Raw genomic sequence first — 70,362 nt, 5'->3', positions numbered from 1 at the left:
TGAGTTCACCGTTATGTCATTTGGACTAATCAATACACTAGCCTATGTTATGGATCTGAAGAATAAGGTATTCATGTTCTGTACAGATTCGTCATGGTTTTTCATCGATGATATTTTTATTTCAAGAGTGATAGTGATCATGAGGAACATCTGAGATTGGTGCTACAGAAGCTATGAGACAATCAACTCTACGCCAAGTATAGCAAATGCGAGTTTTGGATTGGCGAGATGCCCTTTCTTGGACATATCATTTCTAATGGAGGAAAATCAGTGGATCCTGCTAAAGTCAAGGAGATAATGGCGTGGAGCGTACCCACTATAGTTACGGAGATTCGGAGTTTCTTGGGACTTGCAGGATATTATCGGAGTTTTATTGAAGGGTTTTCTAAGACTACTAAGCCTATGACCTCGCTTCTAGAGAAGGGAAGAGAGTTTAAGTGGGATGAGAAGTGGATAACTTTGATCAATTAAAGAAGAGGTTGATGTCGCCACCAGTGTTGGTTATGCCAGATCTGCAGAAGGGATTTGACATTTATTGTGATGCATGTGGCCAAGGCTTGGGATGTGTGCTCATGCAAGAAGGACATGTGATCGCCTACGCGTCTCGTTAGTCACGGAAACATGAGTTGAACTACCCCACGCATTACTTAGAACTGGCAGTCGTTGTGCATGCGCTTAAGATTTGGAGACATTATATTATGGGAACCAAGTGCCAAGTATACACGGATCATAAGAGTTTGAAGTATATATTCACTCAGAAGGATCTCAACCTTAGGCAACGTCGTTGGTTGGAGCTTATTAAGGATTATGATTTGGAGATTCACTATCACCCAGGCAAGGGAAATTTGGTTGCAAATGCCTTGAGTCGAAAGGAGCATGTTCATTCAGCTGTTGTTGCCCAGCTACCCGATGAGATTGTTGAGGATTTCAGGAGACTTAACCTGGGGATAGTTGCTCACACTGAAGGGATTACTATTGATGTGGAAACTACCTTGGAACAAGAAATCCGTAAAGGACAGATTGGTGATGCTAAGATACAAGAGATTAAGGATCTTATTACGGAAGGAAGAGGTCCAGAGTTTATGGAGGATGAGCAAGGCACCATATGGTTCAAGGACAGGATATGTGTTCCTGATATTGAATGCCTTCGTGAGACTATTTCAAAGGAGGCCCATGACTTGGATTATTCTATTCATCCTGGTAGTACCAAGATGTATTGGAATTTGAAGCAGAAATACTAGTGGTATGGATTGAAGAGAGAGGTGGCTGCACATGTGGCTATGTGCGATGTGTGTCAAAGAGTTAAGGTCGAACACCAAAGACAAGCTGGACTATTATACCCACTAAAGATACCCGAGTGGAAGTGGGAAGAGATCGCTATGGACTTCATTAGTGGATTGCCTCGCACCTCGAAAGGATATGATTCTATATGGGTTATTATGGATAGATTGACCAAAGTGACTCATTTCATTCCGGTCAAGACTACTTATAAGGTATCTCAATTGGCAGAGTTATATATGGCTCGGATTGTGTCTCTACGCGGTGTACCGAAGAAGATCATCTTGGATAGAGGATCATAGTTTACCCCCTAATTTTGGAAAGGTTTTCATGAGAATATGGATGCGAAGTTGAATTTTAGTTTGGCCTACCTCAGACTAATGGACAGACTGAAAGGACTAATCAAGTATTGGAAGACATGTTGAGAGCTTGTGCCCTTCAGCATAGTAGTAGTTGGGACAAGAGTCTACCTTATGCAGAGTTCTCATATAATAATAGTTACCAGGCCAGTCCGAAGATGTCACCACTTCGTGGAATGAGGAGATTCAAAGTTAAGGGCAAATTGTCCCCTCGCTTTATTGGACCATTCAGAGTTTTTAGGCGAGTTGGAGAGATGGCCTATCAACTCGAGCTACATGATAATCTATCGGATGTGCATAATGTGATCCACATATCTCAACTGAAGAAGTGTCTCCGTGTCACTGAGGAACAGTTACCAATGGAAGAGCTCAGTGTTCAGGGTGATTTGACTTGCACGGAGTATCCTATGAAGATTCTTGATACATCGACTCACAAGTAATAAGGTGATAAAGATGTGCAAAGTGCAATGGAGTCGCCATGGAGAAGACGAAGCTACTTGGGAGAGAGAAGAAGAGCTTCACATAGATTTTCCACATCTTTTCTCTTGTTCTTCCTAAATCTCGAGGACGAGATTCTTTTAAGGGGGGTAGGATTTGTAACACCCACTTTGTAAGAAAATCGAAAAGGAGAAAATTATATCCCTTTGTATACATGAGTGTGTCATCTCTATCTATCATTTCATGTGAACACATTACTTACACAAATAAACCATTAACAAGGGACACCCAAATAAATTGTGCATCATGCTGGAGTTTATGTGATTGTGCATTTGTGGATAATAAAAATAAAATGTCAATAACAATATATAAATGGGTCCATAGAATTTAAACCCTAATTTGAAAACAAAACCTTGAAAATTGGAGAAGAAGAAAGAAAGGTACAAAAATTATACAAAATAAATATTATAAATAAAAGTAATACGGGTATGTTCAAATTATGTGTTAGTTGAGAATAATAAAACCACAATAGTTGGTGAATTCAAAATTTAAAGTTCAAATCAAAAAGGCAAAAGAAAAAGGAAGAAGAAAAATAAAAGAAAAAGGGGAAACACTACCTGGGCCGGCTGCTACCAATTCGGCCCATTTCCTTCTAACCCCGCACAGCCCAACTCCTCACCGCAGCCCAGGAAACAGCCGCTCTCCACCTTCACCGACCTGTGGGCCCGCTCCATGGCTCTGACTCCATGTCGATGGCCGCGTTTGTGGCACTGGCGAATAGACCCCACCGGACAGAAACTCCTCTTCCCTTTCCCCATGCCTACGCCGCCGGAGACTTCGTCTTCCTTGTAACAGCTAACAAACTCGCCTACACTGCTATGTCATCCGCTGAAATCGGATCACCCAAACGACCCTTGGAATCAGGCTTTGCCAGCATGAGCGAATAAAGAAAACTGGGACATGTTGCCGCCTCCGCATCTTGTCATTAAGCCACCCTCTAGCCACAGCCGAGTACCCAAAAGCCAAGGCCCCCTCATCTCTCTACCAACATCGACGCTGTCTGCTGGAGCTCGTGTCTCCCTGTTCCCTTGTGCGTGCGTCCTGGTACGCGATTCCTTTCTCCCTGGCACGCGTCGGTTGCCTCCACCGCTGGTCCGTGCGGCACGAACGTAGAAGCCAGACGTGCTGAGATCCACCGCCGCCAAACTGGGGAGCCCCCAGCTCGAGTTCTTCTTCGCCATGCCGCGCTGGGCACGACCATGGATTTGCCTGGGCGAACCCGTGCTCCGACGTCACCTTGCCGCCATCACGCACGTACCAGTTGCCCCGTCGCGTGGAACCGAGGGAGAAGAAATCACCGCCGTCCACCTCACGCTGAAGACCAGATCGGTTTTGCCCCGTATGCACCGGTGAGACTATCGCTGAATTCTTCGATGTGTCTTTCTCGTTGCGATTGCATCCGTTGGTTAGTGAGTTGGGTAGTGGGGCGTTGACCGGGGCCTCGCCAGCGAGCAGCGCCGTCGTGGGATGCCTGCGTGACTCAGAGGCTTTGGCCGGAGGTGGACGATGGCCTCGGGCCGTTGGGTAATAGATCAACGGTTAGGATTGCACCTGTGTACCGGATTGGCCAGATAAAATGCAGGCCACCGATCGGTGAGTGTGCGGCTCGGATTTGAGGATAGAGTTAACCCTTCGCAATGTTAAAATCTGGTCGCTGATCATCCATCCTGCGGCTTGGGATATCACGTGCATCTCGGTCGTTCGTGGCGAATCTCGTGGCAGTGGCTTGCTCATACCCCCTTCGTCCGTTCATTTTGCGAATAAGACCCTATTCTTTTACTAAATAAACCCACGATCCACTGCACGGGTAAACTAAGTCTTAGGAAAACTTACACCGGGACCCCTGAACTTCTTTGTATTAGTGCGCCCAGTCCAGAGAGTCAGAAAAATCAGAAAACAAATATAGAATTGGATTTTTAATGTAGAAATAAATGCTAGAATTGGTTTAATTCATAGAAAATTCATATGTAGTCCAAATTAATCCATTTCAGTTTCTATAATTTTGTAATAATGTTGTTTATCACCCTGTGTCTCTGTTTCAACATGAAAATGGTATTAAAATTTATTTCTTAATTAACCTCGTATCAAATACATAAAACCTTAGGAAATTTGTATCTCCTCTGTTTTAACTCCGATTTGATCCGTTCAAGTTGCTTTAGTCTCGTAGCAACGTGTAGATTATTATTATTCAGTTTGTTCTTATGTTTGGTGTGATGTTAATTTTATCTATACCATGTTTGTTTGTATTGCTACGACTAGTGCGAGGACTCGTGTCACCTGAAGATCACCCTGGTAACTGGAATCTCAAGTGCTAGGCAAGTTGTGCCCTTGATTCACTTTTGTTACCCAATAAAGTTCTTTATAATCATTTACCATGCATAGGTTTAATTTTGATGGGACCCAATAGATCACCCTAGATTGTTTATCTCATTACCTTGTTTACCCCTGAATCACTTGGGTAGTTTGCTATTGCTTTACATGGTTTTGGGATAATCATTTATTATATCTATGTTCCAATTCTTTTGTTATTCTATTTATGTTCTTGTCAAGATCATTAATGTTAATTGGAACATAGAGCTTAACTTGAGAAACACGTGACACCACAAGGGAGGAATGGGACCCCTTGGCTAACTAATTAGGAAAGCTAGTGGAAGACTACCTTACCCGAAAGGGGCAAGGGCAGTAGGGGAGTTGCATGCAAGGAGGTTCTCGGGTTGATTTTGCTGCGATGGCGGTTAGACGAGGGATTCTTGCAAGTGCTCTTCCCATAAACTGTAGCGGGTTTTCGGAAGCTAGTGGAACTTTGTAAAGGCCTTATAGTGGATCCCTAGCCATTCACCTCGGAAGTGTCTAAGAGCCTTGCAAACCCTGGCGACATGGGAAACACGACTTGTGGGTAAAGGGTACAACCTCTGCAGAGTGTAAAACTGGTATACTAGCCGAGCTCACGGTCATGAGCAGCTCAGGACTCTCTGATGATTAAATTATGGAACTTAAATTCAATTTGTCATCTGCATTTGCATGGGATTTGTTATTAATTTTGTTCTATTATTATTATGGTTTGGTATTTACTTACACTTAGTAACTGCTAATAAAATTTTGACCAACTTATAAAAGCAATGCTCAGCTTCAAGCTTTATTTTGTTGATCAGCCTTACACTTCACATGAACTCCCACCTTTGGTGAGTTCATGCCACATTATTCCCCACAACTTGTTGAGCGATGAACATGTGTAAGCTCACCCTTGCTGTCTCACACCCCCCCCCACAGGTCAAGGACAGGTACCACTGGATGAGGCGCATGGTGGATGTTGCGCTGTGTTTGTGAGAGGTCTAGGTCGTCGTCTCCTAGTTGACTTGCGCCAAGGATGATCCTTAGTTCGTATTATATTTATCTTTTATTTTTGTAAGACTTCCGCTATGTAATAAGTACTCTGATTATATTGTGACATTTATCTCTATACACTCTGTTATTATATATGTTGTCTACTTTAGCGCATGTATGAGATGCACCCGGCTTTGTCCTTTAAAGCCCGGGTGTTACACTGGTCGACTGTTGGAGGCTTTGTCCTCTTGCGGCACCGGACAGTCCGGTGCCGCACCGGACAGTCCGGTGCCCCTCTGACTTTGCTGCTTGACTTCTGTGCGACACTGTTCATCACTGTAGCACTTTGCAGAGTCGACCGTTGTCGTAGGGAGTCGTTGCTCCGCTGGCTCACCGGACAGTTCGGTGTCACACCGGACAGTCCGGTGAATTATAGCGAAGGGCGCCCTGGAATTCTCGAGAGTGGCTGGTTTGGATTTGTACGGTCATGGTGCACCGTACACTGTCCGGTGGCACACCGGATGGTCCGGTGCGCTATTCTTCAGCACACTCAAGTTCTTTTGCTCCAATAAAATTGTGTCCCTAACTTGATTTCTTTCTTGGTTTGTGTTGAACCTTATGCACCTGTAATATATGAATTCTAGACAAATTACTTAGTCCACGTGTTTGTGTTGGTCATCAACCACCAAAATTAATTATAAAAAATGGTTAACCCAATTTCACTTTCACCCCCGTCTAAAACAAGCAACAAACTCCAGGTTCTGGCAAGGGATTCAACATTGCCAGGGTCAATCAAGTCAGTGATGATGCTACTGCAGACGGAGCTGACATCGCTATTGGTATGTTTTATATTAATTCAATTCCTGCAGCAATACTATTTGATTCTGGTGCTACACATTCATTTATTTCTGCTCGATATACCAATACAAATGAGTTACCACTACAAAATATGCAAAAGCCACTAGTAGTAATCACCCCTAAAGGGCATGTTGAAGCAAATTATATGACCAACAGATTAACCTTGACAATTATGGGAACAGAATTCTAGGCTACCCATATAGTATTAGAGGAAAGCAGCCTAGACATTATACTTGATATGTCATGGTAAAGGAAGGCCAAGGCAGTTATACAATGTGCTAGGGGGCTGTAGAACTCACCAGCTCTAAAGGAGAAAGATTTGAAGTCGAAATTACCATAATCGCCTCTACCAAACCCATTGTATTTCTAGTAGATGGGAAATTTGTGGGCAGCAACATCCGTGTGGTTAGAGATTTCCCCGATGTCTTTCTAGAGGAGTTACCCAGGATGCCACCGGATAGGGAAGTTGAGTTTGTCATTGACCTCTTACCTAGAACCGCTCCTATTTCAAAAAGGCCATATAGGATGTCAGTAGAAGAACTAAAAGAACTTAAGAAGCAACTAACATAATTACAAGAGGCTGGGTACATACATCCGAGTTCCTCACCTTGGGGAGCGTCGGTTCTGTTTGTACAGAAGAAGGATGGATCACAGAAGATGTGTGTGGATTATAGATCACTTAATGATGTTACTGTTAAGAACAAGTATCCTTTACCCCGCATTGAAGAATTATTTGATCAGATGAGAGGTGCTAGAGTATTCTCTAAGATTGATCTTCGGTCAGGTTATCATCAAATGAAGATTAGGCCATCTGATATTCCCAAGACGGCTTTCTCTACCTGATATGGTCTATATGAGTTCACAGTCATGTCGTTTGTTTTAACTAATGCACCAGCCTACTTCATGAATCTGATGAATAAGGTGTTCATGGAGTATCTTGATAGATTCGTCGTGGTATTCATCAAAGACATTCTCGTTTATTCCAAGAATGATAGTGATCACGAGGAACATCTACGGATGGTGCTATAGAAACTACGAGATAATCAGCTCTATGCCAAGTATAGCAAGTGTGAATTCTGGATTGACGACGTGCCATTCCTTGGACACATCATCTCTAATGGTGGAATATCAGTGGACCCTGCTAAAGTGAGGAAGATAGTAGCATGGAAGATACCAAGCACGGTTATCGAGATCTGGAGTTTCTTGGGACTTGCAGGCTACTACTGGCGATTTATCGAAGGGTTATCCAAAATTGCTAAGCATATGACCTCACTGTTAGAGAAGGGAAAGGAGTTTAAGTGGACTTGGGAATGCCAAGATAGTTTCAATCAACTAAAGTTAAGACTGATGTCACCCCTAGTGTTGATTATGCCGGATCCGCAAAAGGGATTTGATATATATTGTGATGCGTGGCGCTAGAGCTTGGGATGTGTTCTTATGCAAGAAGGACATGTGATCGCCTACGCGTCTCGTCAGTTGAGGAAACATGAGTTGAACTACCCCACTCATGACTTAGAACTGGCAGCCGTAGCGCACGCTCTCAAGATATGGAGGCATTATAGAATAGGAACTAAGTGCCAAGTCTACACCGATCACAAGAGCTTAAAATACATCTTCACTCAGAAAGATCTCAACCTTAGGCAACGCCATTAGTTGGAGCTCATCAAGGATTATGTCTTGGAAATTCATTACCATCCAGGCAAGGCAAATTTGGTTGTGGATGCCTTAAGTCGGAAGGAGCATGTCCACGCAGCTATTGTCGCCCAGCTACCCGATGAGTTAGTTGAAGATTTTAGAAGACTCAACCTGGGAATAGTTGCACACAATGAAGGAATCACTATTGAAGCAGAACCTACCCTGGAGCAGGAAATCAACAAAGGACAGATCGGTGATGCTAAAATCCAAGAGATCAAAGATCTGATTACTGAAGGTAGAGGTCCAGAATTTACGGAGGATGAGTAAGGCACAATATGGTTTAAGCACCGGATATGTGTTCCTAAGATTGACAGCCTCCATGAGACTATATTGAAGGAAGCCCATGACTCTGATTACTCTATTCATCCTGTTAGCACTAAGATGTATCAGGATCTGAAGCAAAAGTACTGGTGGTATGGGCTGAAAAGAGATGTAGCTGCACATGTGGTTGTGTGTGATGTATGTCAGAGAGTCAAAGCGGAACGCCAAAGACCAGCTGGACTATTGCACCCGTTAAAGGTACCCGAATGGAAGTGGGATTTCATTACTAGGTTGCCTCGCACCTCAAAGGGTTATGACTCTATATGGGTGATCGTGGACAGGTTGACCAAAGTGGCTCACTTCATTCCGGTTTATACTACTTATAAAGGTTCTCAGCTGGCAGAGTTATACATGGCTCGAATTGTGTGTTTACACGGGGTACTGAAGAAGATTATTTCTGATCATGGATCACAATTCACCTCAAGGTTTTGGAAGAGCCTTCATGAGAACATAGGTATGAAGTTGAACTTCAGTTCGGCCTATCATCCTCAAACTGATGGCCAAACTGAGAGAACTAACCAAGTACTTGAGGATATGCTGAGAGCTTGTGCCCTTAAGCATGGGGGCAGTTAGGACAAGAGTCTACCATATGCTGAGTTCTCCTACAATAATAGTTACCAGGCCAGTCTGAAGATGTCACCATTTGAAGCTCTATATGTCAGGAAGTGCAGGACTCCTCTCTATTGGGATCAGACTGGAGAAAGGCAGTTCTTTGGGTCTGAGATTATTCAAGAGGCAGAGGAACAAGTCCATATAATCCGGGAGAACTTGAGGGTAGCATAGACTCGGCAGAAGAGCTATGCTGATAATCAAAGAAGACCACTGAATTCGAAGAGGGTGATCACGTGTACCTAAAGGTGTCACCAATTCGTGGAATGAGGAGATTCAAAGTCAAAGGCAAGTTATCCCCTCACTTTATTGGACCCTTCAGAATCTTTAGGTGAGTTGGGGAGATGGCCTACCATTTTGAACTACATGATCATCTGTCTGATGTACACGATGTGTTCCACGTGTCTCAACTCAAGAAGTGTATCTGTGTCCCCAAGGAACGGTTACCAATGGAAGAACTCAGTGTTCAAGGTGATCTAACTTACATAGAGTATCCTATCAAGATCATTGACACGTTGACTCGGGTTACAAGGAATAAAGTGATAAAGATGTGCAAAGTTCAATGGAGTCATCATGGAGAAGATGAGGCTACTTGGGAGAGAGAAGAAGAGCTTCGAATAGAATTTCCCCATCTCTTCCCTAGTCCTTTCTAATCTCGAGGACGAGATTCTTTTTAAGGGGGGTAGGATTTGTAATACCCAAATTGTAAATAATGAGAATGGAAATGACCTCCGTATGTGTTTTGCCTCTATTTGTGGTAACATGGGAACAACCATATTTAAAATGGTTAATTGGCTAATAACCCTTAAATAAACTATGCATCATGTCGGAGTTTCTTTGTGTGTGCATTTGGTAGCAATAAAAATAATGTTTATAGAAATATATTAGTAGACCAGTGTGGATTTAAAGACCTAATTAGAATTCTAAAATTTGGGAAAAGAGAAGGAAAATACTATACAAGATAGATAAAATAATATATAAATAAATTCTGTTCATACTATTATTTGAGTGTAGACATTTAACCTAAGTATGAACTCCACAAATATGAATTCAAATTTGAAACTTAAAACTAAAAATGTAAGAAGTAGGAAAAAGAAAGCAGAAAAGAAAAGAAAAAGGGAAAGAAAAAAGAAAACCACGCATGGGTCCAATCCTTGGTTGCGGCCCATTCTCTCCTTTCCTCCGCGCAGCCCAACTGAGGGATTCGCGTGCCGACACGTGGGGATGCGCCATCAGCGACTGCTCCTCACCCACACTTGTGCGCTGACACTTCGGTCCCACCTGCCTGGCGCTCCTTCTTCCGCTCACTAATGTGTGGGGCCCGGTGGTCGGGGTTATTCCCTATGCGCGTGGACGCACGTCCCACGACTGACCAGTGGCGCCCATTAGTCATTGTGCATGCCGCGCGCGAGTTCCGCTTGAAGCTTGTCTCCGTTTTCCTGAAATCATCGTGACCGCAACTGCTCCTCCAGACTCCCTGGCATCAGCTGGCCCTTGTAGTCGTGGCTCCATGCATACAAATAGGGAGGGGAAGCCTCGGCCACGCACACCAATGCCTTGCGCCACCATCCTGCAAGAAATCCGTGAGGAGAGTGACCCTCGGTGAGAATCGTCGCCGGTGTTGATTTCGACCCTTGCGGTAGGCAGGGGCTCTGCAGCTGGCACAGGGCGTGTCGCCAGGAGTCAAGGAACGCGTCCGTAGATCACTAGGGTCAGGGCATAAGGCTGGGTTACCGGAATTGCTCGACAGACTTTCACCTCCGCTATCCTACCGTGAGTCACCGCGGGTTGCATCCTCGACACTGCAAACTAGGGTAAGACTCAGCTCAATTGGTTCGTTGCATGCCCTAGATCGTTTAACACTAGGTTGTGTCGGTAGTCTAACCCCAGGTCGTCCCATCGTGCATCGCCGCAGCGGGGGAACACCACCGTGTTTGGACCATGGTTGGTGAAGGGAGCACTGGCGCCGTTAGATTCCTGGTGAACGGCGCAGATTAAGATCTCCATACCGCTTCGATGTGAGTAAATCCGAGCGTCGATCGAGGATCTGAGGGATGCGGATAACTCAAGCCATCATTGATTCTGGACCATCTGAATCACATCGGGCGGTTCAAGTCGTATACCGGTTCGGGGGGTGATCCAATCTAATCAGTGCCTTTCGCCCTAGATCGAACGACCGAGATCGATATATAACCCTTTGTCCAGGCATATTAGCATAAAAGCCCCTCAGTTGTTAAGGAATCAACCCGCGGTACACCGATGGAGTGCCCTGTGTCTTAGACTTTTTGTGCATTAGACCCTAAACTTCCTGTTAATAGTGCGCGCAGACCAGACATTTAATAAAGCGAGAAATCCATTTAGAAAATGATTTTAGTACAAAATTAATTACAGAAACTTGTTTAATTCCTAGAAAATTCATTTTAACTCCTTTTTAGTTCATTCTAGTTCCTATAATTTTGTATTAATATTGTCTATCACTTGGTAACACTGTTTTAACATGAAACCCATATTAGAATTGATCACTCAATTAATTTTGTACCAAACACTTAAGAACTTCGAAAAATCATAACTTAAAATCCGTAACTCCGAATTTAGTGATTCTTTTCCCCATGATCTCGTTTTAATGCGTAGATTTTTAATATGTATTCTGTATTCTTGTTTGGTGTGATTTTAATTTCTCCCTTGTACCATGTTTGTTTGTATTGTGGCGAGTAGAAGAGCTAGTGGCCGAGGATCCTAGTGTGCAGCAGGTGGAGACTGCTGAGCAGGAGCTCGTTGAAGGCAAGTTGTGCCCTTGACCACTTTTATTTACCCAATAATGTTCTCTATAATTATTTTATCATGCATATGCTTAATTTTGATGGGACCCAATAGGTCATCCTAGTATGGTTATCTTTTCACCTTGATTACCCATGAACTTTTGGGTAGTCTTTGCTATTGCTATATTGGTTTTGGGTGTTGAGATAACTATTACACTTGATCATTCTTTATTACTGTTCTATTTCTGTTCATGATAAGACAACTATGTTAATTGGAACATCGAGCTTAACTTGAGAAACACGTGCCACCACAAGGGTGGAATGGGACGCCCTTGGCTGACTAATTAGGAAAGCTACCCAAAAGGGGCAAGGGAAGTAGGGGAGTAGGCGTGTAGGGAGGTTCTCGGGTTGATTTTGCTACGATAGCGGTAAGACAGGGGATTCCTACATTGCTCTTCCTAGAAACTATAGCGAGTCTTCAGAAGCTAGTGGAACTTTGTAAAGGCATCATAGTGGATTCTTAGCCATTCACCTCGGCAGTGTCTAAGGGTCTAGCTAACCCTGGCTAGATGGGATACATGACTTGTAGGTACAGGGTACAACCTCTGTAGAGTGTAAAACTGGTATACTAGCCAAGCTCGCGGTCATGAGCAGCTCAAGGCACTTGCATGATTAATTTATGAAATTAAATTCAATTTGTTATTTGCATCGCATTAGGATTTATTATTAATTTTGATCTACTATTACTCTGGTTTGGTATCTACTAACATTTAGTAACTGCTAATAAAACTCGACCAACTTATTAAAAACAATGCTCGGTTTTAACCCTTATTTATTGGTCAGCCTTACACTTCACATGAACTCTCACCTTTGGTGAGTTCATGCACATTATTTTCCATAACTTGTTGAGCTATGATCTTTTGTGAGGTCACCATTGCGATATATAAACCCCCACAGGAGAAGAACATGTGGTCCAGGAGGAGCTGTACAATGAGGAGTACGAGTTGATCTAGGTGGCGCCTCCAAGTCATCTTTATGGCGCCAAGGAATAATACTTAGTTTGCTTTATTATTATCATTTATTTTTGTAAGACTTCTGCTATGTAATAATGACATTTATGATATTTATGACATTTATCTCTATATACTTTATCATTATATGTGATGTTCTTTTTTGGCGCATATATGAGACGCACCCGACTTTGTCCCTTAAATCCGGGTGTGACACAAGTTATCAGATTTGTCCAAACCAAGAAACTCCAAACAAGTACTACTACACATATAATAAAAAAGATATTAAAGATTTGACCTCGGGTAAACATAGCCCTCGATGGCTCGTTGTTTGGATGCAAAGACGTGCATGCAGTGAATCACGTACAAAACGCGTACTCATAGATGCATCATGCATGAACGGATGGCGCTCCACTGTGGGCTGGATTGGGCCGCCCAAACTGGCGTGTCACGTGATTTTGGTTGGGCTACCGTTGGATCCGCAACGACGAGTCGTGGTGACTGTGCAGCGACGTCCATGGGAGCGAGCGACCCCTGGTGTGTTCCGCACGCTGTTGGCATGGTCGCCGCCAACCCCTTTCTCTTCTCCTTCTCCGCCCATGGCCTCCGCTACCGCAAGCTCGAGGTCATCCTCACTATGGTAACGCCTCCACACACTCTCTATATCTCTTCTCTCTCTCAGTCTCTTTCCCTGTTTATTAAAACTGCGGTGCGTGTGTTAGCCAAGCGGTTGCTGATTTCAGTTACCGCGAGGTTTTTCAGATCTAGTTTCAGCTGTGCTGTCCTGGGATGGTCGCAACTCACTACAAAAGAGGAAAAATCGGAGTTTGTTTTCGAGCCATTTCGTAATGATGCACAGGTAGGTTGTGCAACTCATGAGCTAGAAATATTTTCCGACCTGCTTTATTGACGGTAGAAAACTTGATTGAAATGGCTCTTTATGTCTCTCCAAGGCCAAATATCAATTAACATATCTTCAGTTGATTTGTTCTTAGTATAAGAACATAGACGGGTTAGACGGGATTGGCTGGCAATCACGAGCCTATCAAGACAAAGGATAAGAAATTTTATGAGAGATCTAAACACTAGCTTTATCAAACTCCTCAACGAATTAAAGGCTACCTGAATCTGAGTTAGAAAGCATCGAGAGATCACAGTTATAGTTAAATACTATTCTTTTCTCAGATATCGCTTTCAAGAAGAAAAAAAACACCGAGCACTCTTCAAAATTCGCTTTGGCAAACATCTCGGATGCTAACTCGTGAGAAGACTTAACACCGGTCAAGCTCCACTAGTTTTGAGCATGCATGGCGGTGGTCTCTCCAGCCTCCCCGTGATATAAATTCTCCAGTCTCCACTCGTTGTTTCCATGCATCGAAGAAAAAACACGAGAATACGTCTGATTTGGCAAGTCTTGTTGGCCGCAGCGACGACCGTAACATCAGAATGCTACTGTTGCCCTGAGATTCCAAGACCAGGTCGTCCTTCTCCTTCCACTAGCTAGCAGAATGCTAGCTTGCCCCACGCAACTGCAAGTGAGATTTTTTTTTATTGTTTTTTGTTTTCTTCTGGCGCGCGCTAGCTGTTACAGTCTCTCAGCATATAAATTAATTAAACTAGTATATGTCTCACAGCACACAGGAAAGCACACCATCATCTGTCTCCATAAACAAGGCCTGCAGCGATGTGCTCCACTGCAGTGCTGCTAGTTCGCACATGCGTTGTGCTTGTGTGTTTGGCCGCCTTGGCGCGAGCGCCGGCCAAGGTCCATGCTGCCGCCGGCACCGGGGATGGGCTCCTTGCTATCCCTACCAACGCCTCCCTGTCGCACTGCCCCTCTCGCTGCGGGGATGTCCAAATCTCGTACCCGTTCGGGATAGGGCCGGGCTGCTTCCGGCAAGGCTTCGAGCTCAGCTGCGATCGCACAACTCCTTCTCCCAGGCTCTTCTTCGTGTCGGGGAACAGCTCGATCCAGGTGACTTCACTATATGTCCGCAACAGTGTGGTTTGGGTTTCAGCTGTTGGGTTCAACGTCACCATGAGCGCAGGCGTGGACACCTACACCAAGTCTTGGGAGGCCCCTACTGCCACGGGTGTTTGTTTTTATCCAGATTATAATAATCTGTACACTGTTGGATGTGGTGTCTACGTCTATGTGTTCGGTGATAATATGACAGATATCATTGGTTCTTGCACAAGTATTTGCACAGATAACAGAGAGATCATGGAGAGCGCAAACACTGGTTCTGGTGCCTGTGAAGGGTTAGGCTGCTGCAGCATTCCAATACGTGGCGGCCAAGGCTTCACTCTCAAACTAGGTCGCCTCAATAGTACCATTCCACAGTTCGGTGAAGCGCTCTCCAATGTCAAGATTATCTTTTCGCAAAACTATGACTTCGTTACAGATGATGTTTACGCAAGTTGGGTGGTGAATACAAGCAATGTTCACGCCATGCTACTTAACATTGCAATCACGGATCAACCAAGCTGCGCGAGTGCCCAGTCCCAAGAGAACAAGGATACCTACGCATGCAGTAGTGAAAGCATCTGCTACGACTATCTACCACCATCAGTATCTCAAAGAGGCTACACTTGCTTCTGCCCTGGTCAAATAGAGGGCAACCCCTATATTGAAGATGGCTGCATAGGTTGGTGCCTCTCTGCTGCTTCCTTTTTGCTCGTTTTTCCATGCTTTGGATCAATCATAACTCCTCTCTTTGTCTACCATATATGAAGCATATTACAACCCAGAGGCGCCCAATAGGAACTGTATGAGATTATGTGGAAACATAAGCGTTCCATTTCCTTTTGGGATTCAAGAAGGCTGTTACGCAAATGATAACCTACGACTCGACTGCACAAGTAACGACACTCTTATTCTTGATCGAGGGTACGCACAGTATCGCGTGACCAATTTGTCACTTGATGATGGGCTTCTGATGGTTACAAACATGTTGAATGACACAAGCTCCAACAATGTGGGGAGGATAATCATCACTAGTAACAATGACAAATACCAGGAGGTTATGGATGGTAATTATGATTTCTCTCAGGAGGACGTGGCAATAAAATGGGTTATATCAAACATAACTTGTCAGAAAGCAATGCAAAATAATGCTACATATGCGTGCGTAAGTGACAACAGTATATGCAAAGATGTCATGCGAGGAAATATACGTGACGGGTACCGCTGCAAGTGTTCCGATGGCTTCCAAGGAAACCCATACCTTCATAATAACTGTACAGGTTATATTCCTCTCTCTTTATGTAAACTTATTTCCGCTAGGTTTCTTGTTTCTCTAACAATAATCTATCTGGTGAGGGTATTAATAAACATGCTAAAATTTGATTTTAGCCATACTATATGATTTGCATTATATTCTCTTTCCTGACCAAGATACATGCATGTCTCTCTCTCTCTCTCTCTCTCTCTCTCTCTCTCTATATATATATATATATATATATTGTCGGTGTTTCGAAACCCGAGGGGTCCCTAGACCGACGAGTAAATCGTCGCCTCGTGCCCCAGCCCAGATGGGTCGGCGCGAGGCGGAACGCGAAGGGGGGAGAGAGCAGCCGGAGGGAGACAGGCGTCCACGCGGGAGGGAGCGAGCGGCCTTGCGCGAGCGCCGTCCCGTCCTTCCCCACGCGGCCAACCCTCTGTAAGAGGGCCCTGGACCTCCCTTTTATAGGCGTAAGGAGAGGATCCAGGTGTACAATGGGGATGTAGCAGTGTGCTAACGTGTCTAGCGGAGGAGAGCTAGCGCCCTAAGTACATGCCATCGTGGCAGCCGGAGAGGTTTTGGCACCCAGTTTGTGTGATGTCGTGGCCGTCGGAGGAGCGCTGGAGCCTGGCGGAAGGACAGCTGTCGGGGCTGTCGAGTCCTTGCTGACGTCCTCTTGCTTCCGTAAGGGGGCTGAGAGCCGCCGTCGTCATAGGGCATGCGGGGCGCCATCATTACTCGTATGGTGGAGCGAGCTAGATGGGACGCCGGTCTTGTTCCCCGTAGCCTGAGTCAGCTCGGGGTAGGGTAATGATGGCACCTCCTGTCGACGTGGTCGGTCCGTGCCCTAGGTTGGGCGAGGTGGAGGCTCCTCCGAGGTCGAGGTCGAGTCGGTCTTCCAAGGTCGAGGTCGAGTCCGAGCCCCCGGGTCGGACGAGGCGGAGACCGTCGGCTGAGGCTAGGGCTGAGTCCGAGCCCTGGGGTCGGGCGAGGCGGAGTTCGTCGTCTTCCGGGGCTGAGCCCGAGTCCGAGCCCTGGGGTTGGGCGAAGCGGAGTTCGTCGTCTTCCGGGGCTGAGCCCGAGTCCGAGCCCTGGGGTCGGGCGAAGCGGAGTTCGTCGTCTTCCGGGGCTGAGCCCGAGTCCGAGCCCTGGGGTCGGGCGAAGCGGAGTTCGTCGTCTTCCGGGGCTGAGCCCGAGTCCGAGCCCTGGGGTCGGGCGAAGCGGAGTTCGTCGTCTTCCGGGGCTGAGCCCGAGTCCGAGTCCTGGGGTCGGGCGAAGCGGAGTTTCCTATGACGCCTGAGGCCGGACTTGGCCGCTGTCAGCCTCACTCTGTCGAGTGGCTCAGCAGTCGGAGCGGCGCAGGCGGCGCTATCCTCTTGTCAGACTAGTCAGTGGAGCGGCGAAGTGACTACGGTCACTTCGGCTCTGTCGACTGGGGGGCGTGCGTCAGGATAAAGGTGTCAGGCCACCTTTGCATTAAATGCCCCTGCGATTTGGTCGGTTTGCTTGGCGATATGGCCAAGGTTGCTTCTTGTTGAAGACTGGGCCTCGGGCGAGCCGAAGGTGTGTCCGTTGGTGGAGGGGGTCCTCGGGCGAGACGTAGATCCTCCGGGGTCGGCTGCCCTTGCCCGAGGCTGGGCTCGGGCGAGGCGTGATCGCATCCTTCGAATGGACCGATCCTTGACTTAATCGCACCCATCAGGCCTTTGCACCTTTGTGCTGATGGGGGTTACCAGCTGAGATTTAGGAGCCTTGAGGGTACCCCTAATTATGGTCCCCGACAGTAGCCCCCGAGCCTCGAAGGGAGTGTTAATACTCGCTTGGAGGCTTCTGCCGCACTTTTTTGCAAGGGGACCAACCTTTTTTGGTTGCATTTTGTTCCGGTGGGTGCGCGCGAGCGCACCCGCCGGGTGTAGCCCCCGAGGCCTCGGAGGAGTAGTTTGACTCCTTCGAGGTCTTAGTGCGTTTCGCAACACTTCGGCTGGTCTAGTTGTTCCCTCATGCAAGTTGGCCGTAGCCCGGGTGCACGGTCGGGTCCCAAGTTCTCGGGCTGGTATGTTGACGCTGTCAACGGTTTGGCCGGAGCCGAGTTTGCGAGAGCAGCCCCCGAGCCTCTGCACAGGGCGAGAGGACGGTCAAGGACAGACTCGACTTTTTTACATACGCCCCTGCGTCGCCTTTCCGCAAGGAGGAGGGGGGAAAGCGCCATGTTGCCCTCGGAGGGCGCCGAACATGGTGTCTCCGGTGAGTTGCTGGCGGGTAATCCGAGCGGACGCCCGTGCCCCATTTGTTAGGGGTCGGCTAGAGGCCCGGAGGCGCGCTCCAAAAGTACCTGCGGGTGATCTGCCGAACCCGGTCCCCTTTGACGGGGTCCGAGGGCTCGATGCCTCCCTCTGATGGGATTCCGTTACAAGATCGCTCCCGCTGGTCTCGGAAATGTCCTAGGGTACCTCGGGAGCGTATCCCAAGCCTTGGTTATGTATCGAACGTACCCGGGGTCATCCCTCGCTCTGTGTCTGAGGCGACTGTGAACCCTTCGAGGGCCAGCCTACGAACCCCTGATCAGTAGTGGGCGCGGAGCCCGAGTGGCCTGAGGCGGCCGTTGAACCCTTCCGAGGGGCCGGCCATCGAACCTCTGACCAGTAGTGGGCGCAGAACCCAAGCGCTCTGAGGCGGCCGTTGAACCCCTTTGAGGGGCCAGCCTTTGAACCTCTGATCAGTAGGGAGGCTCGGGGCCTGTTTCCTTCACGGAGAAGGATCCTTTTCGGGGTATCCCCCTTTTCCGGTCCCTGTTGTAAGAGAGAGAAAGAGGAAAACGAAAAGGATACAAAATCGAATGACGTGGCGTACCTTTTTCGACGCGGTCATTATGGCGAAGGCGAAGCGTCGCTTGCTTCTCCCGCCTGAGGCGCCGCCTGTCCCGCCGCGGAGTTAATGCGACGGGGCGAGTGGTTCGCAAGGAAACCGTTGCGCGTGCGCGGGCCGTTCGAGGAACGGATCACGGGCGCGCCGTCTTCACACCGTGAGAGAGGGTTCTCTCGCTGCCCCTGGATGGGACGTAAGCCTAGCTGACGACGTGACCGCTGCTCCTGCCCGCCTGCCACCGCCATTACTGTCGGCCCATTTTTGACCGTATTTGACCGTCGTGCCTGGCTGGCACTGCTGGGTCATACGCAGGGTTGCCTCGAGTCGCGGTATTGGCTCCGCAGTCGAGGAGGCGCGGTAGTGGCGGTGTAGTTGCTCGCACGTAGCAACCGGCGCGCCGGTTGCATGACGTGTGGGCCTGGGCCTCCATGCTGGGTGCGTTGGAAGTCGAAGGGGCGCGCCCACCTGGCGCAGTTGCATGCCGACTGCACGGCTGTCCACCCTTTCACCCGTTGGTCTAGGCGAAAGTGGAGGAATGCCTGTAACTGCCGGGCGGTTGCATGCACCGCGTGCGGCGGTTTGGCTTTTTCTGCCCTGGACCGGCTTGCATGACGCGTGGGACCCAGCCCCCGCGCCGTAAGGGGGAGGACCTTGGAGCGTGTTGGAAAAGACTCAGCCCGCAACGGCTGAGGACGCAAGTGGGGAGAGTTGCCTTTAAAAGGAGGGTGACCCCCTTGAAAGACGACCATGTCTTCGCGCTCCCTTATGCACCGTGTCTTTCCACCTTCCGAGCCCCCGGATGGGGGGCGCCCGCAATCCTTCCGTCTTGTCGTCGGAGGAACGCAACTTCGTGGAAGTTGGTACCTTTCAGCCATCGTTCGGCTTCAAGGATTTTCATCATGCAGCCCGGCCACATCCCCTCGCCGGTGGTCACCCAAGACGGTGACCTCCAGCTTGATGGCAGGGAGAAGCGAACCGGGCTGCGGCCTCTGCCCCTCCCTCAGCTTCAAGGATGTTCATCGTCAGTGCTGGGGAGGGGAGTGTGCCGAGTTGGGGTCGGTCCCTACACGGGCGGCGGCCCGCTCCTTCCCTCAGTGATCGGGGGGAAGGGTGTTCGCCGTTCGTGTCGCTGGCAGCTGCCGCGTGCCTGGCTCTCTGAGCCGAGTGGCTCCGGAGCCGCTCCCGGCGCCGCCTTCCGCCACGGCAGCCGGAAGAGGTTTCTCCGCCGACGAGCTAGCCGGCGCCGCCCACGGACTGACCTCCAACTCTACGACCTTCTGCCCGTCCTTGCCTCTCGAGTGAGGGCAAGGGTGAGGGCCTCATGGCAGCAGCATCTGCCCTGAGGTCATCGCTGCTGCTGTTCGGCCCCCCGGAGCAGAAGTCGTCGTCGTCACCGCTGCTGGAGCGAGTGACGGCGAGCCGTTCGTCGGTCTTCTGTTGCTCCGCAGGCCCCCCAATCGTGTGGGGTTGTTCGTACCTGCGGAGGTGGAACCGGAGTTCCGTTTGTAATGGCACTTTGAGTGCCGGTGTCTTGTTCATTGCGGCTGTCGGGGCCCGAACATGTATTTTTGGCGCGGAGCCGTGTTTTTTCTTCATTTCGAGCACTAAGACTCGCCTGTTGGTTATCTGAACCGCTTCACCAAGCGTGAGTCGCCTCGTGCGAAGGTGATGAGTGAGGTATCCGTATCCCGGAGGCGTAGGAGTCCCTCGGCTCGGTCGGCCTTGCTGTCCGAGGCTTCTCTTGCTTAGTTAAAGGAACCCCTCGGCCGCTCTTTGATGAGCCGAAGCCGGAGGTAGCGGTGTCAGCACGGACAGAGGCAGAGTTGGCTCGAAAAGAAGATGTGGTCGGCCGGAGCCTGGCCGGGTCGTCCACTGGTGGGACCGACGCCGGAGTTAAGCTGTCGAGGCCACGAGCTGGGCTGATGTCTTCGGGGGACAGCTGGCCGAGGCCTCGGGGTGGCCGGCCGAGCCGTCTGCTCGAGCCGGATTCCTGGAGAAGACCCTGGCAGCGATGGCCCGGGTGTGGTGCTGATGTCGTCCTTCAGAGTGGAGATCCTCCGACCGCGTCGCCGTCCGAGGCTAGGTCAGACCCCGCCGAAGGTGTAGTTGACGCCGAGGGTGCTGCTGCCCCCTTCAACCGTCGACGTCCGAGCCTGCAGGATCGGGTTGTCTTGTAGTGTGTGTATGTTTTCTGCGGCCGCCGAGGCCCAAACACACTGTCGTCGTGTTGTGAGGCTGTGTCCCTTTTCCTCTTGTTTTGAGTATCCGGACTTATTTGTCGGTAACAGAATTGTTTGTGCGGGCGAGAGTTGCTTTTCACGGAAGGTGATGAGTGGGGTATCCATATCCCGGAGGCGTAGGAGTCCCTCGGCTCGGTCGGCCTTGCCGCTTACACGCACTCTTACTCGTCCATAAGGTTCTGTCACCGACGCAGTCGAGAAGGCCCGAAAAACCGTTCCGACAGAGAAGCTTTCGAGCGTGAAGACTTGTTCGGTCCGTGGAATCACTTATCCGAGCGCGAGTTACTTATCGCAGAAGGTGATGAGTTAGGTATCCGTATCCCGGAGGCGTAGGAGTCCCTCGGCTCGGTCAGCCTTGGCTGCTTACGTGTACTCCGTCGTTTTCAGGATCCACTTTCGAAGTAGTCGAAAAGCACGAAAGGCATTCTGGCAGAAAAGATTTTTTTTCTTTTTTCGAGGAAAATTTCGACGCAGAGGGGGTTCCCCCCTTCTAGCCCCCGAGGGAGGGTCGGGCTTTGCCGAGGCAAGGCTGACCCTTCCTTGACGACCAGACTTTGTGTGTGTACGGGGTGTACGAATAACTTGGAAGCATCTTAAGGGTAGAAGTGACGTAGCTGTTAGATGTTCCAAGCGTTGCTGTAGACCTCGCCTTGACTGTTGGCCAGCTTGTATGTTCTGGGCTTCAGAATTTTGGTGACGACGAACGGCCCTTCCCAGGGAGGCGTGAGTTTGTGCCGCCCTCGGGCGTCTTGTCGCAGCCAAAGCACCAGGTCGCCCACCTGGAGGTCTCGGGACCGAACCCCTCGGGCGTGGTAGCGTCGCAGGGACTGCTGGTACCGCGCCGAGTGTAGTAAGGCCATATCCCGAGCCTCTTCCAGCTGGTCCAGTGAGTCTTCTCGGTTGGCTCGATTGCTTTGGTCGACGTAGGCCCCCGTCCTCGGGGAACCGTATTCTAAGTCTGTGGGTAAGATGGCCTCGGCCCCATAGACTAGAAAGAATGGTGTGAAGCCCGTGGCTCGGCTCGGCGTCGTCCTCAGACTCCAGACCACCGAGGGGAGCTCCTTCATCCATCGCTTGCCGAACTTGTTGAGGTTGTTGTAGATCCGAGGCTTGAGTCCTTGCAGAATCATGCCGTTGGCATGTTCTACCTGCCCATTCGTCATGGGGTGAGCCACGGCAGCCCAGTCCACCCGGATGTGGTGATCCTCGCAGAAGTCCAGGAACTTTCTGCCGGTGAATTGGGTGTCGTTGTCGGTGATGATGGAGTTCGGGACCCCAAAGCGATGGATGATGTTGGTGAAGAACGCCACCGCCTGTTCGGACCTGATGCTGTTTAGGGGTCGGACCTCGATCCACTTGGAAAATTTGTCGATGGCGACCAGCAGGTGCGTGTAGCCCCCGGGTGCCTTCTGCAAGGGGCCGACGAGGTCCAGACCCCACACAGCAAACGACCAAGTGATGGGTATGGTCTGAGCCTGAGCGGGCAGGTGGGTCTGCCTCGCGTAGAACTGACACCCTTAGCAGGTGTGGACAATTCTAGTGGTGTCGGCCACTGCCGTCGGCCAGTAGAAACCTTGTCGGAAGGCGTTTCCGAGAAGGGTTCGAGGTGCTGCGTGATGGCCGCAAGCCCCCGAGTGTATCTCTTGTAAGAGCTCCTGACCTTCGGCGATGGAAATGCATCGCTGGAGGATGCCCGAGGGGCTGCGGTGGTAGAGCTCCTTCTCATCTCCCAGTAAGACGAACGACTTGGCGCACCGCGCCACTCACCGAGTTTCGGCTTGGTCGAGGGGTAGCTCTCCTCGGTGGAGATATTGCAGGTACGGGGTCTGCCAGTTTTGATTAGGCGTGACCTCGCTCTGCTCCCCCTCGACGCGCAGTGCCTCACCCTCGGGGGCCGAGGGTACCTCGGGCTGAGCCGAGGGTGACTCGGGTTGAGCCGAGGGTACCTCGGACCTAGCCACGGGTACCTCGGACCGAGCCGAGGGTGCCTCAGGCTGGGCCGAGGCCTCCTCGGGCTCGGGCGTGTCGTCGATCTTGACGGAGGGTTGATGCAGGTCTCGGGAGAATACGTCCGAGGGAACCGTTGTTCGCCCCGAGGCTATTTTAGCCAGCTCATCCGCAGTCTCGTTGTAGCGTCGGGCGATGTGGTTGAGCTCGAGCCCGTAGAACTTGTCTTCCAGGCGCCGAACCTCATCGCAGTAGGCTTCCATCTTCGGGTCGCGACAGTGGGAGTTCTTCATGACTTGGTCGATGACGAGCTGCGAGTCACCGTGAGCGTCGAGGCGTCGAACCCCTAGCTCGATGGCGATTCGCAACCCGTTTACCAGAGCCTCGTACTCAGCCACGTTGTTGGACGCCGGGAAGTGGAGGCGTAGCACGTAGCGTAGGTGCTTCCCGAGGGGCGAGATGAAGAGCAGGCCCGCGCCGGACAACGTCTTCATCAGTGACCCGTCGAAAAACATGGTCCAGAGCTCCGGTTGGATCGGAGCTGTCGGGAGCTGGGTATCGACCCATTCAGCCACGAAGTCCGCCAAGACCTGGGACTTGATGGCCTTTCGGGGGCGAATGAGATCGTCTCGCCCATGATCTCCACCGCCCACTTTGCAATTCTACCCGAGGCCTCTCAGGACTGGATGATCTCCCCCAGGGGAAATATGACACCACAGTCACCGGATGAGACTCGAAGTAGTGTCGCAACTTCCGCTGCGTCAGGATCACTGTGTACAGTAGCTTCTGAATCTGTGGGTAGCGGGTCTTGGTCTCGGACAGTACCTCACTGATGAAGTAGACTGGCCTCTGGACGGGCAATGCATGCCCCTCTTCTCGTCTCTCAACCACAATCGCGGCGCTAACCACCTGAGTGGTAGCGGCGACGTAGATCAAGAGGGCTTCTCCGGCAGCGGGGGCACCAATATGGGCGCGTTCGTGAGGAGCGCCTTCAGGTTCCCGAGGGCTTCCTCGGCCTCAGGGGTCCAAGCGAAGCACTCGGCCTTCCTTAAGCGGTGGTACAGAGGCAGGCCTCTTTCGCCGAGGCGCGAGATGAAACGGCTCAGAGCCGCGAGGCATCCCATGACCCTCTGTACGTCTTTCAAGTCCTTGATGGGCCCCATGCTGGTGATGGCTGCGATCTTCTCCGGGTTGGCTTCGATGCCCCGCTCGGAGACGATGAACCCCAATAGCATGCCTCGGGGAACCCCGAAGACACACTTTTCGGGATTAAGCTTCACGCCTTTCGCCTTGAGACATCGGAATGTCACCTCAAGGTCGGAAAGGAGGTCGGAGGCTTTCCTTGTCTTGACTACGATGTCATCGACGTAGGCCTCGACCGTTCGGCCAATGTGTTCGCCGAACACATGGTTCATGCATCGCTGGTACGTTGCACCCGCATTCCTCAAACCAAACGACATGGTAATATAGCAGTACATGCCGAAGGGTGTGATGAAAGAAGTCGCGAGCTGGTCGGACTCTTTCATCCTGATCTGGTGATACCCTGAGTAGGCATCGAGGAAAGACAGGGTTTCGCACCCAGCAGTGGAATCCACGATTTGATCGATGCGAGGCAGAGGGTAGGGAACTTTCGGACATGCTTTGTTTAGACCAGTGTAGTCTACACACATCCGCCATTTCCCCCCTTTCTTTCTCACAAGCACAGGGTTGGCAAGCAATTCGGGATGGAATACCTCTTTGATGAACCCTGCCGCCATTAGCTTGTGGATCTCCTCGCCTATGGCTCTGCGCTTTTCTTCGTCGAATCGGCGCAGAGGCTGCTTCACGGGTCGGGCTCCAGCTCGGATATCCAGCGAGTGCTCGGCGACTTCCCTCGGTATGTCGGGCATGTCCGAGGGACTCCACGCGAAAAACGTCGGCGTTTGCGCGGAGAAAGTCGACGAGCACTGCTTCCTATTTGGGGTCGAGCTCGGAGCCGATCCGGATCTGCTTGGAGGCGTCGTTGCAGGGGTCAAGAGGGACGGACTTAACCGTCTCCGCTGGCTCGAAGTTGCCGGCGTGGCGCTTCACGTTGGGCGCCTCCCTAGAGAGGCTCTCCAGGTCGGCGATGAGGGCCTCGGACTCGGCGAGGGCCTCGGCGTACTCCACGCACTCCACGTCGCATTCGTACGTGTGTCGGTACATGGGCCCGACGGTGATGACCCCGTTGGGGCCCGGCATCTTGAGCTTGAGGTAGGTGTAGTTGGGGACAACCATGAACTTGGCGTAGCATGGCCTCCCCAGCACTGCGTGGTAGGTTCCTAGAAACCCGACCACTTCGAATGTGAGGGTCTCCCTTCGAAAGTTGGAGGGCGTCCCGAAGCAGACGGGTAGATCGAGTTGTCCGAGGGGTTGGACGCGCTTCCCGGGGACGATCCCGTGGAAAGGCGCAGCGCCCGTCCGGACCGAGGACAGATCGACCCGCAGGAGCCCGAGGGTCTCGGCGTAGATGATGTTGAGGCTGCTGCCTCCGTCCATGAGGACCTTGGTGAGCCTGGCGTTGCCGATGACGGGGTCGACAATGAACGGGTATTTCCCCGGGCTCGGCACATGGTCGGGATGGTCGGCCTGGTCGAAGGTGATGGGCTTGTCGGACCAGTCTAGGTAGACTGGCGCCGCCACCTTCACCGAGTAGACCTCCCGACGCTCTTGCTTGCGGTGCCGAGCCGAGGCGTTTGCCACTTGCCCACCGTAGATCATGAAGCAGTCGCGGACCTCGGGGAACTCTCCTGCCTTGTGATCTTCCTTCTTAGCGTCGTCGAGGGCCTTGCCACCCTCCGCGGGTGGCCCGACCTTATGGAAGTGTCGCCGAAGCATGGCACACTCCTCGAGGGTGTGCTTGACGGGCCCCTGATGATAAGGGCACGGCTCCTTGAGCATCTTGTCGAAGAGGTTGGCACCTCCCGGAGGTTTCCGAGGGTTCTTGTACTCGGCGGCGGCGACAAGGTCCACGTCGGCGGCGTCGCGTTTTACTTGCGACTTCTTCTTGCCCTTCTTCTTGGTGCCGCGCTGAGTTGACGCCTCGGGAACATCTTCTGGTGGGCGGCCCTGGGGCTGCTTGTCCGTCCGGAAGATGGCCTCAACCGCCTCCTGGCCAGAGGCAAACTTGGTGGCGATGTCCATCAGCTCGCTCGCCCTGGTGGGGGTCTTGCGACCCAGCTTGCTCACCAGGTCGCGGCAGGTGGTGCCGGCGAGGAACGCGTCGATGACATCCGAATCGGTGACATTGGGCAGCTCGGTGCGCTGCTTCGAGAATCGCCGGATGTAGTCCCGGAGAGACTCTCCCAACTGCTGGCGGCAGCTTCGGAGATCCCAGGAGTTTCCAGGGTGCACGTACGTGCCTTGGAAATTGCCGGCGAAGGCTTGGACCAGGTCGTCCCAGTTGGAGATCTGCCCCGGAGGCAGGTGCTCCAGCCAGGCTCGAGCGGTGTCGGAGAGGAACAGGGGGAGGTTGCGGATGATGAGATTATCATCGTCCGTTCCACCCAGTTGGCAGGCCAGCCGATAGTCCGCGAGCCACAGTTCCGGTCTCGTCTCCCCCGAGTACTTTGTGATAGTAGTCGGGGTTCGGAACCGGGTCGGGAACGGCGCCAGTCATATGGCGCGGCTGAAAGCCTGCGGACCGGGTGGTTCGGGCGAAGGACTCCGATCCTCCCCGCTGTCGTAGCGTCCCCCACGCCTGGGGTGGTAGCCTCGGCGCACCCTCTCGTCGAGGTGAGCCCGACGGCTGTGGTGATGGTGCTCGTTGCCGAGGCGACCCGAGGCCGCAGGCGCTGTGTTGCGCGTGCGCCCGGTGTGGACCGAGGCTTCCCGCATGAATCGGGAAGTCGCGGCGCGATGTTCCGAGGGGTACTCCTGCCTTCGGGAGGCGGAGCTTTCGGCCCGTCAGACCACGGCGTCCTCCAGGAGATTCTTGAGCTCTCCCAGGATACGTCGCCCCTCGGTGGTTGACGGCTCCGGCATCGCACGGAGAAGTATTGCCGCTGCAGCCAGGTTCTGGCCGACTCCACTGGAATCCGGTGGCAGCCTTACCCTGATGTCGTCGGCGATGCGGTGCTGGATGCCCTGGGGGAGATGACGCGCTTCTCCGGCCGGAGGTTGGCCCGCCCATTCCTGCCCGATGTCCCGGTGGATCGGCACAAGTGTTCCTGCTCCCTCGTCGAGCCTGGCCTGCATCTCGCGGATTTGCTCGAGCTGTGGGTCAGGACCCCCCACCGGGACGGGGACCACAGCTAGCTCCCGAAGGATGTCGACACGAGGCACGGGCCGAGGGGGATCACCGTTCTCCGGCATACCAAGATGGTTGCCTTCGCCGGAACCCCCTAGATCGACGTGGAAACATTCGCGACTTGGGCCGCAGTCCTCGTCGTCGAGGCTGCGGCTACCGTCGGAACAGTCGGAAAGGCAATAGTCGCATGCGGTCATGAAGTCCCGCATGGCACTGGGGTTACCAAGTCCGAAGAAATCCCAACAGAAAATGGGCTCGCCCTCTTCCTCGGACCTCGAGGGCCCGTAGGTCGAGGCGGCCGTCAGCCGGTCCCAGGGTGACCACACATGATACCCCAGAGGGTTTGGACTTGCATCTATGAGAGTGTCCACCGAAGCGGAGTTGCTTGGCGGGTCGAGGCCGAATCCAAAAGGCGCGAGATGGAAATCGGTCGGTACCTTTGGGTCGACGGGCGGTGACGAAGTCACGTCAGGGACTGACTGCATCGTCGTCTCAGGTACGAGGGTGACGCCCAGCAAGTCCTTCGCGAGCGTGCTGGCGTCGTCCGTTTGCTTGAGGTTGGTGTGTTGCGGGAGACGGCGCTCGTCTTCGTCTCAGACGCGAGACCGATGCCCGACGCGCTCTCCGTTGGGGCGTTGGCGCCGTCGACTCGCTCGACAGCCAACGAGGTGCCGCCTCCCGCTTGGCCTTGGTTGCCCCGCCTCCTCCTCCGTCGGCGTGGGAGGGGACGGGACAAGCCCGAATGTCGTCCTTCCACCACGTGGGGAAGGCGTCGTCGATTTCCCTGCCGGCGGGTGGGTTGTCGACCGCCATTGTCGCTGTCGCACGGCGGGGGAAGGAGTATCATGTTGTAGCTGCCGTCGAGGGACATGAACTCAAGACTCCCGAAACGGAGCACCGTCCCGGGCCGGAGTGGTTGCTGGAGACTGCCCATCTGGAGCTTGACGGGAAGCTGTTCGTCAACACGCAGCAGGCCCCTACCTGGAGCGCCAACTGTCGGTGTTTCGAAACTCGGGGGGTCCCTGGATCGACGAGTAAATCGTCGCCGCGTGCCCCAGCCCATATGGGTCGGCGCGAGGCGGAACGCGAAGGGGGGAGAGAGCAACCGGAGGGAGACAAGCGTGGAGGTGGAACCCGCGGCCTTCGTGTTAGCCCCGCGCCCAGGTCGGGTGCGCTTGCAGTAGGGGGTTACAAGCGTCCACGCGGGAGGGAGCGAGCGGCCTTGCGCGAGCGCCGTCCGGTCCTTCCCCGCGCGGCCAACCCTCTGTAAGAGGGCCCTGGACCTCCCTTTTATAGGCGTAAGGAGAGGATCCAGGTGTACAATGGGGATGAAGTAGTGTGCTAACGTGTCTAGCGGAGGAGAGCTAGCGCCCTAAGTACATGCCATCGTGGCAGCCGAAGAGGTTTTGGCACCCAGTTTGTGTGATGTCGTGGCCGTCGGAGGAGCGCTGGAGCCTGGCGGAAGGACAGCTGTCGGGGCTGTCGAGTCCTTGCTGACGTCCTCTTGCTTCCGTAAGGGGGCTGAGAGTCGCCGTCGTCATAGGGCATGCGGGGCACCATCATTACTCGTATGGTGGAGCGAGCCAGATGGGACGCCGGTCTTGTTCCCCGTAGCATGAGTCAGCTCGGGGTAGGGTAATGATGGCGCCTCCTGTCGACGTGGTCGGTCCGTGCCCTAGGTTGGGCGAGGTGGAGGCTCCTCCGAGGTTGAGGTCGAGTCTGTCTTCCAAGGTCGAGGTCGAGTCCGAGCCCCCGGGTCGGACGAGGCGGAGACCGTCGGCTGAGGCCAGAGCTGAGTCCGAGCCCTGGGGTCGGGCGAGGCGGAGTCCGTCATCTTCCGGGGCTGAGCCTGAGTCTGAGCCCTGGGGTCGGGCGAAGCGGAGTTCGTCGTCTTCCGGGGCTGAGCCCGAGTCCGAGCCCTGGGGTCGGGCGAAGCGGAGTTCGTCGCCTTCCGGGGCTGAGCCCGAGTCCGAGCCCTGGGGTCGGGCGAAGCGGAGTTCGTCGTCTTCCGGGGCTGAGCCCGAGTCCGAGCCCTGGGGTCGGGCGAAGCGGAGTTCGTCGTCTTCCGGGGCTGAGCCCGAGTCCGAGTCCTGGGGTCGGGCGAAGCGGAGTTTCCTATGATGCCTGAGGCCGGACTTGGCCGCTGTCAGCCTCACTCTGTCGAGTGGCTCAGCAGTCGGAGCGGCGCAGGTGGTGCTGTCCTCTTGTCAGACTAGTCAGTGGAGCGGCGAAGTGACTACGGTCACTTCGGCTCTGTCGACTGGGGGGCGTGCGTCAGGATAAAGGTGTCAGGCCACCTTTGCATTAAATGCCCCTGCAATTTGGTCGGTTGGCGTGGCGATATGGCCAAGGTTGCTTCTTGTTGAAGACTGGGCCTCGGGCGAGCCGAAGGTGTGTCCGTTGCTGGAGGGGGTCCTTAGGCGAGACGTAGATCCTCCGGGGTCGGCTGCCTTTGCCCGAGGCTGGGCTCGGGCGAGGCGTGATCGCATCCTTCGAATGGACCGATCCTTGACTTAATCGCACCCATCAGGCCTTTGCAGCTTTGTGCTGATGGGGGTTACCAGCTAAGATTTAGGAGCCTTGAGGGTACCCCTAATTATGGTCCCCGACATATATATATATATATGTATATATATGTATATATATATACTAGTTGAGCGCCCGTGCGTTGCAACGGTATACAAAATATTCAGTAAAATATTATTGCACAGCAATTACATAAAAAATACCACATATATTATCGATCTCAATATATCATAAATTCTTTGGCAACAATCAATACATAACTAAATTGATACGGATCAAATTATATTACAATACGACAATAATGTCATCTTCAAAAAATGCAGAGTTCAAAAACGGGTTCCATTCAGGTGCTACAAGTCCATAAAGAAATAAGAAGTCATTGATGTAGTACTTGAAAGGCACACTGCTTCACCAGCCCTATGTAGAATGCCCATGTACAACTTCATGCATCAGAAAAGAGAAGCAATAATTTTCTCTCCTTACTTCGGATAAGCAATGACTCATGACTACTACAAAAGTACATGTTGGAGAAATGTTGACTCCTAAAAGTTGGCTTAGCTCAAGGGCCTTCCATGCTCTGGAACACCTACCTAAAAAGTTGGCAAACCTTAATAACCTCAATAAGAACTTCAGCAACACAATTAGATCGAGCACCAACCGATCGAGCATCAACTTCATGGGCACCTTTTTGCCATCCTTACTCGAAATGCCTTTTCAGAATGATCTGTGAACAACCTGATTCAGGTATCCAACAGGAAAGCCAACCCACCATCACTACAAGTATCAACAAGGAAAGCAAACAGTAACATGCCCAGCCATACAAAAGGACTCAGTTCATTTAGTTTCTAGAAAACATATGGCCAGGACAGCATCAGCATGAGCAATTGCCAAAGAAAGCCCAAAGGCAATCCGAAGATGGTGCTTACAATTTTTGAAAGGGCAGATAGTGTTAAACTGCTTGGTACTTACTGTGTCTATATGCTCGCGGATGAAATCGACCAACTGCTGGCTTGACATGCAGTCCCTAATAACCCAGAGGATACTGTTGTTACTTCTGACAAAAGCAATAATCATGTTGAAGTAGTAGTAGAGATAATATAAGAACATACCCATGGAACTCAAATCCAGACTGTTACGCTGCAGCTCGAAAACGCTAAATCTCTACTGCTCCTCATCACAAATACTTGTGACATCCCAATGAAAGCCACTAGATAGAAGATGACCGACAGAATTAAGATAGACTCCACCAATAAGTTACATTGTTACAGTTGTGTACAAACAGACAAGCCACATGGTTTCTTCTTTTATGCAATGTGATTCAGCAATATGATATAGTGTGTACACACACTCAGGTGCAGATCGAATCGTAAAAGCTAGAAAGTGCTTGGTTATACTTCAGCATGTTGTTATAATCAAGTAATATGGACTCGGTTCTACGATAATTGTTTAAAAAATGTCTGGAGCAACAGGTAGCCATATATAACTATTTATCTATGAGCAAAAAGGTATTTGCACCTAGAAAGCTTGGCCTTGGGAAGGTCACATGATACTAAATAGGCAGGCGCTAGTGATCTGCAATTGAACCACTTCATTTCAGTCATCGGCCAATTAGCCCACTCTGTGTACTCGTTAGTACGGTTAGATGTCTCTTGATCTAGCTGAGAAACACCTGTCTCACGACATGTGTTGCAGCCTACACTGGTGTTCCCAAACGCCCCAGAGACCAAACAAGATGCGACATAATAAACTAAAGGAGCTGCAGATAATAACTACTTGGTTTAATATGTTCTTGCTTTGTTAAGCTCTGTTCTTTGTTATGGTGTAGTGTGACATGTCGGCTATTTCAGGCTAGGAAAGCAATATTTATTTTGACATATATAATTCTCATTTTTAGACAAATATGTCAGCCTTGGCTCTTCAACCTATCAAAATGATGTTCGATGGAAAACTGAAAATAGAGCTTTTTCTGCTATAACTTTTTCCACCATGGACTATTACCAAAATCCTACCAGCACCAGAACTCCCTAGTAAACTACAAGGAATAGTCGGAACAAAAGAATATCGTGATAAACAACTATTAGTAGGTTATGGCGCTATTCTGAAAAAGATTAAGAATGTACCTAAAAGAAGCTTTAGAAAAACTGAGTCCTAATGCATAGAAACGTGTACCAATTCATCACACACTTTGTGAAAGGGTAGTACCTAATTCATAAACATTGCAACAAAATCAAAATACCCATGTGAAATGAATATGGCATAAGTTCTCCTCTGAACCAATTCATACACCATCCAATGCTTCATAAAGATTGAAGAATTTACCTTAAGGTTCCTGAGCTTCTACAGATCTCTAGTGGGCTAGTGTCAAAGAACTCGAATAGAGGCAGTGCTTAATGAAGAACGACTCATCGCTTGGGTCTATAGATCGCCTTCTGGGGCTCTTGTACTTGTGGTACCTGAACAAAGATGTGGGCTAGAAACAATAATCAAATATCTGTACCTAACTGAAACTTTAAGATAGTACAAGGAGAAAACAAAACAGAAAATCCATATGCACAATGTTTAACAAACTTGCCTCATTGAGAGGTTGCATATACATATAACCTAATAAGGCATCTAGAATGAGATAATGAAAAACATCATGTATAGGGTGTGTTTGGATTGTGCCTACAAGTGCCCAATCAAAACATTGGTCAGTAACCGTATGTAGAATAGGAGCTTGGATTCTAGTCGTGTTTTGTTTTGCCCAACGTCGTGCAACCAATGCATAGTACATTCAGGCTAATGCCCAGCTGATTCCTGGGCCGCCTAAAATTGGCCAGCCAACCATTTGGAAGAGCACAAAAAAGGGAGCAACCAAACACACCCAAAGTGCACAATATCAGTTTATTGTATATAAATAATCGCTAGTAGTATTTGGTTCAAAAATTGAAAATAGAACACTACAACAGCAATACATACAGCTGCAATAATCGGTGTCTGGAAAAGCAACTTGTCATTCAGGATCTTAATCACACATTTAATATCATAAGCGTATTTGAAACGGAACAATTAATGGTACATGCCAAAACTAAAACCGAATGGATAGGATTAGTTAGGAGGAAAATATGCTGCAACGAGAGCCTAACCATATCCTTAATTATAGTATTTTAAATATGTTGGGTTGAACAGTATTCTGCATAAACTCAACAACCACACAAGTAAGAACAAAGTGAGCATCACTTCACATCAATTTCATCAAACATCTAGATACCTCGAGGAACAGAGTGAAGGATAATTGCATATTAAATAGACATGCATGAGATTATGATGATATCTTAAAGTGTAACACATATGATTGTCAAACTGCTCGATACAGAGAGCCCAACATCCACTATATCTCACAGATTTCTCCAGTAAGCATGTACAGGTGTTCAAGGCTAACATATAGTGCAACCAAAAAGTATCACCATGTTCTTTGTAGACAGCACTCTCTGACATAGGAGTCAGTGATTTTCGAGCCAACAACAACCTATGATATCCACAACTGAGATAAGTGAACCTTATATGGGTAGATAGAGGCATATATTCACGTGAAAATAACAACTACGTGAGAAAAGCAACCATCAATCAATTTAACAGAAAGGGGGGACAGGTCGCACGCAAGCGGCAAACCTTCCTTTCATTAGTTCATCACGAGCTTCAACCAGCTTTCTGCCAAAATGATAATCCCATCCACAACCACAGACCGTCTGCGGTGCCCAATCAGCGGAACGCTACATCACATAGAGAGAAAGGAAGCAACTACCTGGCGTGGTAGTAGAGCTAGGAGTCGGCATCCCACACGAACCCGTCTCCAATGTTCGCCACTGCGTCGTCAAAAATGCAGTAGATCATATGCTTCCCCTGTCCTTCCATCACCGAGATCCCGTGCCGCCGATGGTAGGAGGGCACTGAGGATGGAAGGGGGTCGACTGCACAATTAGCATAGCCAGCGACAGACAGAACGGCGGTGCACCGTGCTGTTCACCACGAAAAAACAATTATATTATACCATATACTGTTCTATGCTTTCAACCTTGTAGCATCCATGAGTCAACCAAAACACTTCAATCCACCATCCATACTTGCTCGTCTAATATGTTTTGAACCAATGAGCAGAACCATCAATGTGAGCAGTCAATTACGGTCAGCGGGGCAAATACACATATTAGTAATCACAATTAGTGTCTAACCTGGTCTAGTCTTGTAGGGTATTATGTAGCTCCCTTTGTGTTTAGGTCACCTTGAGGGTAGTTTTTTCTGTTTGTTTGTCATCTTGAGGGAAGGAGACCTCAGCTAGTTCCTTGATTCCTACATGAAACCAAGAACAGATCAAACCTGCAAAACCTGCAAAACCAATATGTGATGAAATTTGTGTAGCTAACAATATTTGAAGTTCTGAACTGAGAGCACATTACCTCGTATGACCAGCCAAGCAATCCCAACTTGCATTCCCTGGTTCTATCCCAACCAAATGTGATTTATCCCATGCACATACCACGGTGGGGTCCAGATCAGGACTCCATTGATAGTTAGTGTCAATTATTTAGACAGTGGCAGTTTCAAAGTGAAAAAAAGAATGAAGCAGAACCACAAACTATTCTCAACTATTAGCAGAAAACAATTGAGGTTCCAAAATAATTAACAATAAATAATGATGGTTTTTTTATATTTGCAACCATACCAAAATACATTTGTAGCACCTTAAACAAGAGCAGAGCTATATCGTAGCAATATTTCTTTTTCGTCAAGAGGGGCTTCAAACAACTGCATAACAAAAATGTAATCAGTAAACTAAGTTTAAATATGAATGAGAAAATCATGTCTTGTGAAGGAATAATCAGTAAACTTGCCAAGGGCTAGCATGCGTCTCTGTGCTCTGCTCCCTGAGGCTGCTGCGTCTATCTAGAAGGCGAAAGAATTCCGGGGGTGCGGCGAGATTTCTGAGGCCGGGGATGACTCATGGGGCGGGGATGGTGGAGGCCGGGGCATGGAGCACGGTGGGGATGGAAGGGGTGCGGGAGGAGTATGGAAGGGGCGGGGGAGGCGGCGTAACGCACGACCTTCCATCGGAGCGAGGCGGAAGGGCGCGGACGCACGGCAGAACCGTGCACCACGCAGTGGTGTGGACGTCTACAATAGCCTCTTAAGGAATAGCAGAGATAAGCGCCACAAATGAGATGCAGGTGGGTTTGCAACTGGATTTACAGCAAAGAATTCCTATAAATGCTTCAACGTAAAAAAATGAATTTCAATAATGCACATTGCCTACAGTGGAATTCCCTACAGAGAAATAGAGCTAGCTAATTCAATCGTACATTGTTGAATGCAGTAATACCAAATAAGAAAGGAACTTTTACAGAGTGAGAGCATTGTCACTTGGACAAACAAAACATATCGAGACCAGCGGTGTGTGAAAGTGAAACCGACAGACACATAGCTAACGAGGAACAGTGGCAACGATTCCCCAGCATGATTAGCATTTCAAAGTCACCGCCAAAATGCAGTTGAGACCGCCAAAAATCCCAAGAAGAAATTGGATAAGCACAGCGGAGAGATGGCAATAGTCAATTTTCTTTGTGAGGACGGCATCACTGCCAGCAGGCCGTCACGTTCGGCGGGGGCGATTTAGTCAACGTAGGGGAGAAAATCGAGCACTAACCTCGAGCTTATTGAACCTGGACGGCGGCGGCGGTGTCGCCTCGGGCTCGAGCGTGGGCGGTGGCGTCGCGTAGGACTTGGATGGGCGGTGGTGCGGCCCATGCGCCTGCGGTGGCTTGCCGAGGTCCGGCGCGGGCCGCGAGTCAGGCAACTTGGCGACGGGCGCTGTCGGCGTTTCGAGACAGGGGGGTCCCTAAGCCGACGAGTGAGTGTGCTGCGTGCCCCAGCCCAGATGGGTCGAGCGCGTGGGCGAGCGCGAAGGGGGGAGAGGCGAGGTGGCCGGAGTCGAGCGTGAGAGAGGTGTAAGTCCCGCGGCCTTCGTGTTCGTCCCGCGCCCAGGTCAGGTGCGCTTGCAGTAGGGGGGTTACAAGCGTCCACGCGGGTGAGGGAAGCGAGCGGCCCCAAGAGAGCGCCTGTCCCGTCCTCGGTCCTGCGCGGCCAACCTTCTCTGAGAAGGCCCTGGTCCTTCCTTTTATAGTCGTAAGGAGAGGATCCAGGTGTACAATGGGGGGTGTAGCAGAGTGCTACGTGTCTAGCGGAGGGAGAGCTAGCGCCCTAGGTACATGCCAATGTGGCAGCCGGAGAGATCTGGGCACCCTGCTGGCGTGATGTCGTGGCTGTCGGAGGTGCGGCGGAGCCTGATGGAGGGACAGCTGTTGGAGCGGTCGAGTCCCTGTTGACGTTGTCCTGCTTCCGTAAGAGAGCCGGGGGCCGCCGTCGTCATAGAGCTTGTGGAGCGCCATCATTGCCCCTCTGGCGGAGCTGGCCGGATGAGACGCCGGTCTTGTTCTCCGTGACCCGAGTCGATTCGGGGTAGGATGATGATGGCGCCTCCTGTTGACGTGGCGGTCTATGCCCTAGGCAGGGCGACGTGGGGGTTCCTCCGAAGCCGAGGTTGAGTCTGCCTTTTGTTGCCGTGGCCGAGCCCGAGCCAAGGGGTCGGGCGAGGCGGAAGTCGTTCGGCCGAGGCCAGGGCGGAGTCCGAGCCCTGGGGTCGGGCGAGGCGGAGTTTCGTCGTCTTCCGGGTCTTAGCCCGAGTCCGAGCCCTGGGGTCGGGCGGAGCGGAGTTCGCCGTCTTCCGGGTCTTAGCCCGAGTCCGAGCCCTGGGGTCGGGCGGAGCGGAGTTCGCCGTCTTCCGGGTCTTAGCCCGAGTCCGAGCCCTGGGGTCGGGCGGAGCGGAGTTCGCCGTCTTCCGGGTCTTAGCCCGAGTCCGAGCCCTGGGGTCGGGCGGAGCGGAGTTCGCCGTCTTCCGGGTCTTAGCCCGAGTCCGAGCCCTGGGGTCGGGCGGAGCGGAGTTCGCCGTCTTCCGGGTCTTAGCCCGAGTCCGAGCCCTGGGGTCGGGCGGAGCGTAGTTCGCCGTGGCAAGGCCTGACTGCCTGTCAGACTCACTCTGTCGAGTGGCACTGCAGTCGGAGTGGCGCAGGCGGCGCTGTCCTTCTGTCAGACTGGCCAGTGGAGCAGTGGAGTGACGGCGGTCACTTCGGCTCTGTCGGGGGCGCGTGTCAGGATAGAGGTGTCAGGCCACCTTTGCGTTAAATGCCCCTGCAATTTGGTCAGTCGGTGCGGCGATTTAGTCAAGGTTGCTTCTGAGCAAAGCCAAGGCCTCGGGCAAGCCGGTGATGTGTCCGCCATAAAAAGGGGGCCTCGGGCGAGACGGAAGTCTCTCGAGGTCGGCTGCCTTTGGCCGAGGCTAGGCTCGGGTGAAGCGTGATCGAGTCACTCGTGTGGACTGATCCCTGACTTAATCGTACCCATCAGGCCTTTGCAGCTTTATGCTGATGGGGGTTACCAGCTGAGAATTAGGCGTCTTGAGGGTACCCCTAATTATGGTCCCCGACAGTAGCCCCCGAGCCTCGAAGGGAGTGTTAGCACTCACTTGGAGGCTTTTGTCGCACTTTTTTGCAAGGGGACCAGCCTTTCTCGGTTGCATTTCGTTCTGGTGGGTGCACGCGAGCGCACCCACCGGGTGTAGCCCCCGAGGCCTCGGAGGAGTGGTTACACTCCTTCGAGGTCTTAATACTTCGCTTAACGCTTCGGCTGGTCTGGTCGTTCCCTCATGCGAACTGGCCGTAGCCCGGGTGCACGGTCGGGGCCCAAGCTCTCGGGCTGGTATGTTGACGCTATCAACGATTTGGCCGGAGCCGGTTTTTGCGAGAGCAGCCCCCGAGCCTCTGCACAGGGCGAGAGGACGATCAGGGACAGACTCGACTTTTTACATACGCCCCTACGTCGCCTTTCCGCAAGGAGGAGGGGGGGAGTGCGCCATGTTACCCTCGATGGGCACCGAACATGGTGTCTCCGGTGAGCTGCAAGCGGGTAATCCGAGTGGACGTCCGTGCCCCGTTCGTTGGGGGTCGGCTAGGGGCCCAGAGGCACGCCCAAAAGTACCTGCGGGTGATTTGCCGGACCCGGTCCCCTGGCGACGGGGTCCGAGGGCTCGATGCCTCCCTCCGATGGGATTCCGTTACAAGATCGTTCCCGCTGGTCTCGGAAATGTCCTAGGGTACCTCGGGAGCGCAGCCCGAGCCTTGGTTATGTATCGAACGTACCCCTGGTCATCCCTCGCTCGGTGTCTGAGGCGACTGTGAACCCTTCGGGGGCCAGCCTTCGAACCCCTGATCAGTAATGGGCGCGGAGCCCGAGTAGCCTGAGGCGGCCATGGAGCCCTTCGGGGGGCTGGCCTTCGAACCCCTGACCAGTAGTGGGTGTCGGGCCCACGCGATCTGAGGCGACTGTTGAACCCTTCGGAGGGCCAGCCTTCGAACCCCTGATCAGTAATGGGGGGCTCGGAGCCCGGTTCCTTCGCGGAGAAGGATCCCTTTCGGGGTATCCCCTTTCCCGGTCCCTGTTGCAAGAGATAGAGAAAGAGGAAAACGGAAAAGGATACGAAATCGGACGACGTGGCGTACCTTTTCTGACGCGGTTATTACGGCGAAGGTGAAGCGTCGCGCGCTCCTCCTGCCAGAGGCGCCGCGTGTCCCGCCGCGGAGTTAATGCGACGGGGCGAGTGGTTGGCGAGGCGGCCGTTGCGCGCGTGCGATCCGTTCGAGGAACGGGTCACGGGTGCACCGTCTCCACGCCGTGAGAGGAGGCTCTCTTGCTGTCTCAGGATGGGACGTGAGCCTGGCTGACGACGTGACCGCTGCGCCCGCCCGCCTGCCACCGCTATTACTGTCGGCCCACTTTCGGTCGCTTTGACCGACGCGCCAGGCTGGCGCTGTTGGGTCGCCTCGAGTCGCGGCATAGGCTCCGCAACCCAAGAGGCGTGATGGTGGCACAAGTGGCGGTGCGGTTGCTTGCATGCAGCAACTGACGCACCGGTTGCTCGACGCGTGGGCCTGGGTTCCCAAGCTGGCGTGTCAGAAGTCGGAGAAGCGCGTCCATCTGGCGCGGTTGCATGCCGCCTGCATGGCTGCCCGCCCCTTCTGCCCGTTGGTCTGGGCGAAAATGGGGGGTCGCCTGTAACCGCCGGACGGTCGTGCGCACCACGCGCGGCGGTTTGGCTTCTTCTGCCCTGAGCCGGCTTGCATGACATGCGGGACCCAGCCCCCGAGTCGCAGGGGAGGGCCTTGGAGCGTGTTGGAGAAGACTCAGCCCGCGGCGTCTGGGGGGCGCACGTAGGGAGAGTTGCCTTTAAAAGGAGGGAGACTCCTTTCGTAAGGCAACCATGTCTTCTTTCTCCCTTAAGCGTCGCGTCTTCCCATCTTCCAAGCCCCCGGATGGGGGGTATCCGCCGCCTTTCCGCCTCCTCGTTGGAGGAACGCAACTCCATGGGAGTTGGTACCTTTCAGCCATCGTTCGGCTTCAAGGATTTTCATCATGCTGCCCGGCTGCTTCCCTCCGCCGGCGGTCACCTGAGATGGCGACCTCCGACTTGATGGTGGGGGAAAGCGAGCCGGGCTGCGGCCTCTTCCCCTCCCTCAGCCTCAAGGATTTTCATCACCAGGGCTGGGGAGGGGAGTGCGCAGAGTTGAGGTCGGCCCCCGCGTGGGCGGCGGCCCGCCCCTTCACTCAGTGATCGGAGGGAAAGGCGGCCGTCGTCCGCGGCGCTGGCAGCTGCAGCGTGCCCGGCTTTCAGGCGCGAGTGGCTTCGGAGCCTCTCGCGGTGCCAGCACCCGCCACGGCAGCTTGAAGAGGTTCTGCTGCCGGCGAGATGGCCGGGGCCGGCCACGGGCTGACCTCCAACTCTACGGCCTTCTGCCCGTCCTTGCCTTACGAGTTTCGGCATGGGCGGGGGCCTCCTGGCAGCGGCACCTAGCCCGGGGTCGGCGTTGCCGTTGCCTGGTCCCTCGGAGCAGAAGGCGTCGTCGTCGCCGCTGCTGGAGCAGGTGACGGCGCACCGTTCGTCGACCTTCCGTTGCTCCGCAGGCCTTCCCCCTCGGAGTGGGGTTGTTCGTACCTGCGGAGGGGGAACCGGAGTTCCGTTTGTAATGGCACTTCGGATGCCGGTGTGTTTGTTCATTGCGGCTGTCGGGGCCTGAACGTGTATGTAATTTTGGCACGGAGCCGTGTTTTTTCCTCATTTTCGAGCATTAAGTCTCGCCTGTTGATTATCTGAACCGCTTTACCAAGCATGAGTTGCCCCATGTCAAGGTGACGGGTGAGGTATCCGTATCCCGGAGGCGTAGGAATCCCTCGGCCCGTTCGGCCTTGTTGTCTGGGGCTCCTCTAGCTTAGTTGAAGAGACCCCTCGGCCGCCCTTCGGTGGACCGAGGCCAGGGGTAGCGATATCAGTATGAACAGAGGCGGAGTTGGCTCGAGAATGGGAACCTGGTTGGCCGGAGCCTAGCCGTGTTGTCCGTCAGCGGAGCCGACGCCAAAGTCGATGAGTCGATGCCTCGGGTTGGACTGGCGCCCTTGGAAGCCGGTTGACCGAGGCCCCAGGGGTAACCGGTTGAGCCGCCTGCTCGGTCCGGATTCCCGGAGGAGTCCCTGGACCGCGGCGCCGCCCGAGGCTGGGTCGGGCTTTGCTGAAGACGTCGTCGATGCCGAGGGTGCTACGGCTCCCTTCAGCGTGAAGACCCGAGCCTGCAGGATCAGATCATCTTGTAGCGTGTGCTTTCTGCGGCCGCCGAGGCCAGAAGAACACACCCTCGCCGCGCTTGCGAAGCTGCGTCTTTTTTCCTCTTGTTTCGAGCATCTGGACTCTGTCGGTAACAGGGATGTTTGTGTGAGCGAGAGCTGCTTTTCGCGGAAGGGACGAGTGAGGTATCCGTATCCCGGAGGCGTGGGAATCCCTCGGCTCGGTCGGCCTTGCGGCTTACGCGTACTTTCACTCGTCCATGAGGCCCTGTCCCCGACTTAGTCGAGAAAGCTTGAAGGACTGCTTCGGCAGGAGAGCTTCCGAGCGTGATGACTCGTTCGGTCCACGGAGTCGCTTTATCCGAGCGCAAGTTACTTATCGCAGAAGGTGATGAGTGAGGTATCCGTATCCCGGAGGCGTAGGAGTCCCTCGGCTCGGTCAGCCTTGGCTGCTTACGTGTACCTCGTCGTTTCCAGGACCCGCTTTTCCGAAGTAGTCAGGAAGCACGAAAGAAATCCTGCTAAAAAGAGATCCTTTTTCGAGGAAAAATTCGACGCAGAGGGGGTCTCCCCCCTTTTAGCCCCCGAGGGAGGGTCGGGCTTTGCCGAGGCTAGGCCGACCCTTCCTTGACGACTAAACTTTGCGTAGGTGCGAGGTATATAAACAACTTGAAAACATCTTAAGGGTAGAAGCGACGTAGCTGTTTGATGTTCCAAGCGTTGCCGTAGATCTCGCCTTGATTGTTGGCCAGCTTGTATGTTCCGGGCTTCAGAACTTTGGCGATGACGAATGGCCCTTCCCAGGGGGGCGTGAGCTTGTGCCTCCCTCGGGCGTCTTGCCGCAGCCGAAGCACCAGGTCGCCCACCTGGAGTTCTCGGGACCGGACCCCTCGGGCATGGTAGCGTCGCAGGGACTGTTGGTACCGCGCCGAGTGTAGTAAGGCCCTGTCCCGAGCTTCCTCCAGCTGGTCCAGCGATTCCTCTCGGCTAGCTTGGTTGCTTTGTTCGGTGTAGGCCCTCGCCCTCGGGGAGCCATACTCCAGGTCAGTGGGCAAGATAGCTTCAGCCCCGTAGACCAGGAAAAACGGCGTGAAGCCCGTGGCACGACTCGGCGTCGTCCTTAGGCTCCAGACCACCGAGGGGAGTTCCTTCATCCATCGCTTGCCGAACTTGTTGAGGTCGTTGTAGATCCGAGGCTTGAGCCCTTGTAGAATCATGCCATTGGCACGCTCTACTTGCCCATTCGACATGGGATGAGCCACAGCGGCCCAGTCCACCCGGATATGGTGATCCTCGCAAAAATCCAAGAATTTTTTGCCGGTGAACTGGGTGCCGTTGTCGGTGATGATGGAGTTCGGGACCCCGAAGCGATGGATGATGTTGGTGAAGAATGCCACCGCCTGCTCGGATCTGATGCTGTTCAGAGGTCGGACCTCGATCCACTTGGAGAATTTGTCGATGGCGACCAGCAGGTGCGTGTAGCCCCCGGGCGCCTTCTGCAAGGGACCAACGAGGTCCAGACCCCATACAGCGAAGGGCCAGGTGATGGGTATTGTCTGCAGGGCCTGAGCGGGCAGGTGTGTCCGCTTCGCATAGAATTGGCACCCTTCGCAGGTGCGGACAATTCTAGTGGCGTCAGCCACCGCCGTTGGCCAGTAGAAGCCTTGCCGGAAAGCATTTCCGACAAGGGCTCGGGGCGCTGCGTGGTGGCCGCAAGCCCCCGAGTGTACTTCTTGCAGCAGTTCCCGACCTTCGGCGATGGAGATGCACCGCTGGAGGATGCCCGAGGGGCTGCGATGGTAGAGCTCCTCTTCGTCGCCCAGCAAGACGAATGACTTGGCGCGTCGCGCTACCCGCCGAGCCTCGACTTGGTCGAGGGGTAGCTCTCCTCGACGGAGGTATTGCAGATACGGGGCCTGCCAATCTTGATCTGGTGTGGCCCCGCTCTGCCCTTCCTCGACGTTCAGTGCCCTGCCCTCGGGGGCCGAGGGTACCTCGGGCTGGGCCGAGGGTGCCTCGGGCTGAGCCGAGGGTACCTCGGGTTGAGCCGAGGGTACCTCGGGCTCGGGCGTGTCGTCGAGCTTGACGGAGGGTTGATGCAGATCCCGGGAGAAGACGTCCGGGGGGACTGTCGTTCGCCCCGAGGCTATCTTAGCCAGCTCGTCTGCGGTTTCGTTGTAGCGTCGAGCGATGTGGTTGAGCTCGAGCCCGAAGAACTTGTCTTCCAGGCGCCGAACCTCGTCGCAGTAGGCCTCCATCTTCGGGTCGCGGCAGTGGGAGTTCTTCATGACTTGGTCGATGATGAGCTGCGAATCACCGCGAGCGTCGAGGCGTCTGACCCCTAGCTCGATGGCGATCCGCAATCCGTTGACCAGAGCTTCGTACTCGGCCACATTGTTGGACGCCGGGAAGTGGAGGCGCAGCACGTAGCGCAAGTGCTTTCCGAGGGGCGAGATGAAGAGCAGGCCCGCGCCGGCCCCCGTCTTCATCAGCGACCCGTCGAAAAACATGGTCCAGAGCTCCGGTTGGATCGGGGTCGTTGGCAGTTGGGTGTCGACCCATTCGGCCACGAAATCCGCCAACACTTGGGACTTGATGGCCTTCCGAGGGGCGAACGAGATCGTTTCGCCCATGATTTCCACCGCCCACTTCGCGATCCTGCCCGAGGCCTCTCGGCACTGGATGATCTCCCCCAGGGGGAAGGATGACACCACAGTCACCGGATGGGACTCGAAGTAGTGTCGCAGCTTCCGCCTTGTCAGGATCACAGCATACAGCAGCTTTTGAACTTGTGGGTAGCGGATCTTAGTCTCGGACAGCACTTCGCTGATGAAGTAGACCGGCCTCTGAACGGGCAATGTATGCCCTTCCTCCTGCCTTTCGACCACAATCGCGGCGCTAACCACCTGAGTGGTTGCGGCGACGTAGACCAAGAGGGCTTCTCCGTCCGCCGGCGGCACCAAGACAGGCGCCTTTGTAAGGAGCGCCTTCAGGTTGCCGAGGGCTTCCTCGGCCTCAGGGGTCCAAACGAAACATTCGGCCTTCCTTAAGAGGCGGTACAGAGGCAGACCTCTTTCGCCGAGGCGTGAGATGAAGCGGCTCAGGGCCGCGAGGCATCCCATGACCCTCTGTACCCCTTTTAAGTCCTTGATGGGTCCCATGCTGGTGATGGCCGCAATCTTCTCCGGGTTGGCTTCGATGCCTCGCTCGGAGACGATGAACCCTAGGAGCATGCCTCGGGGGACCCCGAAGACACACTTCTCAGGATTAAGCTTGACTCCTTTCGCCTTGAGACACCGGAATGTCACTTCAAGGTCGGAGAGGAGGTCGGAAGCCTTCCGCGTCTTGACTACGATGTCATCGACGTAGGCCTCGACTGTGCGACCGATGTGTTCGCCGAACACATGGTTCATGCACCGCTGGTACGTCGCGCCCGCATTCCTCAAACCGAACGGCATGGTGACATAGCAGTACATGCCGAACGGCGTGATGAAAGAAGTCGCGAGCTGGTCGGACTCTTTCATCCGGATCTGGTGATACCCTGAGTAGGCATCGAGGAAGGACAGGGTTTCGCACCCAGCAGTGGAATCCACGATTTGGTCGATGCGAGGCAGAGGGTAGGGAACCTTCGGACATGCTTTGTTGAGACCAGTGTAGTCTACACACATCCGCCATTTCCCCCCTTTCTTCCTCACAAGCACAGGGTTGGCAAGCCATTCGGGATGTAATACCTCTTTGATGAACCCCGCTGCCGTTAGCTTGTGGATCTCTTTGCCAATCACTCTGCGCTTCTCCTCGTCGAATCGGCGCAGAGGCTGCCTGACGGGTCGGGCTCCGGCCCGAATATCCAGCGAGTGCTCGGCGACCTCCCTCGGTATGCCGGGCATGTCCGAGGGACTCCACGCAAAAACGTCGGCGTTTGCGCGGAGAAAGTCGACGAGCACTGCTTCCTATTTGGGGTCGAGCCCGGAACCGATCCGGATCTGCTTGGTGGTGTCGCCACTGGGGTCGAGGGGGACGGCCTTGACCGTCTCCGCTGGCTCGAAGTTGCCGGCATGGCGCTTCACGTCTGGCACCTCCTCGGAGAGGTTCTCCAGGTCGGCGATGAGGGCCTCGGACTCGGCGAGGGCCTCGGCGTACTCCACGCACTCCACGTTGCATTCGAACGCGTGTTTGTACGTGGGGCCGACGGTGATGACCCCGTTGGGGCCCGGCATCTTGAGCTTCAGGTAGGTGTAGTTGGGGACGGCCATGAACTTCGCGTAGCATGGCCTCCCTAGCACGGCGTGGTAGGTTCCTCGGAACCCGACCACTTCGAACGTCAGGGTCTCCCTTCGGAAGTTGGAGGGTGTCCCGAAGCAGACTGGGAGGTCAAGTCGCCCGAGGGGCTGGACGCGCTTCCTAGGGATGATCCCGTGGAAGGGCGCAGCGCCTGCTCGGACGGAGGACGGATCGACGCGCAGGAGCTTGAGGGTCTCGGCGTAGATGATGTTGAGGCAGCTGCCCCCGTCCATCAGGACCTTGGTGAGCCTGACATCGCCGACAACGGGGTCGACGACGAGCGGGTATTTCCCCGGGCTCGGCACATGGTCGGGGTGGTCGGCCCGGTCGAAAGTGATGGGCTTGTCGGACCAGTCTAGGTAGACTGGCGCCGCCACCTTCACCGAGCAGACCTCCCGGCGCTCCTGCTTGCGGTGCCGAGCCGAGGTATTCGCCGCATGCCCTCCATAGATCATGAAGCAGTCGCGGACCTCGGGGAACTCTCCTGCTGGGCGATCTTCGTTCTTGTCGTCGTCGTGGGCCCTGCCACCCTCGGCGGGTGGCCCGGCCCTGCGGAAATGACGCCGAAGCATAACGCACTCCTCGAGGGTGTGCTTGACGGGCCCCTGATGGTAGGGGCACGGCTCCTTGAGCATCTTGTCGAAGAGGTTTGCACCTCCGGGGGGCTTCCGAGGGTTCTTATACTCGGCGGCGGCGACAAGGTCCGCGTCGGCGGCGTCGCGTTTCGATTGCGACTTTTTCTTGCCTTTCTTCTTGGCGCCGCGCGGAGCAGACGCCTCGGGAGCTTCTTCCGATGGGCGGCCCTGGGGCTGCTTGTCCTTTCGGAAGATAGCCTCGACCGCCTCCTGGCCAGAGGCGAACTTGGTGGCGATGTCCATCAGCTCGCTCGCCCTGGTGGGGGTTTTGCGACCCAGCTTGCTCACCAGGTCGCGGCAAGTGGTGCCGGCGAGGAACGCGCCAATGACATCCGAGTCGGTGATGTTGGGCAGCTCGGTGCGCTGCTTCGAGAATCGCCGGATGTAGTCCCGGAGCGACTCCCCCGGCTGTTGCCGGCAGCTTCGAAGGTCCCAGGAATTTCCGGGGCGCACGTATGTGCCCTGGAAATTGCCAGCGAAGGCTTGGACCAAGTCGTCCCAGTTGGAAATCTGCCCCGGAGGCAGGTGCTCCAACCAGGCGCGAGCAGTGTCGGAGAGGAACAGGGGGAGGTTACGGATGATGAGGTTGTCGTCGTCCGTTCCACCCAGTTGGCAGGCAAGGCAGTAGTCCGCGAGCCACAGTTCCGGTCTCGTTTCCCCCGAGTACTTCGTGATAGTAGTCGGGGGTCGGAACCGGGTCGGGAATGGCGCCCGTCGGATGGCCCGACTGAAGGCCTGCGGACCGGGTGGCTCGGGCGAGGGACTCCGATCCTCCCCGCTGTCGTAGCGCCCCCCACGCCTGGGGTGGTAGCCTTGGCGCACCTTTTCGTCGAGGTGAGCCTGACGGTCGCGTCGATGGTGCTCGTTGCCGAGGTGGCCCGGCGCCGCAGGCGCGGTGTTGCGCGTGCGCCCGGTGTAGACCGAGGCTTCCCGCATGAATCGGGAAGTCGCGGCATGAGGTCCCGAGGGATATCCTTGCCTTCGGGATGCAGTGCTCTCGGCCCGCCAGGCCGCAGCGCCTTCCAGGAGATTCTTGAGTTCTCCCTGGATTCGCCGAGCCTCGGTGGTTGACGGCTCCGGCATCGCGCGGATGAGCATTGCTGCGGTTGCCAGGTTCTAACCGACCCCGCTGGATGCGGGCGGCGGCCTGATCCTGACATCGTTGGCGACGCGGTGCTGGAGACCTTGGGGCAGATGACGTATTTCTCCGGCCAGGGGTTGGCCCACCCATGCATGTCCGACGTCCCGACGGATCGGCTCAAGCGCTCCTGTTCCCTCGTTGAGCCTGGCCTGTGCCTCGCGGACTTGCTCGAGTTGTGGGTCGTAACCCCCCGCCGGAGCGGGGACCACAGCTAGCTCCCGTGGGATGTCGGCGCGAGGCACCGGCCTAGGGAGATCACCATCCTCCGGCATGCCAATATGGTTGCCTTCGGTGGGATCCCCTAGCTCGATGTGGAAACATTCGCGGCTTGGGCCACAGCTCTCGTCGCCAAGGCTGCGGCTTCCATCGGAACAGTCGGATAGGCAGTAGTCACATGCGGTCATGAAGTCCCGCACGGCACTGGGGTTGCCAAGTCCGGAGAAATCCCAACCGATGTCGGGATCGTCATCTTCCTCGGACCCAGAGGGCCCGTAGGTCGAGACGTCCGTCAGTCGGTCCCAAGGCGACCGCATACGGAACCTCAGTGGGGTTGCACTCGCCTCAATGAGAGCGCCCGCCAAAACGAGGTCGTTTGGCGGGTTGAGGCCGAGTCGAAATGACGCAAGATGGAAGTTAGTCGTTACCTTTTGGTCGACGAGGAGCGACGTAGTCACATCGGGGACTGGTTGCGCCGTCATCTCTGGTTCGAGGGCGACGTCCTGCAAGCTTTCCGCGAGCTCGCCGGCGTCGTCTTCTTGCTCGGGGTCAGCGTGCCGCGGGGGGACGGCGCTTGCCTCCGTCTTGAACGCGAGGTCGACGTCCGGCGTGCCTTCCGTCGGGGCGTCGGGGGCGTCGATTCGCACGACGGCCGACGAAGCGCGGCCTCCCGTCTGGCCTTGACGGCCCCGCCTCCTCCTCCGTTGGCGGGGGAGGGAACGGAGCGAGCCCGAATGTTGCTCTTCCACCACGCGGGGAAGACGTCGTCGATTCCGCCGCCGGCGGGCGGGTTGTCGGCCGCCATTGTCGTAGTCGCGCGGCGGTGGAAGAAGTATCATGTCGTAGCTGCCGTCGAAGGACATGAACTCAAGAGTCCCGAAACGAAGCACCGTCCCGGGCCGGAGAGGTTGCTGGAGACTGCCCATCTGGAGCTTGACGGGGAGCTGTTCGTCAGCACGCAGCAGGCCCCTACCTGGCGCGCCAACTGTCGGCGTTTCGAGACAGGGGGGTCCCTAAGCCGACGAGTGAGTGTGCTGCGTGCCCCAGCCCAGATGGGTCGAGCGCGTGGGCGAGCGCGAAGGGGGGAGAGGCGAGGTGGCCGGAGTCGAGCGTGAGAGAGGTGTAAGTCCCGCGGCCTTCGTGTTCGTCCCGCGCCCAGGTCAGGTGCGCTTGCAGTAGGGGGGTTACAAGCGTCCACGCGGGTGAGGGAAGCGAGCGGCCCCAAGAGAGCGCCTGTCCCGTCCTCGGTCCCGCGCGGCCAACCTTCTCTGAGAAGGCCCTGGTCCTTCCTTTTATAGTCGTAAGGAGAGGATCCAGGTGTACAATGGGGGGTGTAGCAGAGTGCTACGTGTCTAGCGGAGGGAGAGCTAGCGCCCTAGGTACATGCCAATGTGGCAGCCGGAGAGATCTGGGCACCCTGCTGGCGTGATGTCGTGGCTGTCGGAGGTGCGGCGGAGCCTGATGGAGGGACAGCTGTTGGAGCGGTCGAGTCCCTGCTGACGTTGTCCTGCTTCCGTAAGAGAGCCGGGGGCCGCCGTCGTCATAGAGCTTGTGGAGCGCCATCATTGCCCCTCTGGCGGAGCTGGCCGGATGAGACGCCGGTCTTGTTCTCCGTGACCCGAGTCGATTCGGGGTAGGATGATGATGGCGCCTCCTGTTGACGTGGCGGTCTGTGCCCTAGGCAGGGCGACGTGGGGGTTCCTCCGAAGCCGAGGTTGAGTCTGCCTTTTGTTGCCATGGCCGAGCCCGAGCCAAGGGGTCGGGCGAGGCGGAAGTCGTTCGGCCGAGGCCAGGGCGGAGTCCGAGCCCTGGGGTCGGGCGAGGCGGAGTTTCGTCGTCTTCCGGGTCTTAGCCCGAGTCCGAGCCCTGGGGTCGGGCGGAGCGGAGTTCGCCGTCTTCCGGGTCTTAGCCCGAGTCCGAGCCCTGGGGTCGGGCGAAGCGGAGTTCGCCGTCTTCCGGGTCTTAGCCCGAGTCCGAGCCCTGGGGTCGGGCGGAGCGGAGTTCGCCGTCTTCCGGGTCTTAGCCCGAGTCCGAGCCCTGGGGTCGGGCGGAGCGGAGTTCGCCGTCTTCCGGGTCTTAGCCCGAGTCCGAGCCCTGGGGTCGGGCGGAGCGGAGTTCGCCGTCTTCCGGGTCTTAGCCCGAGTCCGAGCCCTGGGGTCGGGCGGAGCGTAGTTCGCCGTGGCAAGGCCTGACTGCCTGTCAGACTCACTCTGTCGAGTGGCACTACAGTCGGAGTGGCGCAGGCGGCGCTGTCCTTCTGTCAGACTGGCCAGTGGAGCAGTGGAGTGACGGCGGTCACTTCGGCTCTGCCGGGGGCGCGTGTCAGGATAGAGGTGTCAGGCCACCTTTGCGTTAAATGCCCCTGCAATTTGGTCAGTCGGTGCGGCGATTTAGTCAAGGTTGCTTCTGAGCGAAGCCAAGGCCTCGGGCAAGCCGGTGATGTGTCCGCCATAAAAAGGGGGCCTCGGGCGAGACGGAAGTCTCTCGAGGTCGGCTGCCTTTGGCCGAGGCTAGGCTCGGGCGAAGCGTGATCGAGTCACTCGTGTGGACTGATCCCTGACTTAATCGTATCCATCAGGCCTTTGCAGCTTTATGCTGATGGGGGTTACCAGCTGAGAATTAGGCGTCTTGAGGGTACCCCTAATTATGGTCCCCGACAGGCGCGGAGCCGGTGCGCTCGGGCCGCGGCGTAGGCGTGAGGAGCTGCACGACCTCGACGTCCCAGAGCACCCAGTCCTGCGTGGCGGTGCGGTGGGGCACGTCGTGGGTTACCGAGTTCCTCCAGGGCGGGAGCCCCCCGTTGGCGCGGAGGAAGTGACCCGCCTTGGTGCGGAGGCGCGCCTGGAAGCCGTCCCGTAGGGGCTCCCAGTCCACGGACGCTTTGGTGGGGCGCCGTCTGCGTCACCTTCCGCCCCGTCATCCCTAGCAGGAACGACTCCCCGGAGGCGGTGAGGTAGCGCCCGTAGCGGCTGCGCAGGCGGACGGCGCCCGCGCTGTGCGGCGCCGCCTCGAAGGTCCACCGCGCGTTCGCCGAGGACCCGTCCCGGTCCTGCGTCACGCGCACCTCGTCCTTGTCCACGTACAGGAACTTGTTGTGGTGGCTCCTGAGCCGCACCACCTTCGCGCGTGCGAACAGCTCCATCGGTGACAGGAAGGGAGGAGAAGCCGGTGAGGACTGAGGACTCTAGAGTCTGGACTCTGGAGGAAGGAGGCCCGCGCCCGGATCTAAGCACGGGACGGGGCCGCCCAAATGGAAGCGACCGAGCGACAAGCTGCTCACCTGCGGTGAGCAATCGGAGCGGGTGGAACAGGAGGGGCGCGGCGGAAGGGAGGACGGCGACCCGGCGGTAGTGGATGAGATCTTCTCTGGGTGGGAGGTAGGGGAGGTTTTGGGGCGGGGCGCGGCGAGATTTCTGAGGCCGGGGACGACTCGTGGGGCGGGGATGGTGGAGGCCGGGGCATGGAGCACGGTGGGGATGGAAGGGGCGCGGGAGGAGTATGGAAGGGGCGGGGGAAGCACACACAGGCACACACGCACACCAATAGCAGTAGGAATGGGTATTTATCAGAGTATTAGGAGTTATAGTATCTTTTCCATAAAACATATTTAGATAATGTATATACAGATTTACAGATTTAAGGGATTGTTTTAGTTTATTCTATGTAATAACACATATAGGTAATAAGATGCATATTTGTGGAGGGCTAATTTATGATATCTTAGAAAATGGTAGAGGTGATAAAATAGTAATAAAATTAAGGATTTACTTTATACTATATTTTGGGTAAAAGCGAGTAACTTAGATATAGATTTGTAGGGTTGTTGACTATTTACTAATTGCATAATAAAGGAGGACTGATTTTCTTTACAAATAGAATTAATGGATCCAATAACTGTTGTGTCGATAAATAGAGGGTCAGACAACTACTGGTATCACCAATGGTTCTACATGATCACACATTGTATTACTTTTTTCGAAACGACAATAAATGCATGCATGCTTTACTTGTTGCCCCACCAACCTTTACAACCATCTTATTGCTACAGATATTGATGAGTGCCTTATTCCAAATAAATGCAATGGAGTATGCCACAATTTTGATGGAGGCTTCAATTGTACAAGTTGCCCTCATGGGAAAGAGTATGATCCAAAAAAGCATAAATGTGTCATGTCAGCTAAGCAGCGTATTCTAATTTTTGGTGAGTCATGTCTTTATGCAACAAATTAAAAGACATGAAATATTCATGGTCTCATTTAATGGATGTAGGGATTGTAATTGGGCTTGTTTGTGGTCTTGGATCCATAAGTTTTGCACTTGGTGCAATTGTACTCACCGGTAAGTGGAAAAAAGGTATCCAAAGGAGAATTCGAAGAGAGTACTTCAAGAAAAATCAAGGTCTACTCTTGGAGCAACTAATATCAAATGAAAATGCTACAAACAAAACAAAGATATTCACTTTGGATGAACTAGAGGAAGCAACCAACAAGTTTGATGCTACTCGTGTTCTAGGTCATGGTGGGCATGGCACTGTTTACAAAGGGATTTTGTCTGATCAGCGTGTCGTGGCTATAAAAAAATCTAAAATAGTGGAGCAAATAGAGATAGATCAGTTCATCGATGAGGTTGCTATTTTATCTCAAATCATTCACCGCAATGTGGTGAAGCTTTTTGGTTGTTGCCTAGAAGATGAGGTACCCTTGCTAGTCTATGAGTTCATATCGAATGGCACTTTGTATGACATTCTTCATGAAAATATTGCAACAAAATGCTTGTTGTCATGGGATGATCGAATTAGGATTGCAACAGAAGCATCAGGAGCACTTGCTTATCTACACTCAGCTGCTGCAATACCAATTTTCCATAGAGATGTGAAGTCTTCTAATATACTCTTGGACGACAACTTCACTGTAAAGGTTTCAGATTTTGGTGCTTCAAGATCTCTATCCCTTGATGAAACACATGTGGTGACAATTGTCCAAGGAACATTCGGTTATTTAGATCCAGAGTATTATTATACTGGTTCTCTAACTGAGAAGAGTGATGTGTATAGTTTTGGAGTGATACTTGTGGAACTTTTGACAAGAAAGAAACCAATTTTTATCAATGAATCGGGTGCCAAACAAAACTTATCTCATTACTTTATTGAAGGACTACAGTAAGGGACTCTCATGGAAATAATAGATTCTCAAGTTGTGGAAGAGGCAGACCAAGAAGAGATTAATGATATCTCCTCACTTATAGAAGTGTGCTTAAGATCCAAAGGAGGGCATAGACCAAGCATGAAAGAAGTAGATATGAGATTGCAATGTCTAAGAACAAAGAGGCTACGGAATAAAACACATCTTTTGATTGAAAAGGGTGGAGAAATGGAACCTTTGTTATGCGCAGAAGCTCAACATCCACATGAACGTTTGAATCCAATTTATAATGAGGAACATTTAACAATTCCAATGATGTCTGGGTGCTACAGTTTGGAGCAAGAACTTGCGGCAGCATCTAGTTTGGTTCGCTAACCTTAGTATTTGCTTGGATGTTGGACACATCTATAGTAACCATCTATTTTCAGAGAGGAACTATGGTATATTTTGTTCCCTTCGCATAAGACTATGGTATATATGGTGTGTATATGTATATAATACATATGACATTGCTATGTTTACATATAATGTAATTTCCTGTAATGCGTTTTAGTTTTGTTTTGATTACAAATTTGGTACTCTAATTGTAATAATTTCTAAAACCAATCATAATACATAGTTGTAATACACTTGAGATTTGGAATTTGTATTAGTATTGAAATAAACTTGAGATTTGGAGTATGTAATAGCATTGAAAAGTAGAATTTTGATATTTTCACTTAAAAAATCAAAAGAAATTCCATATTAGGTAAATATGAATATTACAACATGGGATTACACTGATTCATGCTCTTTTTAAGAATTCGATGCTGATTCTTCGTTTTGGTGACATGGATTCATTCGCTATGGTCGTACTCTTTTTGAACCATGTCAGTTCTACTGGCCAGTTTACCACTGGCCGTCAACCAACAACCGACCTGGGCACCTGGCACACGTTTTCTTTCATAGAATAGACCCAGTAGTGGAACGATGAAACGACGGCTGAACGGGCCACTTCGCGTAGTTCCGAAGCACCCGCCACACAACTCGCGCCCACGGCATCTGACCGGCGTCAAAACCCACCGGCCCAGCCCAACCCGTCTGCAGAAACCGTCGTCCCACACGCGCCTTCCAGGTACGTCCAGTCGCGACCCTATAAAAAAAGGCAGAGCGCAGAGGCCAGAGCCTAGAGCAAACTCTCACACCAACACATCCAAGGAACACGAACAGCGAGAGGAACCCGAAGATGAGCGTGGAGATCCTAGACGGGAGCACGGTGCGGAGCTTCGTGGAGGACGAGCGCGCCTTCAACTCCTCGGTTGACGGCCGCTTCGCCGCGCTGGACGCCGACCACGACGGCCTGCTCACCTACGCCGAGATGGCCGGGGAGCTCATGAGCCTGCGGGTGCTGGAGAGGCACTTCGGCGCGGACGAGGCCGCGGTGGCGCCGGAGGAGCTCAGGGCGCTGTACCTAGGGGTGGTAACGGGCCATTTAATTTAGCCTAGCAAATTTAAGGATCAGATCAAGTTAGGGCCGGATCATAAAACAATACAATTTTGAACTAACAAAATTAAGGGTCTTATTGCTTTGTGAAGGAAGTATTAGGGTCATGATCCATTACCACCCCTAGCTGTACCGCGGCCTGTTCGCGCGGTTCGACAGAGACGGCAGCGGCATGGTGGACCGGCACGAGTTCCGCGCGGATATGAAGGAGGTGATGCTCGGCGTGGCAACGGCCTCGGCTTCCTCCCCGTGCAGATGGTCCTAGACGAAGGCAGCTTCCTCAAGGTCGCCGTCGACAGGGAGCTCGCCAAAGCTGCCTGATATTATTCAGCGCAACAGCCAGTACTTCGCTTCAAGTTTTTCGGTTTCGTTACTGAATTTTTCGCCGTTTTTACATTGAGTTACAGTATATGTACTTCGTTTTTCGAAACACTTTTATTCTATGATCGCGCAAAGACTTGACTTGATACCAGCAATACATACCAGACTACCAGTGATTTGTGACTTGTGAGAGTGTGTTTTTTTTTTCTGTTTGTGAGAATGGCATGTCCTATGATCGGATTTCAGAAAGAAAAAAAACTACTGCTGTAAAAAGCAGAGTTGATTGGTAAGTAATACGATCCCAGTATAGTTAAATCTGGGCAGGGCTATACATGTAGATTAATTTGAAGTTTAATCAAACCTGTAATTCATAAAACTATACTACTATGTAGCAACAACTGGGTGTGAAATTTAACTTTACATTCTGAGATAGTTTGTTACTGCAGGCAATAAGCTGCTCTACGAGGCAGCAGAAGCGGAGATGTCTGCACGCTTTGTTCGTTCGTCTGCCTTGTTTGCGATATCATCCCCTTACACTGTTCTCAGATCCTAGATGGGATGAGCGGCGTGGAGTTTGACAGGTACGCCGCCGCGGCCGCCACGCCGCTACCTAGTTTCACTGGGTACCCCACATCCTTGAGCACCATCTCCACACCGCTCAGACATCCCAGCAGTTGCAGCTGACAAAGAAGGAAAAATGTTGGGGCATCATTCAAGATATAGTATGTTGCAGTGATTAATTAACGAATTGCTATTATTATATAACTCAACCCGTCCTGCAGTGCACTACCTCGTTGAGGTTGCCGAGATGGCCGATCCTGAAGACCTTCCCGGCGACCTTGTTGAGGCCGAGGCCGAGGCTGAGGTTGTACCGCTTCCACGCGTGCCTGACGACCTCGGCGCTGTCGATGTTGGGCGGCACGACGACGGCGGTGACGATGTCGCTGAACCACTCCTCCTTCTGGCAGCAGTTGCTTAGCCCCCACGCCTCGACGGCGAGCCTGGTGGCTGTCCCAAGGCGGTTGTGCCTCCTCACGACGTTGTCCAGCCCTTCCTCGAAGATGAGGTCGAGCGCGGTGCGGAGGCCGTAGAGGAGCTGGATGGAGGGCGTGTAGGGCCAGTACGTGCCCATGTCGTAGAACCTGAGTTAGTCCTTCCAGTCGAAGAAGACGCGCACGGACCTGGCCGTCTTGCTGGCCTCCAGCGCCCTGGGGCTGGCGCACACGATGCCCATCCCTGTCGGCATCGACAGCGCCTTCTGCGAGCCCGTGAGCGCCACGTCCACGCCCCACTCGTCCATGCGGAAGTCCAGCGCGCAGATGGACGACACGCCGTCCACCAGCAGCAGCGCCGGGTGCGCGTGCTTGTCCAGCAGCGCGCGCACGGCGGCCAGGTCGTTGGTGACGCCCGTGGCCGTCTCGTTGTGCACGATGGCCACGGCCTTGATGGCGTGCCGCGGCGCGTCGTCGCGGAGCCTGCGCTCCAGCGCGGCCAGGTCGGCGCCCTGGCCCCACTCGCTCTCCACCGCGTCCACGTCGAAGCCCAGGCGCCGCTGCTGGTCGATCCACAGCAGGCTGAACTGCCCGATGAGGAAGGACACGACCCTGTCGCCCGAGGACAGCGTGTTGATCAGCGCGCTCTCCCACGCGCCCGTCCCCGTCGTCGGGATCATCAAGGGCGTGCCCGTCGTGGTCTTGAAGATCTTCTTCACGTCCTCCAGCAGGACCTTGGTCAGCGCCGGCACCGCCGGCGAGCGGTAGTCCTCGTTCTGCCGGTTCATGGCGCGGATCACGGGGTCCGGGATGTTCACGGGGCCCGGCACGAACAGGTGGGTCCGCCCGGGGCCATACACGTAGTCCACCATCGTAGCTGATTACTATGAACCGGTTCCCTGCGGGCACATGCGCAAGAACGGTGCGGCATTAAACACTGACCGGAGTACTGGACAATTGGACCTCTACCTCATAAGTCATAACGTCTTTTCTTTTCTTTCTTTCTAAGCGTAAATCTGAATTGACAAAACTGCAAATGTGAGTAAAAAAATGCCAGCTACCGTAGCTCTATAGATGGCCAACAAAGCCTAGTTAACCGGGCAAGCACGGGGTACGGCATGGCACGATCGGTTCCGGGCCCATGCTGGCACGGCCCAATCCCTAGTGTTGTGCTTGGGCCGACGAGTGGGCACGCTGGGCCAGCACGGGCACGACACGATTAGGGTTAAAGCACATTTAGGCACGGCACCCATAACACATACCCCCCGCGGCCCCCAGCCCACACATCGTCCCTGTAACACCCCTGGTGTTACTATCACCAAAACTTGAGCATAACATCATGTGCATTGACATTTCATATGGTTGTTACACCTAGAATGCATTCACTAGGTCAAATTTTCAATCAAGTTGTGATGTTAGGACTTGATGAGTGGTTAACCTTAGGGTAGGGTACTAAACCCTGAGTTAGGGATTATGGATGTAAGTGAAGCCCAAATAAGCTAAAAACCCCAAAAGTTATGAGAAATATTCCTAAGGTATCACATTTGATGGACTTTGGTGGCACCAAAACCCTAATGTGCCCAAAACCCTAAAAACAAACCCTAGAAACCCTAATTAAAACCCTAAGGGGGTAATTGTAAATTTTGTGCACTTTTGGACCAAAGTGCAAATATCAAAGTAAAAGAGCACCTCAAACCAACTATCCTTCATGTTGGAGAATTTGCAAGTAGAATAGTAGAATTTGGACTTAATTGCAAAAGTGTCACATGAGCATTATGTGGCTAAGTCTGAATTTCTGTTGAATGGGATCAACTTTAGAGCTTTATATCTCTAAATCCATTGGGATTTTGTCCTATGTCAATATAGCAAACTTGTACAACTAAGATAGGAGTACAACTTTGCTTAAGTGATTAAGCCTTGGTGTTGTACAAAAATAGGAGATAAATAGGTTTAAAGTCTGGCTGTCAGACCACCCTGAGACTGAATACTGACTGACAGTGAGTTCTGATGAACTTTGGACTCGATTCAAGCTCGAGGGAGTAAGCAAATGAGCAAGATCTCTGTAGTCGAATTGTAGCTATTATATAGAGCTACAACTTTGATACAAATAGATTAAGTAGTTGCTACATAAAAATCAAAGATCCTGGCTCCTGAAATCACTCTGTCAGACGCTCTGATGGTGCTTGCCATGGTACAATGATTGAATAAGATCACAGGTTCAGCCCCCTCGCCGCCGGTGATCTCGCGCCCGGATTCGCGCCGGCGTCGCGATTCACGCCCGGTTGAACGCGGATAACGATCCCCGGTGAAAAATCAGGCGCTGGGGATGAGCTTAGGACACTGTTCCGCCCTGGCCACCGTACCCACTTGCCTCACGGCCGATCCAGATAAACTCGCCGGAGTTGGCCGCCTACCGCTCGGGTGCCACGTGCCTAGGTGCTCTACCACGTCGCAGTGACTTGCCTTAGCATGTTTGGTCATCGCCGGTGGTCAAGCCACGGTGAAAGCCACGAATCACTTACGCTAGTGACTACCCCTCTCTCCTCCCGCCGCGTGTCTTCTCAAAATTAGCCGCCACCGCCGATGGAACCTATAAATTGCCGCCCCAGTGAACTCCGCTAGGTAATTACGCATCCAACGCACCAGTCCTTGCCTCGGATTATCCACCAGAGCCTCCCAATTTCTCTCTTCCCCCAATTCGCTTCTCCACGCCGCCGTGAGCTATCACATCATGGACCACCGTCTCAAGGCCCGTTCACGCCCTCTGTTCCCTCGTTTCAGTACCCTTGTGTGCCCTTGATGCTTCTCGACCCGGCCAATTGAGCTAGAACGCGTAGGATCACCGGGAACGCCTCGGTTCATCCGTAGTTCGCGCTCTCATCGTGGACAGAGAGATTAGGAGCTAGAACTTTGCAATTGTTTCAGGGGTAATAGTCGTTAGGGGTTGAATTAGGTGTCGGCCATACCTGAGCGTCGGTCATTGTGTTTTCCAGCCAGTACAGGCTCGCCGGAGCCACTGCTCCGCCGTCCATGGTTGGGGACCTCACCCTGCGAAGGAATAGAAAGGGAAGGGCCTAACTGCGAATGTCAGTGACAAAGAGAACTAGTGCTAAGGACTCCTTATGGGGTTTTCAAATCGACAGGGTCCTCTGTGCAAACCTGGCAACACAGGCGCGCGCGCGGGCACGTTTCGCCTGCCGTGGGCCGACTTGGGCTGAATTGAGCCCAACACTGTTTATTGTTTCTACTTTTCTTTTTGCTGACAGATTAGAGAATTTGTAGGAAATTATATAAAAATGCTAAAAATATGAGAACAATTTTGTTGGACTCCTAAATTTCTCTAGTATTTAACAAAAATAGTTCCAAGATTTTTAGCCCAAACTAGGAATTATTCAGTATTTAAAAGGGGTTAAGCCTATACCTTTGGAATTTTAGAAAATACTTGGTAACTCCAAAAATCACAAATTTTTTAGGTAAGTCCAATATGGTACTTAGAACCCATGGGGAAAGTTTGATATGCTTTGGACATTGTTTGATTCCCGAAACCTAAAACCCTAGTCTTCTAGTTAATAATTGCCTTAGAAAAATGAGATATTAACCTAGAAGACCCTAGTTTCCCTAGTGCACCGTGAAGGAAAATTGTATTCAAGACCATAACTTGATATACCCTTATTATCATTGCATTTCCATAATCATCACATGAGCATTCATGGTTATATATGGTTATGTATAGAGAGCGAGGAAGAAGTAGTGGTTGAAGAAGAAGAAGCTACACCACCACCTGAGAATCCACTTGCCGGGAACTGTTTTTACTTTGATATTTGTGGAACAGAGCCCGACTCCCCTACAAAAGAAGGCAAGCCCTGGTGCATTTGCCACCTCCTTGCTGTTTTAAACTTTTATCACTTGATATAATGCATTAGGTGATAGGAGTTGTGTGCTAAACCAATTGATGCATTTCCTTCCTTGGAACTGTTTACCATTCCTTGTTTACCTATTTTATTAAAAGATTTTCTAATGCTTAGTCCCGCTTTAGAAAAACAAATGTTTTATTTTAAGCAAAAAGGTCATGCTTCAAGTGGAATGGGATGTTTTCAAAAATAAAACTTGATGGTGGATCCATCATGGCCGTGATGGGTTCAACATCAGACAAGAATTACCTCTACCAGGTACCAAGCTTTGGGTTTAAATGATAAAGCTGGGACTGGGCGGGTGACTTGCACGAGAAGAGAGTCTCGGTGTAGTGTCTTTGTCTGAGTCGATTAAGGACCGTCTCGATGTAGGCTTGATGATTGAAGACCTTTTAACTAGTCACATGCCTCATCATGGGTAAGCTTTGCCTCGGGCAGACTAATACTAGAAAGGCTAACACGCAATGGGAGTGGAGAGATGGCGAGAGTAGCGTGTACCCTCCGTAGCAAGAGGCTGGAGGGTGGTGTATCTGTGCTCTCGGTTAGCGTGAACCCGGTCTAGTCTTAAGAAACCTGGTGGCGATTTGATATATGCAAGGGTTAAGTGCTACATATGTCGTGTGATTGGAGATCCCCAGCTGGGTATTAATCGATTTGGATCGTCGTTACTTCTCAGACATGAAGACTTGGTCACTGCCCTACACGTAGCATTCCAGCGAACTAAAAGGATTGATAAAAGATGGCTAGTGTAGGCCAAGTGCTTGAACTAGGGTAGAAAAAACTCTAGATTCAGGTAATGACTTAACTTGCTAATAAAACTGGATATTTAAGGATCCACTATTAGTATGCATTTTTGCAAACAGAGTCTTGATTTTTGATCAGCCTTACCTTGACTCCCTCAAGCCAGCATATTCCTTGAGAGTCTTTTATTTTGACGGGTAAGACTTACGAAAGTACACTCCGTACTTAGGATTTTCAAACCCATGTTGTTGTAGGTGAGGAAATAGCAGACTTTTGTTGTTTTTGTTCTAAGGTGGTGCCCAAGGAGGAGTCTCGACAGTGAAGTGGTTGCAGGAGGATGTTGGCCTCCCTTTTGAAAAACAGTGTACTTTTATGCGGGGGGGGGGGGTTGCCTCCTAAGTTTGTAATAATACTACTTATGCACTCATACACCCTGGTTCTGTAATAACTATAATACTCTTTCTCTATATTTGAATAAATGTAAACTAAGTTATTGTAATTACTTCCGCTTATTCGTTCCTCCGATGTGTTGTAATATCTGCAGGACGGGTGAAGCGCTCTTGGGCAAGGAAATGAGGATACAGATACCGAACTTGTCGAGTAATTATGTACATCTACAGGGTAGTCCAAGGTCCATAGGACAAGGACAACTGTAGGTGGGCCTAATAACTTGGGAGGTTCCGTTACAGCTGGTATCGGAGCGAAGCCCATCTCTTCAGATAATATGAAGCATTTCAAAAAGAATTTTCAAATACTTATCCAGAAATATTCTTTCATTCTTACCTTGCCACTTTCTGGAAGTTCTTATGTGGTAAGACCAGATAATGGAGTGCAATCTATAGGAAGTTGGGGATCAACGGAGGTTGATTCAGTAATTATTGGGTTATGCATGCATCATGTTCAAAAATTATACTAATAACTGTGGCAGAACCGCCCGAATTATTCCAGCTTAAATGCCCAAGTCGCACCTTTAAAGGCAGCAACACACTTAAATCGGAATAACCCGTTAGTCCCTCAGATCTAGTCTGATAAAGCCAATTATCTAGGATCGAATACCACTAGCTCACTCGAAGGTGAGGCACAGAGAAATACAATAAAGCATAATACCACAAATTTAAGAAGTATCGGTAGTGATTACATTATCAGAGTTTTAGAAATAGTAACCATAAATTTTAATGTAGCGGAAATAACTAACAGAGAAAACCGAGTAACATGGCGAAGCTTGGCCATGCTACTCCTCCTGGTCCTCTCCTGCGGAAGCAGTAACCCACTCGACCATCTATCCCAGTGGCAGGGATGAAGGCCAAGTCACACCATCAACCAAATCAAGGAAGTACCTGCAAAAATTATGCCACAAGCAAGGCTGAGTATACTAATACTCAGCTAGACTTACCCGGTGTGAGGAGTCTACTCCTCTACCTCTAGACCATGAAGCTGTTTGGCTGAGGGGTTTGGTTCGCCAAAAGCACTAGCTGAGTCTAAAAACAAGTTTTAGCTTTTCAAGTTCTAGAATAATAATTTAGACTAGATGAGCACTTAACTATCCATACATGGTATCAAGCAATTTAGTCAATCAACATCTTTTGAAAGTAACCTCATTTCCACTTATTACTCAATGCAGTACAATGGATCAAGCAATCTCATTAGCTGTGAGAAGCAGATGATTTGAATCGAGTTTCAACCTTGCAAGGTAAACCTAAACACACGACATGTCAGGGCACTCTGTCCCCACACATATCAACCGTCCCCATCGATCCCTCGTTCGCGGCCAGGGCTCACCGCCTTAGCGTACAATGCTCCACTGACCCCAGCTACCGCCGTGCAGTGACCGCACTTGTACCCACTAGATCTAGAATGGGAGACCACGTCTCAGGACAAGTGAGGAGAAAAGTCCGCGCCCCACTTCACTCAGGTACTAGGTTTACCGGTTACCATATTTCCCGACATGTGTTTAGTACGTTCAAACGCTTGACACAGGTATCCGCACGTTAATCCTTATTCCAATTTCGTCTCGTAGACAGCGCATCCCCATGGATCCGTGTCCACAGACCATCATTATTCTGTTATCAAAATGGATACAACCAATTCCTGACCTCGCGCGAGTGCTAGAAAAATCACTCGACTTCTACCGAGATCCTGATTTAGCATAGCAGCTACTCGACCTAGCATACTAGTATCCATCTCAAAAGGAATCCTGAGTTCATGCAACTAGGGTTTCAACCAACTCCTACACTTAAGTGCACGGTACAAGCATACAAACGTTAAGTGTAGTAAAATAGCATATATAAACGGTTATGCATAAAACCGAGGCTTGTCTGGAATTCAACACTAGATAGTGTTTGCTGGGGATACTCGCTTCGCGAGCATCCACTGGTTAAGTCCATTATTCTCCAGGCTGTCCACCAATTGTATCTTGTGGTTGGCACCACATCATTTGCTCGATCGTCATCTCTCGGTCCTAATGAGATGCAATATGCATATGTATGAACACAATGAAAAATATCACAAGATATTCCAATGCCTGATAGCGAACTAAACACTAATTAGTAAGACACTGCAACGACTATACGCAAGTGCTAGCTAGTCGTACGTTATCGGCGTTCATTATTAACACCATTAAAAAGACGACAACATTTTAGATACTTACGCAACACAAATACGACATCACAATCAACTAGAGAAAGAAACATATAAAATAGGACACATATGTTATCTCAAACTTAGCCATGGAAAGTCTATATTAATTAAGAGCTAACCAAACATTTTTAGCAAAAAGGGTGAACTAAACAATCAAATAAGCACTTGCAGATTTTTGGACAGCTACATATCAATTACTTGTTTTAATCATAACTCTTCAAATATTAATCCAAAAATAGCAAACTAGGATTTTGTGGAAAGCTTAAGAAGTGCTCTACAACTTTAGTATTATCATCTCAACATGATTCAACACTTAGCAAGGTCAAAAAGTGCTAACACGATAGCTTTATCCAGATTTGGACAGATTCAGACTTACAGCTTCAAAAATTCACAACTAAAGGTTCAGACATCCAAACAAAGTGATCCTAGACTTTCTAGAAAAATAATTAAATGTTCTACAAATTATTTATAAACATCTCTTGCTGGTTTAATATGTGTCAAGTGTAAAATACACTATGAATGCTTTGTTGTCCACAACTAGACAGATTCAGTCTTCACAATTTAAACATCCATAACTTAATCTTCAAATCCCCAAAAAGAGTGATCCAAGACTTTTTGGAAAGCCTAGAAAAAGTACTACACAACGTTTATAATCACTAAAAAGCGATTCTATGTTTAACCAAGTCAAACAATTCAGTTTTCGAAATCTGTTCTGACAGTGGATAGAACACAGCAACCAGTTTATAAAATTCATAACTCTTAAACTATCAGCCCTATGGTTATGAAATTTTAACACAAGGAAGATAAGAAAAATATATACAACTTTTTTATAATGACCATGAACAGATTGTAACATTAACTTAAGCAAACAATTTAATCTCTGAAATCTGTACTGAAATTGGATAGATTCAGTTACTGAATTTGTAAAAAGTGTAACTTCTAAACGATCAGACTTATGACTGCCAGATTTTCACACAAGTAAGATAATAAAGTTATCTACAACTTTTCTATATGACGTTTCTACAGAAAACATAATTTAGTCCATCAAACATACAGCACGACGAAAACAGTGTGTGCAGCCTAAAACAGGAACTAATAAAAATTTAGCTCCTAATTACTTCAAGAATTGCCGCGTTCTAGAGACTTGAACCATTCTAACACGTTACCGTTTGTTAGAGTTAAAACAATCAAATTAGGACCCACAAGTAGACTTACTAACTTTTTATCCAAGTTATTTCGTGCCTAGAATTTCTATTCACAATTAACAACGCATCTACCACAATAATCTTACCTTGTACATATATGTTTATCGATGCGCCCTTCACACACTAATTTGCATTTTAACTTAGACATCTCATGAACACTACTACCTTTCATCCGCGACCATAACCATGCACATTTAGACTACAACAAGCCAATCATCATGATCACGAGCTTAACCAAAGCCGTCTAACAATTCGGCTAACTAGAGCAACGACATAGCCCGCTAAATAACATACACGTCGGCTAGCCCATTATTATCGCAATCCAAGACACAACATACACTACAACATTTTTTTATAAATATACATATTTACGCGTATATTCGCACTTCGACCAAATCATACGAACCGTAAACCACTAATCTCCAACTCGCAACCACCATGCACTTACTTCCCAAATCGTGAACACATACATGTTTATCATATGAACTGAGCATTTCAATAATCATTCTAAAACAAACTAACTACATTACACAACTTGTATCACGAACCTACTTGACCACCCAATGTGTCTAATCGAAATCGTGAGCACAACCATACACAATATGCAAAGCATAATTTAACAAACGCATACTGTGTATCGTCACGACTCGACTTATAAACATAGAGGAAACGATGACTACTTTGGCATGTCATCACCTCACCACACAAGCCAAAGCAATGCCTAGCCACATCAACCAAACTTCTAGTCGAGTAAAACCTACACCTCCTTGTCACGAATACAACCATATTGCGGCATGTATTCAGAACACTTCCATCCACCTGGCGCAACAATTGATGTAACATACTCCAGCACACCTGTTCAATGGCAAACTCTTTGTGCATACTTACGCCAGCAAATTTATATATATATAATACAAAATAATGTAGACTACTTATTGGCCGCTGCTTGGAACACTAAGCATACCCTACACATTAAAAGTTGCGACAACCAACACACTATTTTATGACAAGGCGTTTAACCACAATTTAATATAACCACGACGCATTTGTGCAACACATAAAGAATCATTGTGATTACCAAAATATATTATATCCGTTAATCGAACACTACCCGAAACAACAAATCGGCTTACCATAAACAACTCGGTTGATACCGCTGCACATATGGCGTGGAGATGAACGTGCCAACGTGTACCGGAGAGCAGAGCGAAGCCGAAGGAGCACGACGGGCACCACGACGCAACAAGGTGGAGCACACGCCATAGAGGAGTTGTTGCGGCTGCTGTTTTGTGTGGCAAAAAAAACCGGAAGGATAGCGTCAACAGGCAGGAATGGAGCAGGGCACCAAAAGCGATGACACTAGACACCGGGATGCTGCTGTTGGGCATTTTGTCGAACAGCACGCAAGCACGACAAGGGTAAGACATAGGGGTAATGTGCTGCTGCGGCTAGCGTAGCACAGCGAGGCATGGGACAGCGATGGACAAGGCAGGGACGAGTTGGGAGACGTCATCGGCGTGCTGGAGCTGCATGGGCGGCGGGGTTGCATGAGAAAATGATGAGCACATCAAGATCGATGATGCTCTCCACGACTCGCTGCCCTACTTAGCATTTCGTCGAACACCCCATTCACATGGCCACAACAATCCAAAATGGAGATCGATGGTGAGCTGTAGGGGAGGGCGTGCTATGGAGGAGAGGCGAAGAAGCAGCACGATGACGGAGGAACTTCAAGGCGATGGACAACAACAACTATGCACAAGGAGCAGTGAGGCTCGCGGCTAGCGTCGCTTCCGGTGAGGATTCCAGCCATGGATTTAGAGCTTGGGCAGGGGCATGCAGCGACTTGGGAGTCCTGGCGGCGAGCTCGCGAGCAGGGAACAATTGCTGCTTGCCGGAGGCAGGAAGCTGGCTGGGGAACTACGCCATGGGAATATCCATAGAGGGAGGAGTAGGGACAGAGAAGGGGGCGCCGAGTCTTTGCCTTGGGGAAGTTGACAGGGTGCAGGTTCGAATAACTAGCGTCGATGGGGAAGACAGGGATCTGACCATGGAGCTTACGGTTGCATGCGCCCATCACAGAGAAAAGGGAAGAGGAGTGCTGAGTGGGGGGAGGAGAGCATTGGCAAGCTCCTGTAGAAAGTTGGGTGCCGAGTGGGGGAATGGAGTAGAGGGAGTCGAGCTGCCCATTAGAGGAGGAAGAAGGGGACGTTGAGCTCACAGCCATGGAGGAGCAGAGGGGTCCGGCTTGTCCTAGCAGGTGGTGAGCTCGGCCATGGGAGAAATGGCGCCCGCTCCTTGGGGAAGAACGGCTCTGTGCTTGGGAGCTTCTGCTGCTAGTGCCCACGGAAGCGAGGCCAAGCAGGGGGAACCTCGGCCATGGGCGATTGCGCCATGGGAGGCTCCGAGCAGGGGGCGCCGATGAGGAAGATGTTGCTGGGGAATGGGAGCTGCTGCTCCCTGCTCTGAACAGATCGGAGGGGAGCTCGGCGTGTGCTGAGGGAGATGGTGGGGAGGTGGCCATGGACGAGCTTGGGGGAAGAAGAAGAGACGGTGGGGAAGACGGAGCCTGCGCTATTGTCCTGGGCTCATCGTGCGCAGGTCAGCAGAAGGAGCAGAGAAGGGAGATAAAAGGGGTTAGCAGCACACGGCATTGGTCGAAAAGGGGTGGCATTACCCACTGGTTGGCTGCAGCTACTGGCGAGCAGGTGCGGCATGCAGCCATTGGCTGGCGTAGCCGGTGGCCGGTCATTGGCTGCTAGCGAGAGCAGGCCGTGGCGTGTGGGAGAAAAGAAAATAGATGCTGGTGAACTATTTAAAGAGAAAAAGGGCTGATTGTTTAGGAGCTAAGTAATCTTTATTTTATTTCTTTGAGATAAGAGCTCCCGTATGATTTGCCTATTAGGACGGTGACAATTTATTGGTTGGAGAGGAGTGGTCATCTGTTAGCCGATTTGCGCAGCACTCACTCGTTGGCTGAGACCGACGCAGGGAACGAAGCGAACTGACGTCCGTACGAACGAAAGGCTACGGAATAAAATGAACCGAAACATTTTATTTGGGTGTCGCTTGGAAATTAAATTCTCGCGCATAAGTAGGAATAAAATGAATCGAGATCGGTCGGCTTCGGATTCAGCATCGAAATAAAATGAGTCGGATTAATAAAAATCATTGCCGATGTTGATTTTCGAATTTAGATTGGACATAGAGATTTTAAGCCGAGTTGGAGAAAAATTTATTAGGAGACAACACATTGAAATTCCACTTGAGAGTACGAACTCGGATTAATTTTTGGACATAGATCGAACATCGAGAAATTGGATTCGGACACAGTTCGACTAGCAACTGTCGAGCGTATGATTAAATGAGCTTTAGACGAGATTTATAGTTCGAGATTGATTACCGAGTTTGCATTCGTGCCAAGAATAAAAAGTTTTAGCAGGTTCCAAATTCGGCCTTCTGTGGGACTGAATAACTCTGAATCCGGTGAAATGAGAATAAATAGTCTGGATAGTCAGAGACATACGCGAGCAAGAAATAGAAATTTTCACTGAGCATCCAAGATCAGGATAAATCTTCTGACGTAACACAAAATAGACACCTGGGGTGTCACAGCCTTCCCCCTTAAAAGTATCTCGTCCCGAGATTCGGACAAAGATCTTCAAGGGTGGAGAAGCATGTAACTCCCAGGCTGATGATAGATGCAAATCCATGAGATGGTATCTGACACAATACGAAAGATAGATTTGGACCGAATACCATGACATATTGAGACAAAATGCCACGATCACTCTGAGAGAATGTTCACAAAACACAGCACATCGGTGTAGTTCCATAATGGATCACGACTATTAATCGCGATACCAGCGCGTGCCGAGCAGCTCAACGATGTGTGCACCATAGGAGGCTCTCGGTTTTGTCATGGCACCATCAGTCGTTAGCCATAATACCATTACCAAACGCAACCAATGAGAAATCCACATAGCACAGATAGATGGAGCCCATGAGAATATGGCTCAGAAAATGTGACTGAAGTTGAAGTAAAGATTGTTGGCAAAAGAGCATCACATGAGAATTTTCTTCAACTCCGAGAATTATTTTATGATTAACACGGAGATTATCAGGTCAGAGATTTATATGAGAGTGGATATGAGGGGAACCAACCATGAGATCAAGATTGGCAACTTGCTAAGACATGAGAGAACTAAAGTCAACAACATAATCCATTGAACCAAATGGATACACTGCTTAGAGATAAAATCAATAAAACAACGTCATGATCCGCAGAGAAGGGGGTATGAGAACAATCAGAAATGAGGGATTAGTGAAAGGGAATTAGGCTTACACCTAGTCCCTAATTAATTTTGGTGGTTGAATTGCCCAACACAAACATTTGGACTAACTAAGTTTGGCCAAGTGTATAGATTACACAGGTATAAAAGGTTCACACTCAGCCAATAAAAAGACCAATTTTTGGATTCAACAGAAGAGCAAAGTGGGAACCGAAGGCCCTCTGGTCTGGGAGCACCGGACTGTCCGGTGTACACCGGACAGTGTCCGGTGCACCAGAGGACTCCAGCTCAAACTCGCCACCTTCGGGAATTTCCAGAGGCGACTCCGCTATAATTCACCGGACTGTCCGGTGTACACCGGACAGTGTCCGGTGCGCCAAGGAGGAGCGGCCTCAGGAACTCGCCAGCTTCGGGAAAACTCCAACGGCTAGTCCGCTAAAATTCACCGGACTGTCCGGTGCAACCCCGGAGCAACGGCTACCTCCGCGCCAACGGCTCTCTGCCGCGCATTTAATGCGCGCTCTGCGCGCGCAGATGTCAGGCGCGCCCACTCCGGCACACCGGACAAGGAACAGTAGATGTCCGGTGTGCACCGGACACCCAGGCGGGCCCACAAGTCAGAAGCTCCAACGTTCAGAATCCAACGGCAGTGATGACGTGGCAGGGGGGAACCGGACTGTCCGGTGTGCACCGGACTGTCCGGTGCGCCATCGAACAGACAGACTCCCAACGGCCACTTTTGGTGGTTGGGGCTATAAATACCCCAACCACCCCACCATTCATTGCATCCAAGTTTTCCACTTCCCAACTACTACAAGAGCTCTAGCATTCATTCTAGACACACCAAAGAGATCAAATCCTCTCCAAATTCCACACAACGCCATAGTGATTAGAGAGAGAGATTTGCTTGTGTTCTTTCGAGCTCTTGCGCTTGGATTGCTTTCTTCCTTCTTGATTCTTTCATTGTGATCAAACTCACTTGTAAATTGAGGCAAGAGACACCAAACTTGTGGTGGTCCTTGTGGGAACCTTGTGTTCCAAGTGATTGAGAAGAGAAAGCTCACTCGATCCGTGGATCGTTTGAGAGAGGGAAGGGTTGAAAGAGACCCGGCCTTTGTGGCCTCCTCAACGGGGAGTAGGTTTGCAAGAACCGAACCTCGGTAAAACAAATCTCCGTGTCTCACTTGCTTATTCGCTTGGGATTTGTTTTGCACCCTCTCTCGCGGACTCGTTTCTTCATTACTAACGCTAACCCGGCTTGTAGTTGTGTTTATATTTGTAAATTTCAGTTTCGCCCTATTCACCCCCCCTCTAGGCGACTTTCAATTGGTATCAGAGCCCGGTACTTCATTAGAGCCTAACCGCTCGAAGTGATGTTGGGAGATCACGCCAAGAAAGAGATGGAGACCGGCGAAAAGCCCACTACAAGCCAAGGGAGCACTTCATCGGAAGAGTCCCGCACCAAGAGGAGGGAGAAGAAGAAGATCTCCTCCAACAAAGGGAAGGAGAAGAAATCTTCTTCTCACCACAAAGAGAAGAAGGAAAAATCTTCTTCCCACAAGCCGCATCGGAGTGGGGACAAGCAAAAGAGGATGAGGAAAGTGGTCTACTACGAGACCGACACTTCATCAACATCGACCTCCGACTCCGACGCGCCCTCCGTAACTTCTAAACGCCAAGAGCGTAAGAAGTTTAGTAAGATCCCCCTACACTATCCTCGCATTTCTAAACATGCACCTCTTCTTTCCGTCCCATTAGGCAAACCACCAACTTTTGATGGTGAAGATTATGCTAGGTGGAGTGATTTAATGCGATTTCATCTAACCTCACTCCACAAAAGTATATGGGATGTTGTTGAGTTTGGTGCACAGGTACCGTCCATAGGGGATAAAGATTATGATGAGGATGAGGTGGCCCAAATCGAGCACTTCAACTCTCAAGCGACAACGATACTCCTCGCCTCTTTAAGTAGAGAGGAGTATAACAAAGTGCAAGGGTTGAAGAGCGCCAAGGAGGTTTGGGATGTGCTCAAAACCGCGCACGAGGGAGATGAGCTCACCAAGATCACCAAGCGGGAAACGATCGAGGGGGAGCTCGGTCGGTTCCGGCTTCGCAAAGGGGAGGAGCCACAACACATGTACAACCGGCTCAAGACCTTGGTGAACCAAGTGCGCAATCTCGGGAGCGTAAAGTGGGATGACCATGAAGTGGTTAAGGTTATTCTAAGATCTCTTATTTTCCTTAACCCTACACAAGTTCAATTAATTCGTGGTAATCCTAGATATACTAAAATGACCCCCGAGGAAGTTATCGGGCATTTTGTAAGTTTTGAGTGCATGATCGAAGGCTCGAGAAAGATCAACGAGCTTGACGAACCCACCACATCCGAAGCTCAACCCGTCGCATTCAAGGCGACGGAAGAAAAGAAGGAGGAGGCTACACCAAGTCGACAACCAATAGACGCCTCCAAGCTCGACAATGAGGAAATGGCGCTCGTCATCAAGAGCTTCCGCCAAATCCTCAAGCAAAGGAGGGGGAAAGACTACAAGTCCCGCTCCAAGAAGGTTTGCTACAAATGTGGTAAGCCCGGTCATTTTATTGCTAAATGTCCTATATCTAGTGACAGTGACCGAGGCGACGACAAGAAGGGGAGAAGAAAGGAGAAGAAGAGGTACTACAAGAAGAAGGGCGGCGATGCCCATGTTTGTCGGGAATGGGATTCCGACGAAAGCTCAAGCGACTCCTCCTCCGACGAGGACGCCGCCAACATCGCCGTCACCAAGGGACTTCTCTTCCCCAACGTCGGCCACAAGTGCCTCATGGCAAAGGACGGCAAAAAGAAAAAGGTAAAATCAAGATCCTCCACTAAATATGAAACTTCTAGT

At 51.8% G+C, this 70,362-nt stretch overlaps 3 protein-coding genes, 1 long non-coding RNA gene and 1 pseudogene across 5 annotated transcripts; 2 read left to right on the top strand and 3 right to left on the bottom strand.

Moving 5' to 3' along the window:
• The first annotated feature begins 13,263 nt into the window (after nt 1-13,263).
• Nucleotides 13,264-52,438, top strand: LOC103641792 (wall-associated receptor kinase 5). Its single transcript, XM_020546596.1, has 7 exons — nt 13,264-13,351; nt 13,434-13,570; nt 14,139-14,246; nt 14,346-15,359; nt 15,448-15,957; nt 50,803-50,955; nt 51,024-52,438. The coding sequence occupies exons 4-7, from the start codon at nt 14,396-14,398 to the stop codon at nt 51,914-51,916; spliced, it is 2,520 nt and encodes an 839-aa protein (XP_020402185.1). The 5' UTR covers nt 13,264-13,351; nt 13,434-13,570; nt 14,139-14,246; nt 14,346-14,395; the 3' UTR covers nt 51,917-52,438.
• LOC103641788 (uncharacterized) lies at nt 33,350-34,566 on the bottom strand. 2 transcript variants are annotated; one of them, XR_560502.3, is made up of 3 exons: nt 34,217-34,566; nt 33,992-34,109; nt 33,350-33,778 (listed from the first exon to the last, which is right to left on the bottom strand). It is a non-coding gene; the product is annotated as an uncharacterized lncRNA (long non-coding RNA). The 2 variants fall into 2 exon arrangements; XR_002266296.2 differs by having other exon boundaries at nt 33,691-33,709.
• Nucleotides 52,439-53,120: 682 nt separating the features above from the next.
• LOC103641802 (uncharacterized) lies at nt 53,121-53,863 on the top strand (annotated as a pseudogene).
• Nucleotides 53,864-53,990: 127 nt separating this feature from the next.
• On the bottom strand, nt 53,991-55,592 carry LOC103641813 (serine--glyoxylate aminotransferase). Its single transcript, XM_035964189.1, has 2 exons — nt 54,490-55,592; nt 53,991-54,379 (listed from the first exon to the last, which is right to left on the bottom strand). The coding sequence occupies exon 1, from the start codon at nt 55,561-55,563 to the stop codon at nt 54,847-54,849; it is 717 nt and encodes a 238-aa protein (XP_035820082.1). The 5' UTR covers nt 55,564-55,592; the 3' UTR covers nt 53,991-54,379; nt 54,490-54,846.
• An 8,643-nt stretch (nt 55,593-64,235) lies between these two features.
• On the bottom strand, nt 64,236-65,768 carry LOC100381509 (uncharacterized). Its single transcript, NM_001174340.1, has one exon. The coding sequence runs from the start codon at nt 65,707-65,709 to the stop codon at nt 64,873-64,875; it is 837 nt and encodes a 278-aa protein (NP_001167811.1). The 5' UTR covers nt 65,710-65,768; the 3' UTR covers nt 64,236-64,872.
• Nucleotides 65,769-70,362: the final 4,594 nt, after the last annotated feature.

This window comes from Zea mays, chromosome 1 (genome assembly GCF_902167145.1).
Source record: "Zea mays cultivar B73 chromosome 1, Zm-B73-REFERENCE-NAM-5.0, whole genome shotgun sequence".
Classification (NCBI taxonomy): domain Eukaryota; kingdom Viridiplantae; phylum Streptophyta; class Magnoliopsida; order Poales; family Poaceae; genus Zea; species Zea mays.
This window is presented reverse-complemented; position numbering and strand designations above follow the sequence as displayed.

What these genes read in the sequence shown, in the direction of transcription:
- LOC100381509 (NM_001174340.1), bottom strand. Translation starts at nt 65,709, where the DNA reads ATGGCCACCTCCCCACCATCTCCCTCAGCACACGCCGAGCTCCCCTCC.
- LOC103641792 (XM_020546596.1), top strand. Translation starts at nt 14,396, where the DNA reads ATGTGCTCCACTGCAGTGCTGCTAGTTCGCACATGCGTTGTGCTTGTG. An exon ending in TATTGAAGATGGCTGCATAG is followed by an intron (nt 15,360 to 15,447) that starts GTTGGTGCCTCT and finishes CCATATATGAAG; the next exon opens with CATATTACAACCCAGAGGCG. An exon ending in GCAGCGTATTCTAATTTTTG is followed by an intron (nt 50,956 to 51,023) that starts GTGAGTCATGTC and finishes TAATGGATGTAG; the next exon opens with GGATTGTAATTGGGCTTGTT.
- LOC103641813 (XM_035964189.1), bottom strand. Translation starts at nt 55,563, where the DNA reads ATGGTGGACTACGTGTATGGCCCCGGGCGGACCCACCTGTTCGTGCCG.